Here is a 72089-nt window from a genome sequence, read left to right as displayed (position 1 = left end):
CTCCTGCACTGTTGGTGGGAATGTAAATTGATACAGCCACTATGGAGAACAGTATGGAGGTTCCTTAAAAAACTAGAAATAGAATTACCATATGACCCAGCTATCCCACTACTGGGCATATACCCTGAGAAAACCATAATTCAAAAAGACACATGCACCCCAATGTTCATTGCAGCACTATTTACAATAGCCAGGTCATGGAAGCAACCTAAATGCCCATCAACAGACGAATAGATAAAGAAGTTGTGGTACATATATACAATGGAATATTACTCAGCCATAAAAAGGAACGAAATTGGGTCATTTGTAGAGATGTGGATGCATCTAGAAACTGTCATACAGAGTGAAGTAAGTCAGAAATAGAAAAACAAATATATATGTTGAACCTAGAAAATGGTACAGATGAACCAGTTTACAGAGCAGAAATTGAGACACAGTTGTAGAGAACAAATGTATGGACACCAAGGGGGGAAAGCAGCAGGGGGTGGGGATGGTGGTGTGATGAATTGGGAGATTGGGATTGACATGTATACACTGATTTGTATGAAATGGGTGACTAATTAGAAAAATACATAAATAAAAAATAAACATAAAAGAAAAAAAAAGAAACAAATTTGAGTTACTTGTAGTGAGGTGGATGGACCTAGAGTCTGTCATACAGAGTGAAGTAAGTCAGAAAGAGAAAAACAAATACCGTATGCTAACGCATATGTATGGAATCTAAAAAAAAAAAATGGTTCTGAAGAACCTCGGGGCAGGACAGGAATAAAGACACAGATATTGAGAATGGACTTGAGGACACGGGGAGGGGGAAGGGTAAACTGGGACAAAATGAGAGAGTAGCACTGACATATATACACTACCAAATGTAAAATAGATTGCGTGCATTTTAAGTCAGGCCATCTGCTAAGTACTTTACAGCTATACTTCATTTATTTTTTGCATCAGCCCTCCAAGAATGGGAGAAGCTCAGACAAGTTAATTAACTTGTGCAGACTCACACAGCAAATGGCCGAGTTGCACAACCAACTAGACTGACTCCAAAGCCAAGCTCTCAAACACTGTGCTTTACCCTCATACAGACCAAATGGCAGACTAACATAACTTTTTTTTTTTTTTTTAAATTTTGCGTATTGTAGCCAAACTGATCTTTCCTTTTTTAAACTTTTTTTTTTTTTTTAATTTTTATTTTTGACTGTGTTGAGCCTTCGTTTCTGTGCGAGGGCTTTCTCTAGTCGTGGCAAGCGGGGGCCACTCTTCATCGCGGTACGCGGGCCTCTCACTATCGCGGCCTCTGTTGTTGCGGAGCACAGGCTCCAGACGCGCAGGCTCAGTAATTGTGGCTCACGGGCCTAGCTGCTCCGCGGCATGTGGGATCTTCCTAGACCAGGGCTTGAACCCGTGTCCCCTGCATTGGCAGGCAGACTCTCAACCACTGCACCACCAGGGAAGCCCTAACATAACTTTTTAAAAATAAATTTATTTATTTTATTTATGTTTTAGTTTTAGCTGTGTTGGGTCTTCGTTGCTACACGCGGGCTTTTCTCTAGTTGTGGCGAGCGGGGGCTACTCTTCGTTGCAGTGCGTGGGCTTCTCATTGCGGTGGCTTCTCTTGTTGCAGAGCACGGGCTCTAGGCGCGAGGGCTTCAGTAGTTGTGGCACATAGGCTCAGTAGTTGTGCCTCGCGGGCTCTAGAGTGCAAGCTCAGTAGTTGTGACACACGGGCTTAGTTGCTCCGCGTCATGTGGGATCTTCCTGGACCAGAGCTCGAACCCGTGTCCCCGGCATTGGCAGGCGGATTCTTAACCACTGCGCCAGCAGGGAAGCCCCCACTAACATAACTTTAATAAAACACACATTCACCTAGATGCTCTAAGAATGCTGTCCTTTAAAATAACAACCTCAGTGTAAGTTCAGGGTGGTATGTCAAGTCATTCAAGTCTGTACAACAGTAGATGAATGACAAGGGCCTTTCAATAAGATCCAAATGAGAACTGCATGCTTCTTCATCTTTTTCTTCTGCTTTCAAGGCTCTTTAAGATCCTCAAGGGGGTCTCTGTGAGTATTTTTATTTCTAGAGTCCTCACTGGGTTTGAAGTTCTGGTATGTACCTTTTTGCCTAATGTTATCACTTGTTTTCATGCGTTTGTGTGAATTTACTGGAAATTAATTTGGGTAAATGCATCTGGCTTATAGACAGTTGAGTGGATTTCACATTAGTGTAAAAAAAAAAATCACAAAGTTTGGCCTCTAATTTCTTGTAACCATTTCATTGTCTCAGTTTTGTTGCAGTTTCCATGGGTAGGATTTTAGTAACTCCATTTTTTCCACTACATAATTCAGTAACTTTAATAAACTTGTCTCCTGGCTGAGCACCATGTTAAAAATCCCATGCACAATTTCTTCAGAGCAGCACTTTATTACCAGTTTTACTGTAATGCAATATTAATATAAAATGATGACACTTGGACTGTGGAGGCACTATTATGCATTCACAATAATATTTATACAAATAATTAAACGTTCATTTTATTGGATAGAGCATGTCTATGTAAAGGGCTCTTTTGCACAAATTAACTGAAAAAAAATTGAAAGGCCATATTGGCCACTGTGGTCTCTATCTGGATTTCCTCTGATTGGACTGCAAGAAGATCTAGTTTCAAATATTGCATCTGTCATCTGTACTTCATATCAATGAATTAATCAAACTGACGGTGGAGAGAGTTTTTTGAATGTTCATTATTTCAGCTATTAATTTTTAAAAGCAGCAAATGTTGCAAGTCAATAGCATCCATCAAAATTGATTTATTGTGCAATTTCCTTTATACTCCTGGAAGCCAAGAGCAGATTCCATGTATCCAATGCTTTCTATTTCTAAGGCACTCTCCTCACATCCATTTTCTTAAGATAAATTATTTAGATGAAAGAAATGTAATCCCATTTGAATTCCACTGATTTGAATTCGTAGGAACTGACCACATCAAGGAAATGTGAAATTTAGCATGAAAAAGAACTACACACAGAAGAAATTACATCGTGAAAAATCACAGAAATGTAATTTATATTAAAAAGTGCAAATGATTCTTGATCAATCACAGTACTTCTGTGATATAGGTAGCCTCACATGACACTCTGATAGAGTCTGGGGACACCCAGGACCCGTCGATGCCATTTATACCACAGATGTTTCAATTAAGACATATACTATTTCCTTTATACACAGACATCACATGTCATCCTGGAACTGTTTACCACTAAATATATTTGCACTTCAATTTCAGAACTGAATTTGGAGTTGGTCAATCTGTGTTTGAATTCTGATCCTGGCTCTGCTAATTTATAGCTATTTTTTCTTAAACAACACTTAATCCTCTGAGTTTTAGTTATCTTCTCTGTAATACATCCTATAAAATTTATTCAATAGGTTTTTAATTGAGTTAAACAAGAATGAATAAGATAATATTCATAAAACATTTATCACAGTGCTGTTCATTACATGTGATTATTCTTCCACCCAGAAATGTCCAGGTCTCTGATAATATAATTTGATTATGAGAAATAAGTATTTCTTAAAATGCCATTTCCACTAACTGGTATTATTTCCTCTTTAACCAACAATGGTCATTACAAGTAGTACATCTGAAATCCAAAGGAAAATTCATGGCTCTTTAAATAGTCCTTTGAGGTAGAAAGTGATGATATGATGCCAGTCAAACCCAGGGTCCGTACTGTTCCTCCAATATGTTGCCCGTCCCTTACTGCAAAGAATTCTCTTCTTCACACCTAAAATGCCCTCTCCCCAGTGTCTTCAGATCAAAATGAGGGCAATTCCATCCAAAGCTTCTTATGATTTTCAAAGCTAAAATGAGGAGTGTGGGCTGTATATGGATATTGAGGGGCGGATTTCTGAGCAATACCCCGGTAGGTCCTGCCATGTTGCCACTGAAGGGGATTGCCATGTCCAGCTGGCTCCAGCTGGCTGAGAGAAACAAAAGGATAAACTGGTTTTAAACAAGGGTGAACTCCGTACCTTTCAGACACCTCCCACCGTTTACAACTCCATCCTGACCATGTAGGAAATCCCAGATTACTATCTAGGCAAGGAGAAATCACCATATAGCTTAAGTATTTTCTTCTCATGGTTTTTGTTTATTTTAGATACCAAAACTAATCATTATATCTACTTCCAGAAGGATGAGCAAGCAGAGAAAAATAAATTGGCATACTGAAAATTTAGCAGTCCAAAAGAGGGGAACCATTTTGAGCATTCAGAACATATGTTCTCCAATTATTATGGGAAATTGGAGACTTTTTTTTTAGAGCTTGTAGAGATTCTCAGTGAGACCCAAGAAAATTTTGCACAAAAGTTTGACAAAAGAAGATCATGATATAGTGATACTGTTTTGGAGCTTTAAAACAATAATTGCTGAACTAAAACATTTTTTTAAATTGTTCCCAAGGAAAGCTCTATCAATATCAGTAAAACATAGTTAGCACATTAGAAGACCAGAACTCAGATGAGAAAAAAAATGATGGAAGGTAATGAGAGAAATAAGAGCAATGAAGGTTATATTTATATGATCCAATATATGTCATTTGAATTTTAGGAGGAGGCAATAGAATTTACAGAAGAAAAGCAGTAATAACATAAATAACACAATACAATTTCCTGAGATGACCAGAGATCTGTATATTTGTTTTCTATTGCTGCTGAAACAAATTACCACAAACTCAATGGTTTAAAGCAACACAATTGTATTACTTTACAGTTCAGTATGTTAGAAGTCTGAAATGAGTCTCACTGGGATAAATCAAGGTTTCCAGCAGGGCTGCATTCCTTTCTAGAGAACCTAGAGGAGCATCTCTCTTCCCTGCATTTTCCAGCTTCTAGAGGCCACTCACATTCCTTGGCTCACGGCCCTTTCCTCCACCTTCAAAGCCAACAACTTTACGTCTCTCTGACCCAGCTTCTCTTGTCATATCTCTCCTGACCACAGCTGGGAAAAGTTCTCCAATTTTAAGGCCTCTTGGGATTAGATTGGACCCACTCGGATAATCCAAGATGATCTCCCCATCTCAAGGTCCTTAACTTAATAATGTCTGCAAATCCCTTTTGCCTAAAAAGGTAATGTATTCACAAGTTTCAGGAACTTGGATGTGGACATCTTCGGAGGCTTAGTCTTCTGCCAACCACAAGCTGTGTGTCTATACGGAAAGGGTTCAGGGAGTGCAAGACAGAATTAATGAAAAGTATACCCACATATATCCTAAATTACAAGGATAAAGGGGGGAATTTAATAAGAATTGGATTTTGAAAAGGAAAGAATAGCATTAGCATAAAACCTGTGAAACACTGTGATCCAAGGAACTATCTTAGATTGGTTATGGTGAATAACACAAGATGCTGTTACAATACTCCGTAGCTCCGTGGCTTAACAGAGTGAAAGTACTTTTTGGTTCTGTAAAACCCAGCAGGTATTTCTGAGTAAGTGACCTTCTCTGTGCTCATTCAGGGACTCAGCCTCCTCTTTGGGGCTCCACCTTCTTCTAGGTTTTCAGAGTCTTTTTTCAAAGTCAGTAGATGGGGAAAGAGAGACAGGCAAGCTTGAGAGGTGTTTCTGGGGCAAGCATGGGTGGGGCCTCCATCACTTCCCTGATGTTCTATTACTCACATAGCCATGGTTAACTGCCCAGATGCTTGTAAAGGTTTGCCGGGGAGAAACAGAAGTGGGTTTTGATAAAAAACACAGCTCTCTAAGCAACAAGTGCTACAAATGGCTTTCTTAAGATAAAAGACTGATTCCCCATAATTCTATTTACTGCCCAATGATTATTCACTTGAGGATACAGACACACACAGACATTTTTCGGTATATAAGATATTATTCATCATACCACTCATAAACATAAACACTTCCTGAAAATTACCTAAGGAGATCAGGTAGATAGGATATCAGAATATACACCTATAATCAATATCATATATATGAACTTTTTTAAGCACTCAAAAATTTTCTGAGTGGTAATTGAATAAGCTATGTTCTTGGACTCTCATGTAGTAAAGCTAGAGTATAATACCTGAAGAATAACATATAAAGAGACGTAACAAAACATGACCTAGTTGGTAATTACGAAGTGTCCTGTGGTGGTGGAGACTGTGACATTTTTGGAGGAAGAGGGTCATTATTCTGCCAGGGACCTGGGGAAGAACTAGGCTCTACTTCTTAGTAGCTGTGTGACCTTGGGCAAGTCACTTAGCCTCCCAGTACTTACTTTCCATCAGTAGTAAAAATGGAAATAATATTAATTTTTATCTCATAAAGTTGCTGTATTAGGTAATTCATATAAATAATGTCAGGCACTTTTCGTATATTATCTAAGTATTTGGCACATTGTGCTATTTTTATTTATTGAAGGAACCTATAGCAATGATATAATGAATATAAAAATTACAGAATATCTAGTAATCAAATATAATGAGAAAAAAATATATTCACATATATATTAATATACATTAATTATATACTAATTTTACTCTTCAGATGTGCCTATTTTGGTATTTAACCAATGCACCGAGCTTTTAGAGCCAACAATTATGTTTTCTGTTTCTAGAAATTGTATATGGCAATTAAAAAATCCACCCTTTATTTTCTTAATAGTGTCCTGTTCATTATAGTTTCAGTTCCCTTATTTTTTAAATTCTAATCATTATTATTTTATAGTCTTTTTCCAACTTTTCTGTAATCTGAAGTTTGTCATGTGCTAATTATCCTGTTTGTGGCACCTGCTGATTCCACTTTGTAATTTGTTCCTTATGTAATTTGTAGCTTTTCTCTTGTGAGCTCCCGGATCTTTCACTCTTCACTTTGATGCTGCCGATTTGCTTTTCCTGTGAGCCCTGTTGGGTGAATGGGTGCCTTCAGAGCACTGCTGAGCTTGTGTCTGCTGCATGAAGTTACAGTGGCCCTGGACTAGTTAAGAATATTAATTTCTTTATCTGTAGCTAAATCACAAAGGTAAAATAGATTTGGACCTCACAGACGAGCTTGATGAAGGTGAGGCTTTGACTTCTTTTCTTTTCACTCAAGGCTCTAGCTACAGGCAAGCCTCCTCACCCCTTCTTTACTTGTAAACAGAAGAGAAACCTCTTGTATGCGCCTGGCTTCTGGAGATGCATCAGTTTTGGCTCCCTGTCTGTCCTCCCACTGGACTGAGGCCACATCTCCTAATTCCGTGGGCCATTAGGGCCCAGCTTCTAGCCTCTCAGGAATCTATTTGTGATAAAAAGCCCTGTGAGTGGCCAGGTAATTCGTTCTCAGGACTACTACACTGCTTTTGCTTCCTCTTCTCTTGGAAACAGAGATGTTACTCCTTTCTTTCTTTTTCTTTTAATGGAATGGATATTTTTTAAGTTATGCTTTATCCATCACATTTTCATTTTTTGTAGCAGAGGATAGGGTAGTGGAATCAGTTACGTCAGTTTAGTCTGCCATGTTCAGGGATGTTCCTTAAGTCTCTGTATTAGAAGAATGTAATTTGACAATGACAGCAAACATATAAAAAGAACAATCTCACTTAGCGATATATAGTCATCCATTCATTAATTATAAATTGTAGTAGAGATACAATAGAGGATCTTTGTCCTCATGGAGCTGACTTGTTAACAAAATTTTAAAAATCCTAAATAAAATGTAGCAAATTGAAACCAGTACGGTATTAAACTAATAATGCATTATAGACAATTGAATCTGCTCCTATAATTCAAAGATATTAGAATAAATCTTAAAGAAGTTAAAATAATCAAACTATTAGTTGATAATATGAACACATTATAATCCTCTCCAATGATGAGACTTCTAATACCCACTTCTGATAAAAACAGAATATACTAAGGTTCAAGAGTTAGTTATTTAACATAAAAAGAGTTTCACTAAGAAACCAACAGTCCCTGTTATTTTAAAAACTGCAATACCAGAAGTATTACTATTAAAATTACAAATGCAACAAGGATGTTCTCTATTACTCAACATTATTTAGGAAATTCTAGTTATGCAATTAAAGTAAAATCATATATCACTTTTAGAAATTAATATAAAGTATCATTATTTTTAAATTATGTAATTGCCTAATTGAAAAATCCAAAAGATTTATTTGAAAAAAACTTAAAAACATAGAAAATCTTAGTAAGCTGGATATAAAATATCTTTTTTAAAATGAAAAAATAGACAAATTTATCCTAATTGGGATAACATTTTATAACTCTCCACGGGCAGAGTAGACAATTCTACTACGGAAGAAAATAGAAGATGATGTGAGTTAGAAAAGTGACATCCATCTTCCTTGACATGAGGTCTCAATATTTAAAGATGTCAATTCTCCCAATTAATTTAAAAATTGTGTGGCAAATCATTCTCTTAACAAAATTTGAAGGGAACTTGACAAAAATAATTATTAGGTTAATGGATGAGAATGGCCAATACAATTTTGAAAAACCAGAGTAATAATAGGCATGATGAGGGTGTCTGGTTTACACGATGTAAAAATGTACACAAATTCAGTCACTAAAATATTGTGTATCTGAAAGACAGATAAATGGAATACAACAGTAAATCTAGAACCTGGATGTCTACTTAACTGGACTCAAGTTAAGTAGAAATGTAGCACATGATGATAGCATTTCAAATCAATGGGGGGAGAAAAAATTAATAAATGGCATTTGACAACTGAATAACTAAATAAACTAGCATTTTAGATCTTCACCAGACTATTTCCTAGAAGAATTGAAGACAGATATATTTTTGAAATAACTGCAAAATTTTAGGGGTAATATTTGTAATTTTTACATACACTTTGGCAGTGAGGTAAAATGTATCAATTCTACCTCCTCTCTCTCTCACACACACACACACACACACACACATACACAGAATGGAAAAAATGGAGAGATTGAATGACATGAAAATAAAAAAATAAACATTCTTCTAGGCTATAATAACTAAAAAAAATTAGTGACAAAAAGGAACCATTATTTGCCATTGTAAACTATACATATATAGTTATATATGTCAGTTAACAAACACATATATATGTCAGTTAACAAACACATATCATAAATTGAGCAAAAGGTAACACACGTGTTAATCAGGATAGGCTAGGTTACACTGAAGAAACAAATAGCACAAAGGTTTATTTCTCATTGTGCTTCATGTCTGTCATGAGGTAGTTACAGCGCTTCTCCACATAGTCTTCCTTACAGGATCTAGGCTAATAGGGCAACCTTTCTGGAAACTTGATGCTGCTGTAGCAAAGGAAAAGAGTGATTCCAAACCATAATCTCCTATTAAAACTTCTGTTGGAAGTGATTCATATTATTTCCACTCGTATTTCATTGGTTAAAGCAAATCATATGACCATCCCTGATTTTCAGAGAGTGAGAGTTTATAATCTCCCTATGTGGAGGGGTACCAAATTTGAGTGAACCGTAATTTAAGCTGCCACCCTACTCAAGGGAGAAAACCCAGCACTCAGCCAATTACAGCAACAAGCTTAAACTTTCGATATCTGCGAGATGCCAGATTGCCCCCCTATCAGGTTTGAAGAGGTTCCTCTTAAACTGGTAACATGCAAACTAAGTACTAATTATATGCCCCACCCCTTATTCTCCACATACACACACTGATGGAGCAGGGATAGGATCACCCCACAGTACAATTCCCATTGAGAAATGAGACAACACGGAAGGACACAGCTGAAATCCCACAGGACAGATGTTGCCATGTGTCTTGCATGAAACTTCATTATCCTCCCTGGGAGTATCTACTCACTGTTCGCTGTGGCCCTTGATTCTGTTCTCTGGGAGTGTCTTCCTTTTCTCTTTTCCTCCTTAACTATTTCTGTAAAGGACAACAGAGATTACAAAGAACATTTTTTTGGGTATTATTATTTATTATTATTACTCTTTTTTATTGTGGTGAGAGCCCTTAACATGAGATCCATCTCTTGGCAAAATTTAAGTACATGATTGTTGACTGTAGTCACAAATTTGTACAGCAGATCTTTGGAGCTTATTCATCACTGTTTGCCTGTTTCAGTTGATTAAATATTCCCAATTCCCCCCTCTCAAGTAACCCAGGCTCTAGAAACCACCATTCTAGTCTTCGATTTTATGAATTTAAATATTTTAGCTATCACATGTAAGTGGAATTATGCAGTAATTGTACTTCTGTCTCTGGCTTATTGTACTTAATGTAATGTCCCTAAGGTCAATCCACGTTGTCACATGTTGCAGAATTTCCTTTTTTTTAAAGGCAAAATAATGGCCATTGTATGTATAGACCATGTTTTCTTTACCCATTCATCTATTGCTGGACATTTAAGTTGTTTCCACATCTCAGCTATTGTGAATAGTTCTGCAATGAACATGGGCGTGCAGATATCTCCTTGACATCCTGATTCCATTATTTATACTCAGAAGTGGGATTGCTGGATCATATGGTAGTTCTAGTTATAATTTTTTAAGGACCCTCCGCATCCTGTTCCACAGTGGCAGCACCATTTTGCATTCCCACCAACAGTGTGTACAGATCCCAATTTCTCCACATCCTCACCAGCACTTCTTGTTTTGAGTTTTTTTAAATAATAGCCATCCTGACAAAATATCTTACCGTGGCTTTAATTTGAATTCCCCTGATGTTTAGTGACAATGAGCATTTTTCCATATACCTGTGGGCCGTTTGTATGTCATCTTTGGAGAAATGTCTAGTCAAGTCCTTAGCCCATTTTAAAATCTGGTTATTAGGGGGCTTTTTGTTGTTGAACTGTATGAGTTCTTTACATATTTTAGAGATTAACCCCTTGTCAGATATACGATTTGCAAATATTTTCTCCCCATCATAGGTTCTTTTTATTCTGTTGTTTCCTTTGCTGTACAGAACATCTGTTCCTTAAGATTTCTCAATCTAATAAGTGTTCTAGGGTTATTTTAATTCTTAAGTAGTCATAATCTCTTTGAGGCCAGGTTGGCGGCAATTTTGGCAGTTCAATTAAAAAACATAGTCAGCTTCTTGTTTATTTGCTTTCAATTAGCATAATGTGCCAGGACTTGACATCCACAATGTTTTCAGGACTTGATTTTCCACACTTAATTATGGGTACCTTGAGTTTATCAGGCTGGGATTTGGGAAACCCATACCTCTAGTCTCTTTTACCTGAATTTACTGGGTGCTAAAAATCAATTCAGTTTCAATAGTCTTGATTTGCGCCTTGCCCGTGAGGCTGAGTTTTAATTATCCTTTGTCACTCAAAGGCTTTCTGGGTTTTATCTTTCCCTGGTTGGTGATAGAAACTCATTGCATGTTCCAGCATTGGAAGTGTTTCTAGACTCCCTTTTCTCTGTGGAAAACAAGTAAATTCTTTTAATAATTCATCTCCTTTTATAAGTACCAGGCTGAATGAACCAAATAGTAACTAAGGTACACTGTTAACATTCTGTTTTCCAAGTTCTTCACTAAGTAAAACACTCCCTTGGTCCACAATCTGACTTCCAAGTTAGGGCTGAATGTTTTTACCATTACATGACCTGGATTGCTCTCCACTGGGCTCTGGTAACAGTTTATTCACTGACCACTTGTCAGCCCTGAAGTGAATGCCACATATTTGGGGTTCTTTTCGCCATTATTTCTCACTTTGGGTTCAAGTTTTTAAATTACTCACAAAGGCCTTGCTAAGGAAACAGGTGACACCAAGCTATCCGTGTCTCACAGCAATAAAAATTTAGTTCTACTCACATTATATGTTCATTATGCAATTGTGGTTCTTCTCAGGAGCAACTTCTCCACAAAAGCAACTGTTCCCAGGCTCAGCTTCTCTCCAGGATATCAGTCTAGCGGCAGAAGGAAGGAGAATATGTAAACAAAGAGCTAATTCTTAAAATTTCAGTCAAGAGGCATGTCACTTCCACTCCAGTTTCTTTTCAGAGCAATTCGTGTAGCCACATCTGAGTTCACCGGTGAGGTGCACACTCGTCCCACAGAGAGAAGCACCTTAGGGAAAGGCTCTGAATACAGGAAGCTATAATCCAACCTGCCAATACAGGCAAATCACACGTAAGTGCAAATGACCCCAAATATGACCCATATATAACTTCAAAAATAACAAAGCCTCACTAGAAATGAAATGCAATTTAACACAGAATAGGATGCCACTCTTCACTCAAATGTTGGGAAATAATTTTGAAAAATGGTAATACTCAGTGTTTAAAAGTTTGTAGAAAAATAGACACTGTGACACCCTTCTGGAGGATTTATAATGCATAAATGTACACAACTTTCAGGAAGGTATTTGGGCAATACTCAAGGATAACCTTTAAAGTAGGCATATCCTTTTTCCAAAATTTCCCCTTTTTAGTGATTATCTAAGACTAATATGAGAAAATGCACAAATATATATACGTGTGCATGTAGAAAGTGTTTCATAATAGTACAGTCACGGAAGCATTATTCGTATTAATAAAAAGTTGGAAAAAACTGATAATGTCCAACAATAATTGTTAAAGTATGATTTAGTCCTTGAATGGACTATAATGCAACCATTAAAATAATATGTTAATCCCTTTGTAGGAATAGATGTTTTTGCCATATTGTTAGGTAAAACACCATTTTATTCAATAGTATGTATTATGGAAATAGAAAATTGCAAAGCCCCAAATACTTTGATTCAGTCTTGATTAAAATTATAGTTGAAACCATATGTGGTAATTTTCAAATAGTGCTTAGTGGAAAATTTTGGCTTAATAATCTGTTTACATTGTCAGTCTCTGAGAATGCAAAGCAGTGACTTACTTGGCTATTACCCTTTGTTTAGAAAGATAAGGAAGAAGGTTAAAGAATATTTGCATTCCATTACCATAAATATTAAGTTAAATCCGTACTTTTCCTGTATCTTGTCATCATAAAGTTGAGCTTCTTTTCTGTTTATCACAAAGGACAAAGGGCTTCGCTGTAAAATTCGTAGTTCTACTTTAATAGTTTTTTTTTTCCTCAAGAATTGTTGGCTTATAACCTTGAGACTACATATGTTTGTTCTCTGAAACCACAACTGTAAGAATACTTGCTGTAGAGGACTCTTGTTTGCTTGAAGTTGTAAACCACGTTTATCCTAAGTGGTTGAATTTGCTCAGTGACTTGGTGATAATTAAGCAGATATTATCATGTTGATTTTTGTTCTATTTAACCTACCAGGACATTAAAAACTTGTCAAGTATTTTATTAAGTTAAAAATATATTTAAAAGCCCTCCTCTTTAAAAAAAATTTTTAAAGAGTAAAAAATAGTAAGTAGTTAATTAAAAAATACAACACAAGTTTAATTCTACCGTAGCATACATGATTCAGAGTATGTATTTATATGCATGAATGTATAAATAACCAATTCAATCATGTGTCTTCACTTAACAGTAGTGAACATATTTCCGTGTCAATAATATCCATGTTATCAGTTCTAATGGTAGAGTGTTTTAAATTACATTAATTGAATGTTAACAGTGGCTGTATTTGAGTCAGAATTTTTGTTTTCTTCTTTTTGTCTCTTTATACTCTCTAAAGTTCCTACCATGAATGTGTATTTCTTTTGCTATAAGAAACCAAAAATGAAAAACCCCTCTTACTCATGCTTTCACATCCAGATCAAATGCTATTTCTTCCATTCATTAGGCTTTTCGTCATCACTCCAGTCGAAGGAGACTTTACTCTTGTTGAAACACCTGTTTCTTTTATTTCGTATCATAGTTATATGTAACTTTCCTTTTCTCTTCAGGAAATTCTTCTTTTCCTCATTGGTTCCTTGGGGGCAGGGCTGTATTTTATTGTTCTTTAGGGCATGCAGAACCTTTAGCGTAGTACCAGCCACACCCCGCACCGTGGCACTGTTGAACCCATGTTCCACAAAGTTAATTTGTACAATTGGATGCTCGCCCAGGTCGCTTCCAATTTGCATCCAGTGCTTGGTCATCGTCACCCAGGACTCCCCAGGACTCCCTGTGGATAAGCTGAGAGATGGCTCAGCTCTCCTTATAAAGCAAGACACATTTCAAAGAGCATGCATATTTTACTTGGAAATTAAAGCTTTGTCTTCTAAAGAGGTGATTTTTTAAAACGTCCTTCCGGTAGTCATCTGAAAATGGAATTTAAATGGGGAAAGCGTTTGTTTTTCCATTTTCAGTTGATTCAGTTTCTCACTCAGTGATTGTTGTCTTTACACCCTCCTTGGCATCTTTGACGAAGGAGAACTGGGGCCTTGCATCACATCTGGGTTCCACTCACTTCTTCGTTTTGATCTCAAAACCTAGCTACCTATCATGTATATATTTTTCTTTAACAAAAGCAAATCTGGAAAGTCCACATATTATGAGAAGTGGATTTATGTTACTTTGCAGGTTAGAGACACCAAGTGCCTTTAAGAGTATAAATGGTTCGCTCTTGTATACATTGGTATTTTCGCCATCGTTTTGCTTAGGGTGATGTTCAGCCCTTCGGCCTTTTGTGCTTGGCTGGCTCAACTTACAGAGTTTAGGATGTCTGGAGACAGTTCTTTTAAAAACTCTCCCACTGCCCTTATTTAAACATTTCATTAAATGGCGAGTTGAAGCATTTCAGTTGGTCCTCAATCAAAATAAGAAAAATATTTTAGGAAGAGTTTTCAAAATACTTAGAATGGGCACTTAGTGGTGTGCACAGTTTTTCAAATACTTGTGTTACTTGCGGTTTCTTGTTAGTAAGATAACAATCTTCTAAAGCAAAAAGCTTATGTTGTGTAATAGGACCTTTTAAAAACTATTTATGTATTTTAGCTTCAGGCTTTTGTACAACCCTTGGGTGGGCATTTGAAGACACCAAAAGATACCTGCAGGGGGTTTGTGGATTAAGTAATAAGTGGTAAACCTCCTACTGAGGCTTTGCGTTTATCATTATCATCTCAGTACAGAAAATGTTCAGACTGGTAATGATTCTGGGCTACCTGCTGCTAATTCTGGGGGATTTCAGCCTCAATGTAACATTTAATAAAATATTACTGCTAGACTCCAGCGAGACTGTACCGCTAAGAACTGCCTTCAGAAGAGATCAGAAGAGTGAGCTACTGAAGAGAATGCACACCCTAGAAATGATAAAATAAAGACAGAAGTCATAAAGTAGAGATAAAATTTTACCCACGCTAATAAAAAACACAGTACATGGAAAAAAAAAAAAAACAGAAAGAAAGAAAAGCAAGGAAAACACATACAACAATCTATCTAAAACCCAGAACTTAAATAGATAAAGGGAGTACACAAATGAAAGCACATTGCAAACACAGCAAGAAATGAACGGGAGAAATATATTAAAAACATAGAGCAAACCCAAATTCAATAAACAGGGGGCTGAAACATTGGCTCAGCCGCATAATGGACTAGGTCCTTGGGTCCTAGGATGGTGTGACTTTTCACTGTCAAATTTCTCAGATGGGCTTCACTGACTGTACTCTCTTGTTCTGCTAACATCAGTTGTCTTTACATGATGTGTATTTTAGGGCTTTTATTTGGATTCCATACATATGGGAAGTTCAGAGTAATTATTACACCGAGGTCTTTGCCCTTAGATTATCGCGGAGTCTGCTCCCCTTGCTGGTTAGTATAATTCAAAGTGCTGACCCTACCTCATAAATCCCATTGTGAAGACTCATCACTGCCTGAGAAACTGCTCTTCTGGGCTGGATATTTCAGCAGGAAGATTTTTTGGGTTTCAATTGTGTGCTGGCATTGTTCACGTATCTTATGCTGACAATATTTAGTGCTTAATATTGTTTTTAAAGGAAAGTCTTCTCCTAATTCAAAAACACTCTCACTTAATTAACCTTTAGGGCTTCAAGTAAGACACATATCTTTAAAATTTTTGTGCTCTGCTAGCTGTACATTAGTAGGGCTGTTTCTACCACTAACAATGGTCTAAAGTGCTTACTTAGGAAATGCATTAACCCTTATAGGTCATCAAGATATCATTTAGAGCATCATTTTTGCTAGTGAAGTAAAAGCTGTGCTCTTGACCTTTAACTCTAAATCTCTGCAGAGTCCTAAATGGCTAATGATGTCTCAACAATGGACAATTATTAAATGAATGTATTATTTCTTTTCATTCCAAAGTTGATCAGTAAAATAAAAAGCCCACAGGTCAGCCAATAACCATTTGCATTTTGTCAGTAGTTTGAATTGGTAAGTCTTACATTTTGTGGAATAGAAGCAAATACCTCCCCTTATACTTTTAAGTACTAATTACAGTTTATAGTCTTAATAAAATAAAAAAACTAAACTTTTATAGTACCAGTGTGAACAGAAATAAGAAAAATCAATCATTCTTCCTGGGTGATAGATATTTAATAACTTTAGTCTGCATTTGACCTTCAGATACACAACTATCTGATCTTTCTCAAAAAGAGAATTTATTTTTCTCCCTCTCATGGACTTCAAGAAAATTTAAGGTATTATTATTTTAAGAATATCTCTTAAAATAATTTTTTTAGATAAGTACGAGCTGTTCCATAGAACGTATGACAATCTTTGATGAGTTTCTTGTATAAATTTGAGGAGAAAATTTAACTCTCTGAATGTAGATGGAATACATATTACACTTTTTTTCTTGTTTCTATAAAGAATAAGTATTTTTTGAGACACTACTTTGTGCATAGGCCTTTCCTAGATGTTTGAGGATGCAAAATGAGGAAGATGCTGATTTGGATGTTAAGGTATGAGGTAAAATATTAACACTATACACTGAGTACAAATGAAAATTTAAGTAAAAGTAGAAAGGTATCATATTAAGTAGAAGATGTCAGCAAAGGCAAAGATTTTTCTTGATGGATAGACATCATTTCAACAGATTCTAGAGCAGGGATGGAAGAGGTACACACCAGACAGAAGAGTTTAAGCAGTGAACAGGATGTATGGACAGAAGAATAGATGATAGAGGATAGCTAGCCACATATAGAGTTAACAATATTCTTATTGAGGTATATAGTTTTATATTTCATATTTTTTATAATCACCAAGTTATCCATGAAAATATTTATAAAATATTCATATATAACTTGCTCAAAGTAATAAAGTTATGATTTGAACCCAGGTCTGAAAGACTCAAGAAATAAAACATGATTTTTTCCCATTATGCTGCCTCTATTGGACTTCAATTTCTTTTCAACAGTATTTTATCACACCAGATATTATTCTCCTAAACAAACAAAAAATACAAATACGGTAAAAAAAGAGGATCAAGTAATGTTGCTCTCTCTTTGTTGTCTTTTTAAGTTACAGCATTTGCTCCTTTTCTTTCTTTCTTTCCCTCTTCTTTCCCTCCCTCCCTCCCTTCCTTCCTTCCTTCCTTCCTTCCTTCCTTCCTTCCTTCTCCTTCCCTCCTTTTTTCCTCTACCTTTTATTAAGCAGCTATTACATTGCAGGAACTGCATACATGTAGGAGGAGAAGGAGATGGTAAAGTAAATATTGGAATGATCTGTAGCTTATTTCCAAGCTTAGAAGCTTAGTAGGAAAAATTACCCCACCCCCCAAAAATTTAGTTTCGTTTATCACTCTTTTGCATATCTTAGATAATCTTAGGCTTAAACCTTTCTGGTTTAGTATTATGTCTGTTTATTGTGTGATCCTCTTGTCCTAATGCAACATACATTCTATAAAACCAAGTTCATCACAGCTCTTTCTGAGGCTACTTTGTTTCTTTGTTTTCATTGAATATACTTTGTTCTTAATTGGGATCATTATTATTATGAACTTTCAGAAGAAAGGGTACATTTGTTTTTTCTCTGTATTCAAAAATCTCTATTTAAAATATCTGATGGAATATTATATTTTCTCATTTTCATGCCTTCTACTTCAGCAACCAGTTATCTTTTTCAAAATTTATTCAGAAATAAACCAAGTTTAGCAGTTCCCTCATAGTGTTTTATTCATCTCCTGAGAAATAAAAATTTCAGCCAAGTAGATAAAATATATATATATATATGTACATGCTCTACTTTTTCAGAATTAACCTTTGTCTTAGGTTGGTTTTCCTGAAAACGCACTCTGAGAGGGAGAATTGCCTACCAGAGACTTACTGGGAAGTACTCTCTGGAGATATCCTTTTAAGCAAGTGAGGAAGATAGAACTGCCTGGTTCTAGGATTTGATTGCAAGTTAGACTCAGACAATATTCTAGAGGAAACTCTGGAGCTTGAATGACCTTAAAAATTTAGGCAAAAGGGCTAGACCTTTGTATCCCAGCATGTAACAGTCACAGGTCACCCGGTACCCCAGGGGAGGGCTCTTGACCCTAGAGGAAGTTTCCTGACAGCAGAGGGCAACTCCCAGTGAGGGTCCAGCTGTGAGCCAGCAACAGTGGCTCTTCCTGTGGATGGGAGGGGGTGACAAAGGCCTGGAAGAGGGGCCCTGCGTGGAGCACTGTATCCACTTCAGTCTTCAAGTGGGTCTCCTCAGGGTTTAACCCGCACACATACACATACACAGTAAAAACATCTGCATTAGAACAAAGGCTAAATTTTGATTTTCCAGTTCATTTTACATTCATTGTCTCATTAGCCAAGTCCTTCCTAACTGCAAAACTTTTCTCTGGACTTTCTAACTTATCAAAATTTATTTCTCCAAATTTGAACATTTCGGAAATACTTTTTCTCATTTTTTTAATTCCTAGTGTCTTTCAACCATTGCTAAGGACTGGACGTTTGTGGCTCCCCAAAATCTGTATGTTGAAACGCTGCTCCAATGTGCTGGTAATCAGGAGGTGATTAGGGTAAGATGAGGTCCTAAGGATGGAGCCCTCGTGAATGTAACTAGAGTCGCAAGAGAGCTCGCTTCCTCCCTAACCCTCCCACTCGGCCACGTGAGGGTACAATGAGAAGTCAGCCCTCTGCAGCCCAGGAAGAGGCCTCTCACCAGAACCTGGCCACACAGGCACCCTGCTCTCAGACTCCCAGCCTCCAGAACGGCGAGAAATAAGTTTCCACTGCGCATAAGCCACCCAGTCAATGGTAATTCCTGAACTGAGACAATCGTGCAAAATATTTTGCGTTTCTATTCCTCATAGCATTGCTTTTATATTTGTTACTTTTAAATAACCCTTTACTTTTTTATATAAATAAGTGACTATCAGCTAGTTTCTCCATATGGACCACGATACATACATGTTGTCACATTTAATAACTAAAGGTGAATTTCTAGTTTCTGTCACCATTAGATTGTCAATATTAGTTGGGTGGGGGACCAGCTAAGGTCCTGCACTGGAGGCCAGAAGATGGACTTTAATTCCATCACTTATTGTTTTAAGTATTTGGTGGAAGGCACCTGACATTTTAAGGCACTTTTTAACTTTTAAAGTCTCTCATGGTTATTCTGAAGCTCAAATGATACCTACTACTCTAAAAATGAAAAATCACTGTATCTGTGCTATGTGTTATTGTCTAATTTTTCAAGCTAAGGATTATGAACAAATATCAACAAAACCACAAAATGGTTTTCTTAACAAATTTCATTGGCCACAGTAAGATCACATGGCCATAGCCTTGCAATTATATGACAACACCTGGATTAGAAAAAAAAAAGGGACTGGTCTCAGCCACGTCAAACTATTCATGCCAGTGCCCTGAGGCTCTTGCTACATTACTCACTCGTCTTAAACGTTCCCGGGAAAGGTGAGAGAGCAGGAGTATCCATCCTTATTTTAGGGAGAGGAAGACCACAGCAAGGGGCTGGTGACCCAGAGTCAGGCTCCAGGTGATAACCCAGTAACACGGTCCCCAGGCCCTGGTCCTGGTGCCAAGGAGATGAGATGGGGGGGGGGGGGGGCAGTGAGATGCGGGGAGCTGGATGTGGAGCCAAAAAGGCCTGAACTCAGCCTAATCCAATACAACAATCAAAAATCAGTCCCTGGTGGCGCAGCGGTTGAGAATCTGCCTGCCAATGCAGGGGACACAGGTTCGAGCCCTGGTCTGGGAAGATCCCACATGCCGCGGAGCAACTAGGCCCATGAGACACAACTACTGAGCCTGCGCGTCTGGAGCCTGTGCTCCGCAACAAGAGAGGCCGCGATAGCGAGAGGCCCGCGCACCACGATGAAGAGTGGCCCCCGCTCGCTGCAACTAGAGAAAGCCCTCGCACAGAAACGAAGACCCAACACAGCTATAAATAAATAAATAAATAAATAAATAAAATTTAAAAAAATAAGTCAGTCCCATTTCTGTATAAGAGCAGTGAACAGTCAGAAATGGAAAGAAAAAAAGAAAAACAAAAACGGTATCTATTACAATAGCAACAAAAAACACAAAAATAGTTAGGAATAAAAAAATAACTCATTAGGAAGTGGGTTTCTCGCCCTTTGGTGGGAGGTGAGCCCCGCCAGGTAAGTGGAAGGTCACAGGAGGAAGGAGACAGGGACACAGTAGGCCACCTACAGAGCCTGCTGCACTGGGAAAGGGCAGGGTCCAGAGAACAAAGAATAGGCAACTGGCATCACCCCCTCAAGGACGTTTCCCCTAAAAAGGTAGCCATCACTAGTTAGGGAAGGGCAGGGAGAAAAATGTGAGGGCAGCCTCATGGAGCCCTGGAGCTGAGCAAGCTGCACTAGGGCAGCAATGTGAGAGGTATCCAGCACGGCCAGTGCACAGACTGGGGGTCTGGGTTCAGCTAACGTCTCCAGGAGCCTTCTAAGTCCTGTTGAGAAATTTTGATTTAATCTAAGAGAAATGGAAAGCCATTTGAAGGAACTTAAGCAGCATGTGTATGTGTGTGTGTGTTTGCGTGTGCACACATGTGTATTCACGGCATGATTGGGTTATTTTCTCTCTCTGGGAAGCAGTATTTGTTACTGCTGTCATTGTCATTTGGTTGTTTTGGCAATGAGGAGAGGTTGGGAAGGGAAAGAAGAGGACCTGATGACAAGTGGTTCTAACATAGATCAGGGTTGACAAACTCCAGGCCACAAACCAAATCTAGCCCTCTGCCTGTTTTTGTATGGCCCCCAAGCTGAGAATAGTTTTTACAAGGAAGAGTAATATTGCATGACATGTGAAATTCAAATTTCAGTGTCCAAAATAACATTTTGTTGGAACACAGCCATGCTCTTTTACTTACATATTATCCATGACTGCTTTCGCCCTACAAGCCAAGCTGCGTGGTTGCAAAGAGGCCATATTACCTGCAAAGCCCCAAATATTTGCTATCTAGCCCTTTACAGAACACATTTGTCATAAATGATGAATTTTCCAGGTATTGCTAAGCTTCCCAACCTAAAAATCCCTGGACTAAGGGTAGGAGCACCTACTCCTGTACTTATAAGATCTGCTTCTAGGCTGCATTGTACATTTATTTATGTAGGTACAGAGGTAAGTAAAATGTTCAGTGACTTTTCTTGCCCTCTGGTGGGAGAGACAGGCATTCAACCACTATCTACACGCAAAAAAAATCTATTTTAAAGGAGTCATAATAGAAGGAGAGGGTGCTGTGATTTAGCATAATTTCTTTTCTAGTCAAAGGGAAGACCTCTTTGAGGATGTACCATTTAAGTTAAAGGATGGCATATGAAAGTCTAGGCAACACTTTCAGGCCGAGGGAAGAACAGCTCAGGCAGGACTGAACTGGGCACTGGGTGTTCAAGGAGCTTTAAAGAAGGTCCACGTGGCTAAAGTATATAGTGGATGACAGAGTACATAGGGGCCAGATCAGGTAACACTTTGTAGATCAAATGCTGGAGATGTTGAGACTGCAATGGGAAGGCTTGGAAGGGTTTTGAAAGAGTAACGTGATTGGATGCACTTTTGAAAGAACTCTCTGATCTCCTCCTCTTGAGGAGTAGACAGATATGGCAATAGCTGGAGAGGCTGTGGGATATGGGGGATGGACAGTGAGAGAGTGAGTTGTGACTTTTGAAGGGACGGAGCTGGTAGGGAGCGGGAGGTGGAATATTCAGGAAGTGGGCAGCCCCTGGTGGAGTGAGAACTCTGAGAGCAGAAAGGGCTTCCTAGGGATTGGATGCAGGTGGTTCCTCTTTGCCACTAGAGGGGAGAAGGATTGCAGAAGGACAGCTTTTTAGGTCTCAGATGCATTCCTTCTTCTCTATTCAAGCTGCTTAAAAAACTTTCTTTGGTTTCTTTCTAATTAGATCGAAGGTCTAAGAAGGTCAGTAAGCAGCCCATTTTTGTTTTTCTTTAAGATGTATCATAGGGTGTCTCAACCTTAATCATGGTACATTTTATTTCTCTCCCCCTTCTTACTCTTATTTCTTCTTTTTTAGACTCTGGCTTGTGCTTCAGCCATACTGAACAATCCACTCATCCAGTGGAGCTCTCTGGAAATATTCTCAACCGTGTTATGTTACGACACTTCTGTCTTTCCTGTTTTCCTCTCTTGCATCTTTATTTCCCTCTTTTCCTTACTTCCTCTACAGGACTCCTCCTTATATTTTGCTTTTTCCTGCTCTTTTTCTGTCCTAATCCCCTCCCTGTTCACTCTCGTATCCTCAGTTTCTCCTTTTTCCCCTCTCATCCTAATCTCTGTCTTGTGACTATACCTGTTGCATCCTCTTTTCTCATGCTACTGACAGCTCTAGTTATGAGGTGCCAGAAGAAAAACAAACACATGTTACAGATACATATTACATATTTATATTTGAAAATATGAAATATAGATATATGTACTTCCTATGTTGGAAACACACATTTCTTGAATTCTAAGTGGAATTTTCATAACTCCCATTTTAATAAAAACAGCTTTCATATTTTCATATTTTGGGTTTTCCATCTCTCCTGTCTACTCTCCTCCCAAGAAATTCAAACGATTCTGGCTTTCTCACTTTCATCTTAATAAAGTAGTAATCCATTGTTTTTCAATTATATGTTTATATTGTTAGTGTTTTACACTTATGATTAACGATGATATAAATTTCCACAGGCGGAGGTTGGAGGGCAGCATTATGCTGATTTTTAAGTTTTCAAATCAACTTAAATTAGCCAAATGGTAGTTTTCTTTCAAGTGATGACAAGTTAATTACTTCCCTTTTGGGATTATTATATTATCCCTTGTTTGTCTCTGAAATTTCCACTAAGAACTCTCGATTTCCCTTTACATGAGGAACACCTGGGGTTAAGAATAAGCTGTGGTTAGAATTCCATAAGGGAACCAGGTGGACCAGGAAAGACAGGGTTTATTTTTTTGCAGCCAAATCAGTTGGGAAAATGGAGATGTTTCCAGATGTAGCAAGGTTTCTGTGACCTTCAGGGACTAGCTTACTGGCCGTTGAGTGGCTTCTACCTTCTAACCTATTTACTTCTGAGTTTGCTTTTATTAGATTACCATTTTCCTGTCATATATCCGGTTTCCTTAGTCTACCTCTCCTGAGATTCTGATTCTATTTTTAATCCCACCCTAACAACCTGATTCTGATTGCTTGTCCATTGGCTCTGGTCTTCCAGACCTCAGACTGGGCCCTGGCTTAGTATCACCCTGTCATAGTGACCCAGTGACCTAGAACATTCCATGGACTCTTGGTATATAAATATGAATATGCAGCTGCTACATCAGTACCTAAGATGTCAGTGGCTGGAAAGGACGACTGTAGTCCCAGTTACATCACTACTCAAATTCAAATGGCTCCAGTTCCCCACAAAATTGACTCCAGAATGTCCAGCCTTTCATGGTTCCTACTCTATCAAGTGTTTCCTTGCTGTCCCGGATATGCTAACATACGTTCATGAATCCATCATCATCGCTTGTCCCTGAAGCTGAGTCCTCCAATCTCATTGGCTGCGCAGAGGAGCCATGTCAAAGCAAAGCATTCCTGTTGCTGCTACTGCTGTTACCATCACTTCTGTCTGAAGTGGAGTCCAGTTAATGGCAGCAGAACTGGAGCCATGTGGCTCTACCTCTTGACATTAATCTTGCAACATCGGAAGGAAAAATCCCTCCTAGAGACGCTCAATGAAGTAAGTGCAGGAGAGAGTCCCACAGCAAAACTGCTTGAGCTCCAAAGCTGCTTGTGCACTTGGTAACACAACTCTTCCATTTATATAACCACCAAGTTCTCCCCAGCAGAAGGCACGCTTTCAGGGTTGATGGTTCTAGACAAGTTTTGGTATTAACTCTGCGACCGCTTTTAGATATGTCAACTTGGCTAGGCTGAACTCCAGTCCCCAGAACTCCATTTCTAACATGTTTCTGGGTAGGGTGGGCTGCAGGTTGGAGGGAAACAGTGGTCATGTTGTAGCATAAACCTCCATTTCTTGTCAATCAACTCTAATCTAGGTGCTGCTGCGAAGGGATTCTGCAGATGCAGTTACAGTCACGAATTAGTTATTTTAATGAATCAAAAGGGACGTTATTCTTGGTGGGCCTGACTGACTTAGTTGGAAGGGCTTAGATCTTCGCTGAGTCCCAGGACTCCAAGTAGCAGTTGAAGCTTCCTTCCCCTTGAATCTTTATTCCAGACTTACATGAGTGGACGATGAGCTTCAGCTTGTTTTCCTTGGGTTTCTGTCTGCTCAAGATCTTTCTTTTCTCATGGCCACCCTATGGATGTTAGTATTTGATTAGCCAGTCCCCACAATGGCTCATTCCTTGTGTAAATTCATATGTATCCTACTGATATTCTGCTTCTCTGGCTGAACCAAGGCTGACACAAGCGCCTAGAAACCACCCCTCTTCCTTTCTTCTATCTGTGGTCCTGGGGCTGAGTATGGCTTCTAATGCCCAGATGCTTTTGTTACGGTGAATACTCGCTCAGGGACCATCTCCCCTCCTGTGTACTCTCCCTAGACTTTGTCTCCACTTCGGCCACCCCAGCCTATCAAAAATCTAAATCCTGGTGCTGAATAGTGTTCAAATAACTTCTCAAAACACACCTGAGTCCAACAAAAATAAACATACGGTGAGAGATGTTGCCTAATGCTACCAGTGAGAAACATTTTTTTCTTACTGGTTGGAACTTCATAACGGTTTGAAAATTCAGACATCAGGGAAATTTCTTTTTTATGATTTGATTATGAAGCACAGTGAGAAAATGACCTTTCCTTTCCGTAGGTTTGGTATCCAAATGGATAGTAAATGTTAGTGCAGAGGATCCATGAATAGCTGCTTTGGAAGAAATCAAGAAATCTGGTTGAATGGTTGCAAGGTTAAATGTGTTTTTCATGTGGCCAAGTGGCATTTAAAGAAAATGAATGTAAGTAGAGTTTGCCACTTGAAAATAGCCAACATCTGTCATATTCCTGAATTCCACTGATTCCCAACCAGATTGATTTGTAAGTCATGACTGTTAACCCAGACTGTGCCAATGTCAATGCCATCAAGGCATACTAAAATTATTCCCTTGTTTTTGTGTAACCCTGACTTCATCAAAATGAATCCCAATGAATCCCATGCCCTATTCAATTAATATGCTCATTACCATCCTCAAAAGTGAAGAGTTAAACTCGCTGGGGAGCCGTAATGGCAATATGTCCTGAGAGAGATTCATTTGGCCCCAGCTGTCCATTTTATTCTAAGCGCTAAGTGCGTTAATATACATAGACTATCATTTACATAGCAAGTGATGTTGCAAGGTGAATTATTCATTGTGTGACAACTACCTGATACCCAGTGTACTATCAAATGCAAAGCCATTTCTTGTTTGACCTGTACGCAAATTTGCATTGTAGAATTCATTACCTTTCTATATAAGTCACATTGAAGTTATGTGCAGCTATCTCTCCGAGAAGCTTCTCAGAGAGATAGCTGCAGGTTACCTCTGCTTTGATTTAATTGCCGCTCTCCTTGTCTGGCAAAGCAGCCTGCTTTTGGAATGGAAGAATTGCAGGGACCCCAGCCAGGCGGCATGTGCAAAGCTTCTCCTTTGATGCAGAGAGTAAGGTGAGAGAGAAAGACAAGCCCAAATTTAATTAAAATGTTATGAGAGTTGGAAACCAGCACATGAGACAAAGTAAAGGGGAGAAGAGTGCGCACCTCCTGAAGTGTATATGCTGCCAGGGATCAGCAAGGTAATAAAATTCAAGCTGCTTTCCCCAAGCAGGATGGGGTGACCCCATCCTCAGCAGAGAGCTGTGTGTTTACATTCAGAGAGAACTGGGAGGAAGTCTTCTTGAATAAGAGATCGCCTCATTTCCAATTTATTCTTTAGTCTCCAGAATATAATTGAATTCATCTTGGCACTTTTCATGTGGTTTGCAGACTATTCATCTCTGCATTATCTTTGCAACCTTTAATAATATGGTTCATCAGGGAGGTGTGTGCCTCTGAACATAATAGTGTTAAGACTAGTTCCCTGATGGGGCAGATAGCAAGCAAATTACCCAACTTGTTGGGGAACCAGAGCTGTAGGGACGGGAAATTTCCGGTATTGAAATGAATGATGGGGAGCCTTCAGGGGCCCGAAACTTTAGATATTCTCCCCATTAGATTCTTAGTCAGTCGCTCGGGGCTCTGCCAGATTGGATGGCCTCAAGATTTGCTTTGCTTGTGAGATTTTTTTGTCACTTCCCAATTCCAGCTGGACCGAAAATACTGTAAGAAAATCCTTTCCTATTATTGGTAGTTTGGTCTTTCTATTTCCCATCTCACCTGGAAACAGGCAGTGCAGAGGAGTGAGAAAAGGAAAAGAACAATGGAAACGGTAATAGAATTGCACTCAACCCTTGAAGAGATTCGCTTTGGATTCCACATGAAGGTGCAGGCACACACAAACCTCACCAAGTCAATCCTGGTGGACCTCTCCCTCTAAATGTAATTTCAGACCTGTTCTTTCTGGAGGAAAAGCTTTTTTGGATGGGAGATCTGTTGGAATATCCCTAAGATTCCAAAGTTTCATTTGCCTCTCATTTGATACTCATGCGCCCTCCCTAGAAATATTTTTCTTTAGTAAAAGAAAAATTTGGACTTAGAGATTCACATCATAATCTCTTACTAGACAGAGCATGGTCTGGGGATGGGCAGTAGTAGCAACAGCTAGGGGCTTCTTAGAAATGCACCACCCCAGACATAGTGAATCAGAGTCTGAATTTCAACCAGGTCCTCAGTTGCTTTGTAAGTACATTAAAGTTGGAACTCTCTGATCTAGCCCCCTCACCCCCAACCATTTACCATTTTTTCTACACTGGACCCTTTCTTCAAATGACTTACTGAGGCTTAGACAAGGGAGGGGTGCTGAGCTGGTGTCCATGTGGAGGGCTCTCAAGCTGTCCTTGCCTCCCCTTCCTGCTGCAGGTCTGTGTTACCCCAGGGCTCCACGGCACACGGTGCAGAAACACTGAGCCAGTCCTTCCATTTATTGTGCACTAAGAGACCGAGGCTGTGATAGGTTAGATAGCTTACTTTAGGTCACAGAGCTTGTTAGCGCTAATGCTGGGTGTGTAAGCCAGGTCTTCAGACTCTCAGTCCCATTCTCTCTTTATACTGCCTGATTCTGGCACCCAGGATTTGCAATAAGCCTTTGAACAAAAAAATAAGCTGTGTCTGAGACTAAAGTTATTCAGGCTTTGCCACTCCCTGGACAGTGAAAGGCATTTAAACACCTGTCCTTGTTGAAGAGTGAATTAATGCATCATGTGTTTATAGCTCTGGTAATTGCACCCTATGCATACGATTGTATTTATGGAAACAAACCTGAGGTTGAATGCACACTTTTAGTTTTGATTATAAATGTTTATTTAAAAGATGGCTCCGATTCAATACTGTGAAATCAATTCCAGGCCACTAGAGAGCATATATCGCAGCTTTTTATCTTCTGGGCCTGAAAGATGAAAGGCTTCGGATGGTGTTAAGGACTGAGTGCTTGTGTCCCCCAACCCAGATTCATATGTGGAAGTCCTAACCTCAAGTGTGACGGCAGTTGGAGATGGGGCTTTTGGTAGGTAATTAGGGTTAGATCAGGTCATGAGGGTGGGGCCCACCTGATGGGATTAATGTCCTTAGAAAAAGAGAGAGTGGAGAGCTTTCTCTCTTTTTCTCCACAAGTACTTGCAAGGAGGAAGCCATATGATCACACAGCAAGATGGCGGCTGCCTACAAGCCAAGGAAAAAGTCCTCAGAGGGAAACCTACCAGAACCTTGATTCTGGGCTTCCCATCCTCCAGAGCTGTAAGAAATAAATTTTTGTTTTTTAAATTTATTTATTTATTTATTTTTGGCTGTGTTGGGTCTTCGTTTCTGTGCGAGGGCTTTCTCTAGTTGCAGCAAGCGGGGGCCACTCTTCATCGCGGTGCGCGGGCCTCTCACTGTCGCGGCCTCTCGTTGCGGAGCACAGGCTCCAGACGCGCAGGCTCAGTAGTTGTGGTTCACAGGCCTAGCCGCTCCGTGGCACGTGGGATCTTCCCGGACCGGGGCACGAACCCGTGTCCCCTGCATTGGCAGGCAGACTCTCAACCGCTGCGCCACCAGGGAAGCCCAATTTTTGTTTTTAAAGCCATCCGGTTTATGGTATTTTGCTATGGCAGCCTGAGCAGACTAATACAAATAACATGTGCTTCCATACCCATTTATAAGTGAAATCTGGACAGTCTTGTGAAAATTAAATAATAATGATCACTGTCATTTATTGAGTACCTACTCTGTGCCCAGGTACTACCAAGCACTGTATTAGACATTTCGTAGACATTACGTGTGTCCTCCTCACACCAATACTTTAAGATAAATATTTCCCTGATTTTATAAACTGCCTTCTTTAGATGAGGGAGCATGTGTCAGGCTCTCCTAATATCTCCAGATTTTAGCACAGTGTTTGGCACATAATAGGCCCTCAAATGCTGTTATTGTACCAGGGTTTATGCGATTTGCCCAAGCTCACACATTTGCAAAATTTCAGATCCAGGACTATCTTCCCAAAGCTCACGATGCTAGATTGCAAGAAACGGCCACAAATTCCTCCCATCACTCTCTGCACACCCCTTTGAAAGCTGACTTTTCTATTCCTTACATCCAGAGGTGGAATCTATCTGGCCACTCTTGAATTCAGGCTGTCCTTGGGATTTGCTTTGACCAACGGAATGTAGCAGACATGACAACTGGGAGTTTTGAGCCTTGGCCTCAAGACGCAGGTCTCGTCCTGAGACTTCCATGCCCAGGAACCTGGGCTAGTCCCCATGAGGCTGCAACACCTTGTGGGCATCACATCAACCACCAGCCATGGCAATAAGCATATCTGGGGCCATGAAGCCCGCTGAGCTGAGTGCCGCCACCTGAGTGAGCTCAAGTGAGACCAGCAGAAGAACTGCCCAAGCAAGCTGAGTGAAAATTGATAACCCATATGATTATAAAATAACAAATGATTATTGTTTTAAGCCACTGTTTCTATTACTGTGTAATAGAAAACTGTTATACCCATCTTCCTTCTAGTACCTAGATGTTGATGATGATGATGGTGATGAAAAGGATGATAATAATATTATGTGACATTGTTGAAAGATTATTATGTGCAAAACAATACTCTAAGAACTTCACATGCATTATATCGTTTAATCAGTTCGCCATCCTATGAGGTGGTACTATATTATCTCTGCTTTATCAGTAAGAAAACTAAATTATGTAACTTCTCAGGGTCACACAGCTAGTAAGTGTTGAAATGGACATACTCCAGAAGCAACACTCTCAACCACTAAGCTGTAGAATTTAAAGGCAAGAGCCATGGTACAATGTGGTATGTGGAAGAGGGTGGAGGGAACTATAGGGATGTATTTATGGAGCTGGTGGGTTAAAGGAGTGTAGTAGCCAGGATCATTGTCCCCCAGAGTTGTCCGTGTCCTAATCCCCCAAACCTGGGATTATGGCAAAGGAGAATTAAGGTTGCAGATGGAATTACTCTTGCTGTAGTAGTTTCCTGCGGCTGCTATACCAAGTTACCATAAATTGGGTGGCTTCGGAAAAGAGAAGTTAATTGTCTCACAGATCTGGAAAACCAGAATTCTGAAATTCGTTTCACTGGAATGAAACCAAGGTACTGGCAGTCCTGTGCTTCCCCCAAGGCTTTAGGGAAGAATCTATTCCTTGCCTCTTTAGCTTCCGGTGGCTGATACCGTTCCTTGTCTTGTGGCCACATCACTTGAATCTCTGTCTCTGTGGTCACATTGCCTTCTCCTCTTCTGTGCATGTAACCTCCTTCTGTCCCCCTTTTATAAAGGCACTTGTGATGGCATTTAGAGGCTACCCTGACAATCGAGGATAATCTCCCCATTTCGAGACCCTTAATTTAATCAGGTCTGCACAGTCCTTTTTTGTCATAGAAGGTAACATTTACACATTACAAGGATTAGGACATGGATATCTTTTGGAAGGTCATTCTTCTACCTGACACAGTTGCTAAGTGTGAGATGGGGATGAGTTGAGATGGGGAGAGTATTCTGGATCATCAAGGCAGGTCCAATGTAATCACGAAGGTCCTTAGAAATGAAAGAGGAAGGTGCAAGAGGGTCAGAAGGAGACGCAACTACAGAAGAAAGACACAGAGATGGAACATTACTGGAGATGTAATGTTATTCAAAGATGGAGGTGAGGAAATGAATTCCCCTAAAATCTCCAGAAAGGAATGCAGCCCTGCTGACACCTTAATTTTAACCCAGTGAGACGGACCTATTTAGACTTCTAACCTATCGAATTGTAAGACAGTAAATTTGTGTTAAGTCACTAAGTTCGTGTAATTTGTTAGACGGAGGAAGCCAAAATGCTCTATTGTAAAGTTAACCTTTGTCGAATATTTGCTTTCCTTCCATTACTATGCTAATTTATTTATACATATTCTTCCTTATAATTTTCAGGGAAACAATGAAACAACAAATCTTTTGAAGTATTGTCTCCAATTAATAGTTATGGATAATGAGACTTACCTGCCTAAAGACATACAGCTCCATAGTAATGGAGCCAGGATTGAACACACGCAGTCTGACCTCTCACCCCTCATTATTCACACCCCCATCGGTTGCCAGGTGTGTGTGTGTGTGTGTGTGTGTGTATATATATATATATATATATATATATATACACACACACACACACACACACACACATGTATATCTTCAGGTGTGATTTTGGAGTACTCTTAGTAACCAAGAATCAAAGGAAGCATGAATGAAGACATCCTGGTTCATGGATGAGGTTCTGTCATAGCAAGAAATAGGAGTGCTTGTTATGTATTCTGTAAAATTTCTTATATTCTTTGAGTTAAAGATGATCTAACTTGGGTTTTTTTCCTCCAGATTTCCTCCTTTTTGCCAAAAGCACTGAAGAAAAAAAGAGTTCAATGGAAGAAAGAAATGAAAAGGCTAGATATGAAGGAAGGGAGATTTAGAGTTCAGCTTTTATTAATTCAAGTTAGCTTGAGCTCCTTTTGAAATGCTGCAATGATTCTTTACAGACAAATTCAGGCGTCCAGAGGTTTCTTGATTTTCATCTCTGCTTTCTTATTAATGCATACTGATGTCCATCAAATGGCAATATGCCTACAGAAATAAGCTATAGGAAATTAATTTTCAGTGAAGTGCCACTTATAAGTCATTTCAGTTCTAAATCTGCCTGCATTCTTCTGCACCATGACTGAATTTGGTCCAATCACTTTTAATTATGAGGCGGTGCTTGGGTACTTGCTTCCTTTGATATGTGCTTTTCAGACCCAGGCTCTGGGCCTCGTTTTTCTGAGCTCTGGTTTCAACACCAGGAAACCCTGAGGCCTGATGTCGGTTGGACACTGACTCCAATTATTTTCTGTGCAAATTGCTTGACTCTTCAGTTTTGATTCTCCTTTTCACAAACTGAGGATATAATCACTTCCGCTCTTATCTCACAAGGCTCCTGGGGGAAGCATTAAAGAGCTTTGAATATGAAAAACACTCTATACCTATGGAAGAGTGCCATGTGCTTGCCAGTTTCCATTCAGTTCCCAGATAATATCGGGGGCCACTTTCCCCAGGGAAGCTAGTTAAGACACAGCAATCCTTGGCCTGGTCTGTGGTTTCCTTTGCTGCTTCTGAGATGCCCTGTAGCAAACAGCAAGCATCAACTCATTCCCTCCTACGTAATTTTTTTTTTTTTTCATGGCTGTTTGCAAGAGAGAGCCTGGCAGAATTGCTGAGCCTCTGCGTTAAACTTTCCCCTTCACTTAATCTTCTTGAAAAGAACCTTGCTGCATACATTTGTCCACATTACCTCCCCAGAGGAGCACTGCGAAATTGCAGTACTGCTCATCTGGTCTGCTGGAATCGGGGGGGTGGCGGGTGAAAAAGGCAAGTCATTTTCAGCGCAGTCTGGGTTTAGATGGAGAAAGGATATTTTCAGGATTCAAGTAAACTGGTGTTACAATTATAGTACGCAAGACACTCTCAAACTGAACATCATTTTTACTCTTCCTGCCGTAGATAAGAACATCAGCAGGCTCCATAGGTCCTCTCCTAATGCAATTGGCCTCATCAATTCAAGGCAAAGTGACAGCAAAGCATTTCATGGAAGTGAGCCTTTCCCTCTCTATCTGTTGCCCAGATGAGAGATGCTGAGCATGAAGGGGTGAGCATTTCTTTCTTTTTCTAGATTCCAAATCCCAGTACATGTCAGTTGGCTGAGATGATCCACAAGAAGCTTCTGTCCCTTTGTTCTTGCCCTCACCCGCTCTACCTCCTCGGACACCCTTCCCATCATTTTCAGGAGAGAGGAGTACTTCTGGGGCAATTCTTTTAAGTTTCTGAAGGGCTGAGATCATGCCCTGGGCTCAGTAGGCTCTTGGAGTCAGAAGACCTCAGAGGAGAGAGGGGAGGCCCAGGGCTATTCTACCATGTTCTCCAGGCCACACGTCCAATTAGAGACATCTGCCACCAGAAGGTGGTGGTCCTGACTCCATCAGACACCCAGGAGTAATTACTACACCTCGGACCAAATGGAATAAGACCCATAGATCTTATCTTAAGGGCTGTGCAGACCAAGACTTCCCTTCCCTTCTACCTCCTTGTAAGTACAAATCAGGAGCATTTCTACATTTCCCCTTTGGCTGTGGGTGGTCATGGTGTCTCTCGAGAAAGACAGAAGGGGGTTAGCCCGACGTTTCTTAGCAAAATGTGATGTTTAGTCAGAATCACTCGCTTTCCATTGTAACCCACATTTCCCATTCTGGGGCAGCCTGGAGGTAGAACAGGGTCAAAATATCGGTTGTAAAATGGTGTCTCTCTGGCCTGAACTATATTTGGGAATTCCAGCTCCCTCAAATTCTTCCCAAGTAGTTTCAGGGGTTCTCAGAGGTTATTTCCCAGGAGCTCTGAGAACTAGTTTTTAGGTTTCATGGTTCTTAAGTCTCAATGATTATTATAATCTCCTGGGAAGTATCTAAAAGTCAGATTTTAAGGCATGACTCCCAGAAATTTTGAATTACCAGGTTTGCGACTGGCCCAGGAATACATACGTCTTTAACTCCTTACATCAGTTGATGATCAAGCAGACCTGTGAACCCCTACTCTATTTCCACAGATCATTCTTTCCATATATATTTACAGCCCACTGTGTTCTAAGCGTTGCTGTTCTAGGCCCTGGAGATAAGCGGTGAAGAAAACAAAGTTCTGACCTCTTGGAGTTTTCATTCCACTGGGGGAAACAGACAGTCCGCAATTAAACAAGTAAATGTGTATTTAGTAAGCCAGCCAGTGACAGAATGATGGAGAAAAGAAGGTAAAGTCAGTGTGGGAGCAGGGCTGCTTTTTGGTGCACGGTGCTCAAGAGGCCACTTCCATCATGTGACATGTGAACAGAGATTGAGGAAGTTGGGGGAACAGAGTCATAAATATTTTTCAGAAGGGTGTTCTAAACAAAGGGAGCTGCTAGGTCCCAACCCCTGGAGTTGGGAGTGAGCTGCTGTGTTTCAGGGTCAGCAAGGGGTCAGTGTGCCTGGAGAGGACAGTGTGAGCGTGGGGCTACGGGCCGGACACAGTGAGTGCGCAGACTTGGGATTTCATCCTAATTGTATGGGGAGCCGTTGGAGGATTTTCATCCATGGAGAAGCAGGGTCTGATACGTGTTTTCGATGTATCACTCTGGCTGCTCTGTCAAGAAGTACATTTAAGATGGCAGCGTTAGAAGTCAGAAGACCAGTGAGGAAGCTAGTACAGTCCAGGATAGACATCATGGGGTTTCGGACCAAGTGGTAGCAATGGACATGGAGTGGATATTGGATATATTTTGAAGATAAAAACTATGGGGATTTGCTGATGAATTAGATATGGGATGGGACAAGAAGAAAAATCAGTGGTGACTCTAAAATATTTGGTGTGGAGAACTCGAAGGACAGAGTGGCCATTTGGGAGAAGGAGAGGAGTGTAGAAGGAGGAGATTTAGAGGGAAAAAATCAAAATCTGATTTTGGATATGGTAAGTCTGAAATACCTATTAGATATCCAGATGAAAATACCAAACAGCAGTTTGGATATACAAATCAGGAGGTCTAGGGAGAAGCGTAGGCCGGGTGTATAAATTTGAGAATCACTGGGGTATGGCATGGCTGAGACCATAGACCAAATATCATCATCTATGGAATGACCAGAGAAGTTGATCTGTACTTTAGCCCTCTGTACTTTAATATTTAGAGGTCAGAGAGAGAAGGACCAGTGGGTGGCCAGAGAGACAACTCCATTTCCTTTCTCTCCAGCTCTGTCTCATTGAACAATGTGTTCTATCACTGCTGGTCCCCAAAACTGTAACTTACTGCCAAAGTCTCAAAGGCGTTAGTGTTGCTACAGGAAGGACTGTTGTTGCTGCCACTGTTCTCACCAGTTCTCTGCTGGCACCGAGCTATCAAAGCTTCTGCTCTTTGATGCCCAGCGCGCATTAGAGAAACCTTTCCTTTTGGTTTTAAAGTCACTTATTGGAGAGTGTGTATTCAGGTGTCTTGAAAGTCTCTTGCCCAGAGGGGGGACAAGTTGGTCTTATTTTATTTATTTATTTTTAATTTTTTATTTTATATTGGGGTATAGTTGATCAACAATGTTGTGTTAGTTTCATGTGTACAGCAAAGTGATTCAGTTATACATATACATGTATCTTATTCTTTGTCAAATTCTTTTCCCATTTAGGTTATTACAGAGCATTGAGCAGAGTTCCCTGTGCTTTACAGTTAAGTCCTTAAATACAGCAGTGTGTACATGTCAATCCCAAACCCTCAATCTACTCCCTGCCCCTCCCTTCCCCCCTGGTAACAGTAAGTTTGTTCTCAAAGTCTAATCACTCCATTTCTAATATGCTAGCCAGAAAGGGCAGATGAGTTGAGAGAAACTGACAATATAGCCTGTTCAATTAGCACGCTCATGTTCTGCATTGCAATGGACAAACATTCATCTTCCACTTTCCCTTTAATATTTCTTATCTTGATGAATAACAGCACAATGGTCTGTCTAGTAACTGCAGCCCAACTCCCATGTTTCTCTCCTGACTTCATTTTCCAGAGCACGCTAGGTTCAGATAGTCCTCATGTCTTCTGAATGCACCCTCTCTTATCTCCAGCCAAAAGTACCCTACTTCAGGCTTTTATTATTTCTTACCTGAACAATTGCAGCAGCTTCATATTGGTTCTCCTTACTTCCAGATCTCACCCTGTGATATCTATGCTAAGTATTTCTACAAGAGAGATCTTTAAAAAAAAAAACAACTTGAATATTCTTTACCTGTTTCAAAACTTTCTTCGGTTTTGTGTATCTATGCACTGTATATCTTAAATACAGCAGTATGTCTCTAAGTGTGGGCTTTGGACCTCCTGCATCAGAATCACTGCTAAAAGTGTATCTTCCAGAATTTGGAATTTGAACTTATAATCAGCTTCCCAGGTGATTCCTGTGCACTCAACACATTGAAAAATTACTGACCTAAATGATAAAGACTCCATGTTTACAAAATCCTGAAGACCCTGATTATGTCTGCCTCATTATCTTGTACCATGTGGTGTCACCTGTGTTACTCTCTACCCATAATGAACCAGATTTAGTTCTGGAAACATGGTCATTCATCAGGCAAAATCTTCATTTAGGTCGAGTGAGGGGCTGGCATTTCTGGGTCACTCAAAGTTCTTAGCAGTTTATCAGCTTCAGCTGGTTAGAACTGGTTGTGGTGAAACACATCACTCAATTTTATTACATTCTAGGCAAGTGTTGAAGTAAATGTAAAATTTTCCTTTTATACAGTAGTAAATAATAGAGACCAAAATCCCTTCCCTCCAAAACTGCACAGTCCAATACAGTAGCCACTAATAACATGTGCACTTGAAATGCGGTTGATCTAAATTGAGATGCACTGTATATCTATTGGATATATTGAATTTTCAAAACTTAGAAAAAGTAATGTAAAGTATTTCACTAATACGTTTAAATATTAACTCTGTATGTCAAAAGGAGAATATTTTGGATATATATTGAGTTAAATAAAATATGTTACTCAAAGTAATTTTATATGTGAATTTTTACTTTTTTAATGGAACAACTAAGAATTTAAAATTATATTTGTGACTTGCATCACAAATAAAATTATATTTGTGACTTGCAGCACTGCACTACTATATATTAAAGTTGAACATAGGCATACTCTATGCCCAAGAATTCCACTCCTAGGTGTATACACAATAGAGCCTGCATATGCTCAACTAAAGGCATATTCTAAAATATTCATAGCAGCACTGGACTTAATCGTAGAAGAACAGAGTTGTGGTTTCTTGGTGTCATTATCATCTACAACAAAGTCACACAATATATCTTTGGTGAGTGAATGAGTGATTGATTGAATAGCTGTTGGCAGCCTATCTCTGTGGATTGGGAGCGAGAGATGGACTTAAAAGTAGGGGGATTTTTGTGCTATGGGAAGATGCTCTAGTAGCTATCTCCTGGAGGGAGGGAATAAACACTTACTGAAGACGTGAGTGGAGTACCTTCCTTTCATGGCAGACAACACATTAAACAGATTCCCTACTCCAAATACCCTTTTCCGTTTTTCTTTTTTCTTCCCAAATTATTTCCTACTGTAAACAACATCTTTGCATATATCCTTTGACGGACTTGTGGAACGTCTCCTTACGGTAAATTCCTAGGACTGGAATAAAAGGGAAGGCACAGTGTATATTTTGGTACCTGTTTTCAATCAGGGGTGTGCCTCTCTGGTGGGGCAGCCTCTGTAGAGCACAGGGGTCCTAGCATTCTGCCTCCAGGGAAGCCCACAATCTCTTGGCAGCTCAGTGCCTCATGGGCTCCATCCACCTTCTCAACACTCCTAGCTTATGGCTGAGGGGTGGGAAGACCAGCCAGAAAACTCACAGTGGTTGTGTCTGGGAAAGTCCCAAATTTTGGAATTGCTGATAAAATAACCACACCTATTCATGAAGAAATTGCAGAACCAGGGTGTAAGGATAAAAGTTACTTAAGATGCCTTTTCACGAGTTGTATTAAACCTGCTCAGACTGAGACAAAAAAAGGGGCTGGCCAGAGCAGCCCTTCCCCAGAGCTGGACAGTCCTGTGGCTCCTGGTCTCCCGCCAGCACCACAAGCTCCCTTCTGCAGCCCAAGGACCAACCAAAACCACATATTTCCACACTTGCTTCCCAGGAGGAGCTTCCCTTTAGACTGTAGAGGAAATGTACTGCTTTCCTCTGGCACCCTCCTTCTTCTGGAAAGCTCCTTCAAATCTTGTGATCCCGGATGGAGCTGTCATTCCCCCCGAATACAGGAATAGATGTGTGGTGGTTTTGTCGGTCATGAACTTGAGACCCAAGCTGGGCCAAGTAGAATTCTCCTTGAAATATCCCTTTTAGAGCACAACAGACTGGAGGGAGAGAACGAAGATCCGATGCAGAACAATGCTGACACAAGCTGTGGAGACAGAGAGAGAGAGAGAGAGAGAGAGAGACCTGATGGCATTGAACCTTGGGTTCCATTCTTGAGTCCCACTCCTTTTATGCTCTTTCTACAAAATGGCAGGCAGTGGTGACATCAGCAAGTTACTTAACCTCTCAAAGCCTCAGTGGCTTATAAAGTCTAATATGAACTGTGCCTCCCTGTGACATCATTTTGTACATCCCACCTTCTTACCCACTGCTCTGAAGCAGGAGGCTTCTCCCAGCTCCCTAAAATCACCAAACTCATGCCCAACGTAGACTCTCTGCACCAACTATTCTCACTACTTCTCTCTCCACTCCACCTGGCCTTGCAGGGCTGGCTTTTTTCTTTTTTTTTCAGAACTACAGTCACTTCTACAAAGAGCACCTGATTTAAAATAGCCACCCCATCACCTTGTATCACATCACCTTTTAGAATCGATTGTATAGCATTTATCAAAATCTGACAGTACTTCTTGATTTGTTGGTTAGTTTTTATTTTCTCTTGTATTTCCCACTTGTCCATGAGCTTCATGAACCTAGCTCCTGGCCCTGGACCAGCGCTCAGTGGATACTTGTGGAATGAGAGAACAATAATGATAACACCACTACCCAACATCTGCTTTGGCTTATTATGTGCCAGACACTGTTCTCGGCATTTTGTGGGTTAATATGTCAAACCTTTGCTATGCTCCTGTATGAGCTGAATCCTTTGATCCTCTCCATTTTCCAGACGATGAAACTACAGTACAGAGAAGTTGAAACCCTCAAAGAACAATGCATTGAGCAACAAAAGCACTTTTGAATATTCTTTAATATTTCATGTGTTCATTAATAGAGAAGAAGATAAGTGAATAAACAGGAGGAAGAAAAGTGAGGGAGCCCCAGGGCATGCCTGCTGCTCTGAATATTCAAAAAACAAGGATGAGCTCTAATAAGAACGTAAAGAGGAGGAAACATGGAAACAGAGGGTATATGAGCTTTCTAGGGCTGCCATCACAAAATCGCACACACTGTGGGGGCTTAACCAACAGACATTTATTTTCTCACAGTTCTGGAGACTAGAAGCCCAAGATCAGGGCTTTGGTAAGTTTGGTCTCCTCTGAGGTCTTTCTCCTCGGCTTGTAGATGGCAGCCTTCTGGCCGTGTCCTCACTTGGTCCTCCTTCAGTCTGTATAGGCTGTGTCCTAATCTCCGTTTCTTACAGGACACCAGTCACATTGGACTACAGCCCACCCCTGTGACCTCATCTTACTTTAAAAGATCCTATCCCCAAACATAGCCACATTCTGAGTTACTTGGGGTTAGCACTTCAACATATGAATTTGGGGGTACACAGTTTTGGGGTACACAACAAATGAATTTTGGGGGCTCATAACAGGGGAAAAAGGGATAATGAGTAAGGTGTAAAAATGAGTAAAGGTAAATGGAATCAAGGAGAGAAAGAAAGTCGGAGTGTAAAGCATAAGGGATAAAAGAAACTCTTGCATGGTTAGAAAATATTATATAGGAAACAAATGTGAAAAAAGAAGCCAACAAAAAATAAAATAAGATAAATCAATATGCTCAGTATGTAAAACAGAAGTTGAGTAGTTGTACAAAGATATAAAATAGAATGCATAAAGGCTTAATGCAGAAAAAAAGAGGCAGGTGAGCAACAATAATATAAAAATAAAGAGAGGGAAAAAAAAATAGGAATCCAGTTCTACAACACACTGGGCTTTTGCTGCATTTTGTTTTTGTTTTGTGTTGGAAAATGACCTATTGCTTTGTAAGGTTGAGCAGGGCAGCCTATGATTTCTATGACTAAAGACTTTACTGGTTTGAAATAAAATATTATAAGAAGGCAACGCTGTTATTTGAAATCTCATGGAGATAGAGTCAGGAATACTTTCCTATATGACAGTACCGATCCGTGTCATAAGAGAAAGTATATCAGTGGCATTTTATAAAGCTTTGGGGGGCTTTAAAAAGCAAAGAAATTGAGATTGAGTTAGCTGGAATCCGACAGCAAGTTTAACAGGAGATACTGTTCTGCTACAACTCTCACCAAGGGAGTTCAATTTCAACAGTGCTAATCTTTCCATAGTGATGTAAGTTTAAATTTTGTGCCCCTAAGGAAAAATTTCCAAATTCCCCTTGAACTTTCCTCCTGAAAATCCTTCCTTCCTGCACTAGCCAGGTAGAGCAAGTGCCTCTCTAGGAGCAGATGAATCTCTCTCTACTTTTTAAAGACCTATCTGTTTGACATTTCAGGTACAGAGTTCCCTGTTCTCGCAAAGATAAATGAAGTTTCTGTTGTTTTATAAAAATTTTGGCATGGAATTTGAAATTATTATTCATTTTTCTTTTGATGTAATTTGGCCTTCCTTATTTCCTGGCTTCTGGTATTGCAAATTAATACATTACTTTAAAATATAACTCTAGGTCTTCTTTATTTTAGCAATATTGAAACACATCAATGTAACAATTATTATTCTATTTTTTCCCATAAATATCAGTATTTTCTTTTTCTGACTATGCATATAAAAATAGTCTGATAACTGAATAGTCCTTGAATAAAAGAATAAATAATTCACTATATATATATTTTATTTATTCAAAAACGAGACTAGCTTTGCTTGAGATCCAATGGCTGGAATTTGGAATGTTATGTATTTATTGCACATACCAATGTTTCTTTAATTCAGAGTCCCTGGGTCACCTGCATCAGGACCATTTGGGGTGCTCTGAAAAATGCAGGGACCGACGCCTATGTCCTGAAGCAAAATCTCATGGGTGGATCCTATGAAACTATATTAAAACAACTGCCCCTGTGATTCTAATACTTATTAAATTTTGAGAACAACTGGCATATACTTTAAAGACAAGAACTAAAATTGAGTCCTATTAATCACCCTTCTCAGATAGCACTTTATTACAATTTGTTATACATGTGAATTTCATATATTTAACAAACTATTTTTGTCTCCTTAAAATTTCCTTGACATGATTTTCAACTGTACACCCATCTGCTTTTCTCATGAGCATTTGAAAAGTTTATTTTTCTTTTTTGTTTTAGAGACTTTGCTATAACAAGGTAATGTCGATTTAATGGGCTCGAAGTACACTGCACAGGTGAGTAAAAGCAGAACAAACGATGTCTGACCGTGGTCTTGACTGAAACAGAGGTTGGTTTGCGCATGCGCCTTGGTATACTCGATAGGAGGACCTGGGTCTCTTGAATCAAGAAAATCTTGCTCCCTTACACGTGGCCTCTGAAGTTCATGTAAATCCTTCCTCCCTTCAAAATTTGACAATGTTGGGGAACTATAATTAAAAACAAAATTTTCTTCCAACCCAGAAGAAATCCTCTCTACAAAAGTGGTGAAGAAAATTTTATTCACTTTTATTATTTGAATTATTATTTCTATCATTATTTTATTTTAAATTTACTTGTATTATTGAATAAGCATTAAACCGGAAAGCGATGCCAATCACTAAGAGACTGCAAAGGCAAAATTAAATCTCACCCTCTTACACAGCCAGGCAGATACAACCCATTGCATACACGTTTTCAGGATAAACAATAACTAGTCCTCAAGTAAGAGGACTTAACAACATCTTTCCTTCACCACACATAGTTCGTCCTAATTTTACCTGGTAATTGGAATGACGATCTGTGTTAGCTAATTGGCTTTATTCGCAGGAAAACAAACTTCTCATATCTTTATGTGAGTAGGTAGTTTTGCAACTTGGAGCAAGGTGCCCACTGAAGTTAGGCTCCTACCCTCCCTTATCCCCAAACCCCCAGAAACTGAGCGATGGAGGTAGGGGTGCTGCCTCCCTGGATGTTCCTGAGTCCTCGAGAAAGGCATTCCTGGGTCTTAAAGATGCCAAAGCCTATCGTTTTCAAAAGGATATACGTTTATAGATTTCAAAGGCTGAAGAATGTACTTGCAATTTTAAGTTTTCTAAAGTAAATGCTCTGAGAAAAAAGGACAGGAGAGTAATCTCTTTGCCTCCCCCTTTTTTTAACAGGGAGAATTATTATTTGTAATTTGTATTTATTGCAACAGTATCATTCTTAGGTATGAATCCTTAATTAAGAACGATAAAATTGACACACCATCATATAAAGGTTTTTGGGCGGTTGCCTTTGCACATGTATCGATAATATATCCAAATTTCCTCTTATTTCCCCTATGACCAAGGGTCTTTGTTTACAGGACAAGTAGGTGAGGTTAACTTGAGAGTCATCAGTCTGTAGTGCTAAACCTGGCACTCAAGGGAACAATTAAATTTGTAAACTTGCTTCCTAATTCTATTGTATCATCATATAAATAGAAATGCATATTATTGAAATAATACCTATTATTAGGCTCAGTTATATAGAGAAATGCATATTACTAATGTTCAATTAGTTCTTGACTTTAAGTCACTAATTTTGAACTCTCAGCTGGACAAAGGAACTTTCACTTTAAGGATGAGATAGCCATAAATGTTTGCTAGGAGATCTGTTCTGAAAGGGGCACTCGCAAACTTTCATTTTTCTTGAAGGGTACTCATATGGACATACCCGGAACCATCTGGACCCTCTTTGTGGTGATGCTTGAATACTTTGCCTTCTAAGGAAGCGGAATTACTTATACAAGTGTTATTCCCAGTGTGCTCCTTTCACTCTCTGCAAAAACAGGCATCACATCACTTTCTCACTCCACTCCAATTTCTATCTCCTTGGAAAATGAGCAATATGAACTGATTGGGGCCGGAGGGGAAAGCTCCTGATTTAGCAAGTGTTAGTGGGGTAAGAAGGGGCCCCATTGGACTCAAGATGTTTACTCTTACAGGGTTGGTTCCCAAGGAGTTGGAGAGATAGTTCTTGGGCTTCAGTCAAAGAAAAGAATAACACAGCTGCCCTCAGCAAGGGGGAATTCCAGCATAATGGATTGGCAATGGAAACATTTTAAACCAATATAAATATAATAGCCACCCACTGAGAGGCAATTTACACGCACCAGGCCAGCCTTGCAGTGGTGTGCTTGGCCGGTGTAATCCACCCAGGAGTATTTTATGAGGCTTGATACAAGGAAAATGGGTGGGGAGAGAATGGAGAATAGGGGGGGAGTAGGCCAGTCCAAGTGGGAGACTCAAACGAGAACCCCTGTATGGGGGTCACTTCTGCTTTTTGGGCCACATAAGCAATGCCATCTGTTCTGGCTCCTTCCTTTTTAAAATTTTACTTTATTGAAGAACAGTTGATTTACAATGTCGTGTTAGTTTCAGGTGTACAACACAGTGATCCAGTTTTATGCACACACACACACACACACACACACATTCTTTTTCAGATTCTTTTCCCTTATAGGTATTACAAAATATTGAGTATCATTCCCTGTGCTATACACTAGGTCCTCGCTGTTTATTTTATATATAGTAGTGTGTATCTGTTAATCCCAACCTCCTAATTTATCCCTCCCCCCTCTTACCCCCTTGGTAACCATAAATTTGCTTTCTATGTCTCTGGGTCTATTTCTGTTTTCCTTCTTCAAGAAGTATTATTTTTAAGTGCCAGGCTGGCCTTGGTTTTTTTTTTTTTTTTTTTTTTAATTATTAGCACCTTTAATTATTATTTATTTATTTATTTATTTTTTTGGCTGTGTTGGGTGTTCGTTTCTGTGCGAGGGCTTCCTCTAGCTGCGGCAAGCGGGGGCCACTCTTCATCGCGGTGCGTGGGCCTCTCACTATCGCGGCCTCTCCCGTTGTGGAGCACAGGCTCCAGACGCGCAGGCTCAGTAGTTGTGGCTCACGGGCCTAGTTGCTCCGCGGCATGTGGGATCTTCCCAGACCAGGGCTCGAACCCGTGTCCCCTGCATTGGCAGGCAGATTCTCAACCACTGCGCCACCAGGGAAGCCCTGGTCTTGGTTTTAATTCTGGTTGTGCCCCTAAGTGGCTGAATGGCTCTGGATATGTAATTTCCCCAGTCTGCTTCAATAAAAGTGTGACAGGGTCTGGACTCTGGAGTCAGGCTCTCTAGGATCCATCCAAGCACTTCTCATGGTGGCTGTGTGGCCCTGGGTAAGTTTCTTAACCTCTCTAAGCCTTACTTTGATCATCCATAAAATAGGGACAATAATAATATTTTCATCATATGCTTCTTATGAGTATTAAAAGAGAAATCTATGTAAAAGCACCTTCATCACACCCCGCCCGTGGCAGGTGCTCATTAACTATTAACCCTCATCATCAGAAACTTATTAGGTCTCTCCCTACTCCTAGCGTCTATGATTTCTATGATGTTTTGTCATTTCTAATTTATAGGCAAGTTTTACCACCTAAAGGAAATTTCTCTTTTGAGAAGTCTACTTGATAGTTATATTTTCTGGCTTTATATTTCTAGAAAGAAAATGGATGTTTATAGCTTTAATTCTAAACCATTAAACATTGATGCAGAAAATCTCCCTTTTGCCCATCATACATTTTAGCAAATTTGCAGACGTGAAGAGTTCTCTGGATTTGTTTACAACTGTCCTCACTTTTCAGAAGCTTTTCAGAGCGGTAGTCATGTCTTGCTCATGAGTGAAGGTGTGAGTTTCCAAAAGTTAAGAAGTGTTCATCAGGCAGTTCTGTGGGTGGATCTCCATGAACTAGGAGCTGGAAAAGAAATCTATCTCATTAAATTTAAGAATTATCTTACCTAAACTACTACTCAGTCAGTTAAGAACTAAAGAGAAATGAGTATAATGTATTTTTATAACTGTCCTCAGTATCACAGTGTATGGGGGGAAATGAGAAGATGGACACTGGAAACTTGATCTCACACAGCCTAGAGCAACAGGTACATGATTTATGTTTTGCTTCCCAGAACGAAATGAGACAGAGATGCATTACTGTGTGTAGTGCAGGACATGCTGTAAAACTGAAAAGAGTATATGTTTTTTTGAAAGATGGAAGCTCTCCATAGATTCCAGTAGTTCATTTATAAGTTTTAAAAAACGACAAAAGTTTATTTCATTCCATGTTCATTATAAAATAGGAAAAGTTTATTTTAGAAATGAACTTTGCAAAATGTTTTTTACTACTGTATGCATAATAAAATATTACCAACATGAAATCCCTAGGGCATGTATTTCTTTTTTTAAAAAATAAATTTATTTATTTATTTATTTATGGCTGCATTGGGTCTTTGCTGCTGCGTACGGGCTTTCTCTAGTTGCAGCGAGCGGGGGCTACTCTTTGTTGCAGTGCGCGAACTCCTTATTGCCGGGGCTTCTCTTGCTGCAGAGCATGGGCTCTAGGCGCACGGGCTTCAGTAGATGTGGCACGCAGGCTCAGTAGTTGTGGCGCATGGGCTTAGTTGCTCCGCGGCATGTGGGATCTTCTTGGGCCAGTGCTCGAACCCGTGTCCCCTGCATTGGCAGTCAGATTCTCAACCACTGCGCCACCAGGGAAGTCTCGTAGGGCATGTATTTCTTTCTTTTTTTTAAAAAATTATTTATTTATTTATTTATTTATTTTTGGCTGTGTTGGGTCTTCGTTTCTGTGCTAGGGCTTTCTCTAGTTGCGGCAACTGGGGGCCACTCTTCATCGCGGTGCGCGGGCCTCTCACCATCGCGGCCTCTCTTGTTGCGGAGCACAGGCTCCAGACGCGCAGGCTCGGCAGTTGTGGCTCACGGGCTCAGTCGCTCCGCGGCATGTGGGATCCTCCCAGACCAGGGCTCGAACCCGTGTGCCATGCACTGGCAGACAGATTCTCAACCACTGCGCCACCGGGGAAGCCCCCGGGCATGTATTTCTAATGTCCCTTAATGCAGATTTTCATTTTTGTAAACAAAGTGATGCTATGTTAAGATTAGTGCAGCCTAATCTCTTAAAAAGCCATTTTGGGTGTGGTGTTTGCCTTTTAGCATCCAGGGCATAAATAATGCTATTCATTTACTGTGTTAATCACACATTTTGGTGGGGTCTAATGAGTACCTCAGAACCCTCGTCATCTTCAGCATCTTTTGGGAGAGCGTGACCAGTTATTTTTAAATGACCTTCGTCCATGTCGTTTATTCTTCATGTTTGCATGGAAGTGGCATGTAACTAGGCAGGAAATTATAGTGTATGTTAAATACCACCTTTAGTGATGTGAATTAATTTCCAGTTAATGAAAATTTGCTACTAAATAGCCTTCTTCATTCTGTGAGTAGTAATAACTGTCTGTTATGAAGGGACAGCCCCATATCCATTTGTACACAAGACCTGATATTTCTGGAGATGAGAAGAAAACACTGAAGGGGCTCCAAGCCCACACGCTGCTCACGGATATATTTTATTTAAAATGTGAAACCCAAATCCCCACTATGTAACGTGTGTGCACGTGTGTGGTGTATATTCATTTCAGGGCTGTTTATAAAAAGCATGACTTTGTAAAACTCCGTTAAACAATTGGAAGTATCAGGCCAACACTTTACCGTTTTCTCACAAAGAATCTCAGAAGCCCTGTAGAGTTCTCTGTCTATAAATCGTACTCGGAGTCCCTACAATGCTTACATCCGTATCTGTGGGAGAGACGCTTGACCAAATTTTCATTTCAGCCCCGTGCTCAGAGGAGGTAATCACAGTCTGAAGATGTGTCTGTGGAGTGAGGCAGAGCAGTCACACACCCTGAAAACCAGCGCTCTTAGTCCTATAAAGACAATGAGCTGGTGAAGGTGAAAACCTTTCCGTAAAGGTGCTTTTACTTTCCTTTGACTCTCCAGTCTGAAAACAAGAAAAACAACCCTTTATTATGTGTAATTCAGGCAAATGATGCGAAAATGTTTATAGGGCATAAGTGAACAGTAAAGTACTTTCAAGTGACCCGGTTGAGAAGATTGTAACCTTTCTAAACATGTGTAATATTTTAGGGAACTGACCAATTATAATGAAGGCTTGGTTACAAGGGAAATTCCTGACTAAGCCGCTAAATTATTCATTACAATACTAGTGTCACAAATTTGGAGAGAATATGAATAGATTCACTTCTAGTTTTAGCTTTGCAGATACATTTCAGTGTAATGTTTCACATTTTGGGGTCTCTGCTTTATCCACTAAATGCCATGTTGTCTTACTCATTAAAAGAGATATTTGTTTAGGTTAGCAATCTGTAAAGCGGTACCAGTCCCATATCAATACCTATGAACTTATGAAAGTCTAGGTTTGGACACTATTCATGCATTGTTACCTCAGTACCTCTTAGAGAAATTTAAAGAGAAGTGTAGCCCTTATTTTAAAGTCAGAGTGATCTGGGCTACAGAAATAAAGAGGTTAAAAGTGGTCCAGATGTGACATGACTATAGTATTTACCATCATCTTGGTAACTGACAGATGATTGACAGCAACACTTGACAATGACATGATTTCCCTAATGTGTTGATAAGAGCTGAAAGGAGTAATTTTGAATAAAAAAAGGCTTTCTGGGTTTCTAATACCTGCATGCTAGAACTAATCAGAAAATGCTGTTACTGCAACTTTTATTGAAAGAAAATTAACAAAATGCTAGCGTGAAGAATCATTGTCTTGGGAGATGTTTTAAATTATTTTATCTCTACTTATTTATTTTACTCTGCATTCTTTATAATTTACTCTTTAAACCAAAAAATAATTGTAACCAAAAAAGTAATACAAATAAAAATGCAAGATGATAAGAAACTTTCCAAAAGGAGCAAGAAAACCAAGTAGATGTCAGCAGAGGCTCTTGGTATAAGTGAGTTACTATAGTTGGGCACGCAAAATGGCTCTAAGTTTTTTAGCAGGAAAAGCAAGAAGATAAACACATTGGTTTACACATTTTCTTTTTTTCTTGTCTGACAGAAGAAAACAAACACATTCATGTCTAGAAACAAACCTTTTCCTGGGACCAAATTTTAGGAGAAATTTATCATGAGGTTCCTTGTGTAAGAGGTGCTGAATAACGTAGTGGACAATGTCTGCAAGAAACAAAAAGGCCGTTGAAATGGACCGTTCTGATATTGATTCACTTTACAGGCTGAGAACATAACATTCAATTGTGCTCAGAGAAGGCCTTTCTGCAGGGGATAAAAGGAAATGACCAAGGTTTTCCACTTTCTGATGATTAAGCTTGATAGTGAGGGAAACGCCTGGAGGCTGGGAGAAGGGAGAGTTAATATGCCCATTATCCTGCCTCCAATGTCGTAAGTCTTAGGAGAGCCTTTGGTCTGTGTTGGGTGTCAGTGAACTCATGACTGAATCCTCACAGGTTCCTGCAGTGCAGATCATCTACCTTGTGTGCTAATGTGAAAAACTTACAGTTAAGAAGGAAAAGTGGTTCCCAAATTGAGAAGGTTTAAGAGAGAAACTTATATTCTTGCCCAGACAGAAGGTCAACTTGATTCATCTTCAGTTGTGGGAACAGGGTTACCTAAAAGAGGTGCCAATCTTTTTTTCAGAAAGAGGGGTGTTTTATCTCGTAAACCATGTCAAAGAGTATTTGGGTGAACCTCTGTGTTCAGTGCTGCATTGTGGAGACAAGATGACTTTGGGGTGAAACATATTTATGGCAAGTGTTATCAAAGACTCTCTAGACTGTTGGGAGTGAAAAGCCTTTTCATGATCCTTGTAGGATGTTTGATCTTAAGTAAATTATTCACATAAGCAATGGAAGACATGCAATCAACTTTAGATTTTATTACACCTATGCTGATCATTGAAGGCTAGTGGACAAAGAGGTGACGTCTTTGAAGTTAGAGAAACTTTGGATCCTGGCCCCTACCTCTCCCAAGTTTTCTGATTGAATGCAATTTCATCTCCCTAAACTTCAGCTTTTTTTATGTAAAATGCAGAATTATTTTGAAGTTTGAGATGAAGAAATATGTATAGAGATTGACCATATTTAACAATTTCTATTTCCCACATCCCACATCTTATTTGGCAAGTACCAGTTAATTTGCTTCTAAAGACCACGGCAGTAAGGCTGAGAAAATAAAATATCAGCACAGCTGGTCATTTTCCCTCCCTCCACTCTATCCCTTCAAAATGCTGGTTGTGTATTGAAAAGACTCATACAAATGGATTATCTTTATTATATGGTATGTGCTGAAACCATAGAAGAAGCTAGTGTTTCTCCAAGGGTACATCCTGAATCAACCACCTCAGAATCACTGAAAGTGTGTGTCACATACCTTGTCACTAGGTCAGACCTTCAAATTTTATATCTCTGGTTACCAGAAATCTGCATCTTTAAACAGGTACCCTAGAACTTGTTAATATCTATAGTTAGCTATGAGACGTCTTAATTCCAACTCCAGAGAGTAAACTCTGCTCTACAAGGCAATAGATTTGATAATCTTAGTCTCCTCCTCACCATTATCATAGCAACCCACATCCCATAATATGCACTGGGAACATTATCAAGAGACAGGAGGATTATGCCTGTATATGTCATCTTCAATCTTAATATGGAAGATTGTGTTTTCCAAACATTACACACCAGTATCTCCCATCCACATACTTTCATAACAGTATGATGTTGGCATTGCTCCACCAAAAGCTGGGTCCTTTGTGCCTTCCCCTTTGAACCTGAGAGGCCTGTTACTACAGCTGAAATTGGGCGGAGTTCTGAAGTGATCATAAAAGGCATTATTGCTTCTACGTCTTCCTCTTAGTATGCCTGCCCTTAGAACCCAGCCTCCATGCTGTGAGGAAGTCACTTGGAAAGGCCATCTAAAGGTGCTCTGACCACAGCCTCAAGTAAAATTCCAGTTGATCAGCCATGTAAATGAGTAGGCCTTCATTTATTTCCAGCCCCCGGTCGGTCTTCAAGCCACACACCTGACGCTAAGTAAAGTAGAGTGTGTAAAAAAAAATAAATTTCAGATTCCAGCAAAATAAATATTGTCATTGTGTTAAGCCTCTGCTAAGATTTGGAGTAGTTTGCTATGCAGCACTAGTTAAAGGGAATACCCAACTTGTAGATGACTGTTCTATGACTTTATCTTCCTCTTGTGGATATCTGGTATATTCTAAGCTGTGGTCAGTTCACTCAGTCAGTGTATGAAATTTCTTTTTTTTTTTTTTTTTTTTTTTTTTTAAATAAATTTATTTATTTTATTTATTTTTGGCTGCATTGGGTCTTCATTGCTGCGCGCGGGCTTTCTCTAGTTGCGGCGAGCGGGGGCTCCTCTTCGTTGCAGCGCGCGGGCTTCTCACTGCGGTGGCCTCTCTTGTTGTGGAGCACGGGCTCCAGGTGCGCGGGCTCAGTAGTTGTGGCACACGGGCCCAGTTGCTCCGCAGCATGTGGGATCTTCCCAGACCAGGGCTCGAACCCATGTCCCTTGCATCGGCAGGCGGATTCCTAACCACAGCACCACCAGGGAAGTCCCTGAAATTTCTACTGTAAGTTCAGGTTTTCACAAAGGCCGGATTGGGCAAATAACATTACGTGGCTTCTCTGTAACCAGCATGGGAAGATGACTATATACTCCACTCATGAAAGGAAACTGTTAAACTGTGTAAAATAAAAGGGAGTATGGGACTGAATGTCACTAGTCAAGGGTTAGGGAACTACGTTAAATGTTGAAAAAGGTATTATAATATCTGAATAAATGAGAGAGAAATGCAAGATAAATTGGTGAGAACAGTTTGCCTAAGTGAAGCTGAACCCAGTTCCATTTGAGAGACTCTCTTTTTAAGCCTCTTGAAAGAAAAGCAAAGTGTTATTCTAAGGCCTAGGGAAATCCATAGCGGGGTCTGAGATTTCCTGTGCTTCAAGATCTCACATTCCAGTGGACGAGATATATAGGCACATGCATGCATATTTCTAAGAGAGCTCATATTTATGGAGGTCATAACGTAGGTATGAGAATAGGGAAGAAAGATTCATGCCAATAATACAGATCAGTATTGCAAAGTTTGGATGAGATTTGACAAGATGATACTTTGTGAAGAGAGAAGGATGTGTCATTGAAGGTAGTTCCAACTTGAGAAATAGGGGGAAAGCAAAAGAATGCAGGTCATGCTTAAGGAACTTTTATTATCATTATGACCTGGAATGGATTGGCCAGTTAGAAGAAGTTAGAATTGTAGGAAGAGGTCAAGGTCTTTACTGATTTAAACAAATGGGCTTTGTTTTGCATGGGGAAGTCAAAGGTTTTAGAAAGTAGAAGAAGGAAATAAATTTGTTTAACGATAATAACCAAGCTAGTGTTGCAAAATATGCATTAGAAAGTGCTGAGGAAGGAAAACTTGTTGAGAAACTCTTGAAATACCTGCATTACTATGAGCCTAAGTTAGGACAGTGGCCAGTAGAGGAACACAAAGAATGGAATAGTGGCCAGCAGGAGAATGCAAAGAATAAAATAGATGCAAAATATTTACAGGGAGTAGATCTGATGGGGTCTGATGATTGATGGCCAGTCAGGGTTCAGTTTGTGGGAAGAGAGGGAATGGAAGGGCAAAAATGACACCATTAACAGAAAGAGCAGCTAGTTGTGTGTCCTTGTTTGTTTGTGTATGTAAAACATGGGCTGCGTGGGTATCTCCCTCACTAGCTTTTAAGCTGCTTAAGGGCAGTATCCTTAGCGCCTACTGTATTATCATACAAAGTCTTAGTAACTAATTGCTGAAATTAATTTAAATGGTGTAGAAAGGGAAGGAAGACTGAATGACAGGAACATTATGGAAAGATAAGGATGTAGCAGAAGTTTTATGTGCCAGGAGCCTTGCACATATATGAAATTTAATCTTTCCAACAATGCTATGAAGTAGGAATGATTATCCCTACTTTATAGGTGATGAAACTAACAGTAACATGTCTAATAAGTAGGTAGTAATTAGCAGGACTGGCAATGGCATCCCAGTTTATCTGACTGCATAGATTAGGTCTTTTCACCCCTAACATGAAGACTTTTCTGCAAAACGATCCATCTCTGGTCATTTTCCAACATCCGTTTCCTGCAGGCTCACACGTACACACAAACTGAATGTTCAAGATTAAGAGTAACTTGGATTTACCATCATCACTATCTCTCGAGTCATGAAGTTACCTATCGTGTTCCCTCGTGGTGGGTGACGCTAGGGCAGAGAGATTTCATAGATTACAAATTACTTCCATGTGCATTTGATTTTCAACCAGTCCTATAAAAGATTTCACTATCACTCTGAGAATTGATGCACAGCGGAAGGCATACCAAATATTACAACATATATTAACCTAGTATTTGAGAAAGTCTGAGACTCTCCAAGAGAATATGCACCCCAAAACAGCTACTTAATAAATTAAATGAACTTTTCGACAACAAAGGGGACACAACTGTATCTGCCTGGATTTGTGAAAGTAACAGAAAAATATTGAATAGATATTATTTTATAAATGCCAAAAGGAAAAATAAAACATTAAAGAATGTGATTTGGGTGTTTAGAATGATAAATATCTCTGTTTTTCATAAATTGTCATGCCTCAAAATATGCTAGGTGTGTATTTTGTGGACAGACAACTGGAAGGCAGGGCTAGAAGGAAGTGGAGAAGATAAAACAAAACAAAAACAGAACTCAGACCACCGAAGTATAGCGTTACTTATTGTAGAAGATAATACAGTTGCTCCTTCAAAAGACATTTCAATGATGTTTTTACATGTAGTTTTTTTTACAAAGCAGTGCCTGCTTCTGAAATGTCTCTGTGCCCTGATCTAGTGGAAGGTATATTTATAGTTTTCTCAGGTCAGAAAAGTCACAGGGAGCATTACAGACTGTTTACTAATTTAGTTAGAGACATAAGTGTGCCTGGTAGGTGTAAACTTCAGCATATTCTAAATAGACTTAGCATCCCAGATATGTAACACCCTCTGGGTAAAATCAGACAAGTTGCGTGCCTGGAAATGGGGCGTAATAATTCAATATTGCTTTCTAATATCGGTCTTTAGAATTCTTTATTGAAACTTTGATACTATTTTTTCTAGTCAGGTCAGTAATGAGTATACATCAAAAATGTGTTTCCCTGGGGAATGTGATATATATGTATATAAAACCTTATTATTGCCGTAGAAGTCCAAAATCTTTCACACTAGCCCATAAAAGATATTTTATTTATGGATGGATTTATATAGGTCTATGAAAAAGATAACCATTTTTTCTACAATGACCAGCTTTACCACGTTTTAGAACATACCATAACAGATATTACTCTGAAAACATTTATTAAGCACATGAATATTTAGAGATGCTTCAGTGTAATGTAGTACACTGTTACGTTTATAGTATTTCACATCTATCATATTTTCGAAGTTTGATTCTTCAGATATAAGCAATAACAGTGTTGTTTTTACTTTTATTATTTTTAAGGAGTGACTTCATTATAATACAACAAATAGAGCTAATGTATAAGCTTAGGACAAAGTGGAGACTATAAATGTGTTAATGCTTTTTTACGGAAAAGATTGTTTTTGGCTTGAATAATCAGGCTATTGATAACTCCTTATTATCTGGGGGGAAAATATGAGATTTTATTAGCATTTGTTTGGAAATATATGAATACACTATTACATCCTCGGTAACATAATAACTATGATTTGTTGAGCTCTTGGTATGTTGCAGGAAGTTTGTGTCAGTTACCTCACATGACCCTTTGGAGTGGGCAGATGGAAGGAAACTGACACCAAGAGAGGTCCACTTTCGGAGGTCACACAAGTAGTATGTGTCAGAGTTAAAATGGGAGTACAGTGTGTCATACTCTACTCTTCTCATTGGCCTTACACTGTGGAGAAATGTTTTTTTGTTTTGTTTTGTGTTTTGTGTTTTTTTTTTTAATGTTGGGTGTTTCTGCAGGAGAATGCAAATCTGTTGGCTTTAAGTCTATAATGATTCTTGGGAGGCTGATGTTTCACAAAACTTTTTATGATGTCTTTTCTTGTTTCAGGCATTTTAATTACAGATCACGTTACCTTTAAATCCAAAGTGGATTTACGTAAAAGGAAATATAAACTAAGTCACTCTATCTTTTCTCGAGGACATTAAGCTTGCCATTATTCAAGTACTATATTTTAATTGCTTTAGGAAACATTAAAATTCTTAAGGGGATATTTTCATTGACTTGGAGGACATAAGAAAATTAGTGATTCGTGCAAAACCTAAAAATTATAAGTGAAATTTAATTATTATTTATTAAAAAATAGAAGTTGCTAACTTCTCCAATTTTACTAGCTTTAGTCATTTTGGGGATTCCAGGTCTTTTCTTTTTTAAACAAAATTATATACATAAAGACATTTAATACTCGAGGAAGATAAATTGATATAATGAGAAAGTACTAGTAGTTTTTCTATCAATTTTTTTTTCTGTGATCTAAAGCTAAATTGTGATTTAAGACACTCATAGTAAACTATGAGGAACAGTTATTTTCCTTTGTTTTTGATCTATGAATTTAGTTATGATACATACTTTAAAGTTTTATATGTTGATTAAATAAAATGTTGAAGATACAGAAAGCTAAAAAAAATAGTGTATGTGTGTACATATATATTCACAATATATAACATAGAGAGTAGTATATTTTATATAAAAAATAAATATTATATTAATCTATAACATATAGTATATAAAATAATATTGTATATTAATATGTAATATATAGTACATATATATCTGTGAATTTTTAAAACTATATTATTATGTGTGTACAGATAAATATACAGAGGAAAAATGACAATGGGCTTTGGGGGATAAACCATATGACTAGTGTTAGAATATTTTAATTCATTTATCTTGTATATAAAAGATATACTAAGAAATTTTGATGTAAGGCTATTTGTTAGGTAATGATGTGAAATTTAAAGCCACACTGACCCAGATGAATCCCAAATCTACATTTTCATAGCTATATGACCTTGGGATATATGCTTGATTCCTAAACTCAGATTCCTTATTTGTAGAAAAGAGTTAAAACTGATACCTTACAGGATTGTTGTGAAAATTAAAAGTAAGCTAGTGAATATAAAATGTTTGGCAGAATAGCTATCACATAATAAGTAGCCAGTTAACAATAGCTGTTTTATTTATATAAAAAGTCTTTTAATTTTAATAAAATATTTCTCGATTAAGACATCATTTTAGGTCAATTTTACTGATCAAGTGTGGAAAGAACCTTAGGAATAAGCCAGTGCAAACGTTGCCATTATAGAAAAATAAAATTCGGCGGAGTTGGGGCAGCCCTTTCCTGAGGTGCTAGAATAGGTTAGCGGTAAAATCAGCCTTGGAACCCAGCTTTCCTGATGCTGAATCCAGTGGGGCGCCCTCTACTGTTGGGACTCTGTGGGACAAGTAAGTAACATTTCTGTCAGTTCAGAACCAATGGAAACACAAGAGGACAGAGAAAGAACTGATTGGAGGATTTGGCTATTATTTCATCCCTGAGTGAGATTGATTCACCCACCCACTCACAGGCAGCGCTGGAAAACAAGCGACCTCCCACGGGGGCATTGCCTTCTCTGTGATCCTAGGGTACAGAGGAGAGGAAAGGGTCAGTTTCACAAGGAAGGGCTGCCAAAAAGAAAAGAAAAGAAATAAAAAAGGAAAAAACCAAGAAAACAACCGTGATGGGCCAGAGCTGAGCAGGCTCAATGTCTTCCCCCAGATTTACCACTCACATAAATAAGTGAGAAGTGGTGATAAAGACTGACTCCTGGAAATCTCTCCTCAAGGAAACAGAAGGGAAAGAAAAAGGGAAGACCTCTATGACATACTAAAAATCCAGGAATTAAATCTTATTCTATGTTCATATACAGTAATGATCAATAAGAGCCTATTTTATAGTATCTTTAAGACAAAGAGATTTTCCTAGTTCTCTTGCAATGTCTCCTTCCATTCCATTTTATATCTAACAGCCATATCCAGCCATAATCCAAATTTGTGAATAATAAAACTGTGTACTCTTTTACTCTAAACTTCATTGCATTTGAGAAGCCTTGGCTTGCTCCAGCATTTTGTTCCTCATTGTCAAACTGTCTTAATCTTTTTGCTTTCTCTGCGAAGGCCCCATTTTAAAACCTGATCTTAGTGGCTTTTCTCCAACTTTTTCTCTTATGAGGTTTATCAAAACTTTCTTGAAATATAACTTGATACCTCAAGAACTCAATAAAGTCCCCAAGGCAGGATTTATGGCAGAAAAACTGTGTGCTCTACCTAGTTATTTTGATTAATTAAAATTATATTTAAAATAAATTTAAAATAGTGACATGGAAAGCAAAATAAATCAGTTTAGAATGAATACCAGGTTTAATAAGTCACATGATCTGAATGTACTAATGGTAAGGAAATGAAATATAATGTTATGGAAGCTTGCTAATTTGCAATAACAATGAGAGATATACTATAGGTTATTGTATTTTGTGGATTAGCAAGAATGTGAAAACACAGGATGTGAAATTAGAGATATCAAATATTCTGCATTTAACTTGAAGGACTGTTTTACTAATACTTCATAATGCACTGGTAAATGCATTATGCACTTGATAAAATTTAGGAAATTTTCTCAATAGAATTTTCTGTTGGGTATTACATTTTTGCTGACAATTAGGGTAAACTGCCAAGATCTTTCTGTGAAAGTTATGAAGATTACCAGATTATTAAAAAGAGATATTGATATTCCATGGCAGTTGTTATTTCTTCTCGATAAGTTTCACATTAGAGGCTGGTATTTTTATGTAATATTTACTATCATAAGCAAATCGGCAACTTTTCCCAGACTTTTCTATTTAGCACTCCAGAATGAAAGCAAAGGATACATTAATTCAAAATGAAAAAAATCCCTTTTTTTCCCACATATGAGACCTGAATTTGAGTGAATATTGTTGACCTGAATTGAATATTCCTGGAGGGGTTACTATATTTGAACTTAATAATCAATCGATAGACTTTGTACTTTAAAAAGTAATTGACCGTCACCTAGACACTGATACTCATCATCACTTCCTTTGTTTATTTTCTTCCATGTTTATTTCTATCTCCCCTTCTCTGCTTCAAGGGCCAGGTGGGCACATGCCTTCCAGGTTTGAGCTCCATTGGATCCCCTAGATCTTGCATGGTGCCTGAGATGTGCAAGTTCTTAATGACCATTTGCCAAATGAAAGGACAGATTCAGACCAGCCGGACTTCGTGTACACACACACACACACACACACACACACACACACACACACAGAGTTCACTATAAAACCAGCCCTTTCATTTGCATGTATTGTTAGAACTGAGTCTTTATACTACTGAGGGTTTGCTCTCTGAGCGATTGGGTTGGGGGAGCCCTGAGCCCCTATGCTGACAGATAGCAGGCCCTGCAATTGTCTATACTTGTGAATGTACAAGTCTTTGGGCACACAACTATAAAGGGGGGGAAAAAAGCAATTGAATCGGAAAAGTTTTATTTTTCTCACCTCTTAGCAAACATTTCCTTCTCCATTCAACCAAGTTAAGAATATCAGCAAAACGTTTAGAGCTTTGTCGTGTTGGGGCAAAGCTAGAACAGGTAGGCAGGAGTTGGCAAACTGTAGGCCACTGGCCAGATCCTGTCCATGAACTAAGAATGTTTTAAAAGATATTCTTTAAAAAAAAGGAAAAGAAGAATATACCACAGAGAACATATGTGGCCCACCAAGTCTAAAATATTTACTATCTGACTCTTTATAGAAAAAGTTTTTGGCCCCTGAGCTAGGGGATAGCAACATTTATAGTACCTATCAATTCACTAAATGATGCCATTTGACAACCAAAGTAAAATGAGTATCAGTAATAACATATTTTAGTATTTATAAATAGTTAAATTGTTTACTGTGAAATTAATTATAACCCTAAGTATGCTTTATATGTATTCTTCATTAAGTTTTACTTGTTTAGTTTGAATTGGCCTTGGTTTCTTAATTCTGGCAATAAGAATGAGTCATGGACCAATACAAGAACTATAACATTTTTCATCCCCATTTAAATCAATATCAGAAAAAATGTATCTCTCTAACTTAACATTATAAACGAGAGAAATGTTATTGTGTGTATCATTTATTTAACTTATTTTTCTTTCTTTAAAAATCAATGTTTATCATAGAAAGCTGTATTATACAAATATTCTGGATGCCATTAAAAACAAGAGGATATTAATAAAACAAATAAATGAGAGAACAAGAGAAAGGGAGATGACAACATGTGATTGGTATTTTGGGTTTAATTTATAACTTATTTTATAATATGAGACTTTCAGAGAGCATAAATTTAACTGGTTTCCTATAGATTTCCAGAAGTGCTGACCAAATGTCTTTGAGCCCTGGAAAACTTCCATTTCAAGAAAATATACTTTTCATCTTGTTCAACTTGAAGGGTTGCTTCTACCACACCGGTATATTTGCTTTATGTATTTCCAGTAAAAAGAAATGACAGGTCTGTATCCTCAAGACCTAGTCCTGATGAGATTTAAAATGGCCATTTGGATGCCCTAATAGCAACATGTAGTGATCAGAGTATATGAAAAGTGGGAGAGTTTGAATATACAGTACACAGTGTTTTCTCATTACAGAATTTTTGTCACAAGCTATAGATATTTAGCTCTTTAGGGGCTGGCAGGCTGGCCATTTATACGAAAATGGAGAGCAGCCCAGCCAGAAAGAATTCTGGAAGCAGGCTTGCCTCATGAGACCAGTTGTTTGGTTAAGCAAGCTTTTCACAATCCTGGGGACCACATATTTGCATTACTAATAGCCCTATTTTTAAGGGCACTGGCATTTTAGGTGGATCGAATGACAGTTAATGTTTTTCTCTATTTCAGCTGTACAAATTGACTCATACTAAGTAAAGACCACACCTGTTTTTCCACATATCAGTTTCAAAGTGTTTATTTGTGAATGATATTTAAAAGGCAAATGTGTGACTGAAATAGGAAATCTTATACGAGTGTCCCTAGCCTTGGAATCCTGACTCTGGCACCTACTACTAGCTGTATACTCTTAGCAAGTTACTCAGCCTTTTTTAGCATCAGTTTCCTAAACTTTGAAATTGTTATCATAATAGTTATTTCCTGGTGCATTAATCAATTAGGATAAACACTTACTGAGGGCATACTGTGAGCCAGGAACTCTTCCAGGCGCTGGGATGTGATGGCGAAGAGGACAAATCCCTGACCTTGTGCAGGAGTTGCGGTTGTAGTAGTCAGCTGTCAATAAATGAATGTGAAATACGAGCAACAGAGTAAGCCTTCATGAATCATTAGAATTATAATGCTCTAATTCTTGTGCTGTCTGCCTCCTCTGCTAGACTGATATCTCCTGATGGCAGGGTTTCACACTTCATTTGTCCCATCCTGGTCTTTAATAAGTAACTATTCAATGAAATAGATAGGTTTTGCCTTTTAGATCTATATGGCAGCTTGATTGTGGTGAATCATCATTCTTGATTTCAGTCAGTTGTTCTACTAAACACACACACACACACACACACACACACGCACACACAGAGATAGATACCATCTCTGGGATGGATCCGTAACTGGACCAGTTCCCGAGTCCTAGGATGTAGAGGACAATGTGACAGCTTGTAGACCTCAAGTTAATTTTCAGTGACATGAATATTCACTGCTGTGTCTCATCTTTCCTGAAATGACTGTCAATGGCTCTAACAATCCCAGTGGAAGGTAATTCCCTCCCCTCTCAAGAAGTCATCAAAGCCCAGCTTCTCCCTGCTTTGACACCCTCTTACCACCCCTGGCTATTGTCCAAGGACTTTCTAATCATCCTGAGTTCTATTATGAGCAATCCACATTTTGTGAGTTATTTATTCCTCTGCACTGAAATGCTGAACAATCCCTTGACTCTTTTAAAGCAATTTTCTTTTTTATAGCTACTTTATTTATTTATTTATTTATTTTATTTTTGGCTGTGTTGGGTCTTCGGTTCATGCGAGGGCTTTCTCTAGTTGAGGCAAGTGGGGGCCACTCTTCACCGCGGTGCGGGGACCGCTCTTCATCGCGGTGCGCGGGCCTTTCACTATCGCGGCCCCTCCCGTCGCGGGGCACAGGCTCCAGACGCGCAGGCTCAGTAGTTGTGGCTCACGGGCCCAGCTGCTCCGTGGCATGTGGGATCTTCCCAGACCAGGGCTCGAACCCGTGTCCCCTGCATTAGCAGGCAGATTCTCAACCACTGCGCCACCAGGGAAGCCCCCTCCCTTGACTCTTAAATCTCTCACATTTCTAAAAGAATTGTAGATATATTCTCAAATATAATTTGATATAATTATAATTTTGGAGAAATCATGGAAAATCATAGGAAGAAGAGAATTACCAAAAGATGAAAAATGATCAAGAATTATCTCATTAAAAAATGTATAGAGATATGAATTCCAGAGAATGCACTCCGTAAAGGTTAATATCGATGTTTGTTAACGTTCTAGAGCAGAGGATGAAGTTGTAGGACTGTGAGACCTTAGAATAACATATATGGTTGATAGAAATAGTCACGAACACACTAAGAACAAGTGATATCCTCCTAATCTCATTCTTTTTTTTTGGTTGTATATTATTGACATTCATATTCAGAAACTGTTGATGTATAGAATGATGCTGATTTGGAGAGAACTTACTGATGAGTCAGATGGCCTTGGTTATTCTGTTCCATATTTGAAAAAAATATGTAGAGGAACATTTTTTAAAAAGTCTTGAAATGTTCAAGAATTATTCAAAGAGTTTCAAGTGGAGATAAATAAAATTCAGGACTTTGAAAACATTGGATGAGAATATAGTGTGTTTTTCATATTTTTAGATGACACAAAAGCGGGAACTATGTCCAATACAATAGATGATAAAATTAAGATGTAAAATCATCCCAAAGGACTAAAGTACGACTGTACAGATAATTGTAAAGTTATGCATTTAAGTTAAAAAAAATCAATTCCACAAGTCTCTAATGAGAGAAATTTGACAAGACATCAGTTAAGGTGAAAATGACTTGTGTTTTTCATTGACCCCAACAAAATGATGCAGCTGCTAGAACTTTAATATGATGTTATGGTGAAGAATGGGATCAAGGTCACATGAGGGAGTGGGTTGGTTAAACTCTTGCAGACGCAGTGAAATTCCAAAATAATCATGTTCAGTTGTGGTAACCATATTTCAGAAGGGGCATTATCATTTTGGAGTTTGTGGAGGAGCTAGAAAGGAAAGAAATAATTTTCTGGTATAGAATAAGTTTTAAAATAAATAATTATGAGTATTTTTAAACAATATAATTCTATAGTTATTTTAAAAACACTGCAGTGTTATTACAGGGAAAAATCCAAATATTAATTTTTAAGTAACTTTAAGATAAACATTTACCTTGATATGTGAAATATAGAATTACAATTTGAACAGTTTAGGTAAGCTGCAACAGTTTTGTTTTAAAAGGAGTTTTTCAAAATCTACAAATTCCATTGTTAAGGCTTTTGCTTGGGTAAATGGAGTCCCCAAATTGACATAGGCTTTTTCCTATTTGTTTATTTGTTTGCTTGCTTGCTTGCTTTTCTTCACTTACATTTTGATTTTAGATTTTGATTTTAATGTGGACATTTTTTCCCCTCAAGCATTTCTAACTTAACTCTACCAGAAAATAGAGGTTTGCAAAATTATTACTATTCCTATCAAACAAAAATTTGCTTCTACAACTGCTACAAATTAATCAAGCAATACAGAGTCAAATAAACCTTTTATCGTCCTTATTATTTTGTTGCCATAGGCATTGAATGCTATCTTGTAATGGTATTGAATGCTATCATGTAACCGTCGCAATTATAGTAAGTAATAAAAAGATGTTTCCCTTTGAATGTATATAATGTATATAAAAATTTCAAGGTAATTCTACTTACCTTTATATACATATATAAAAGGTTTATGGATATATATATACACACATGCATAATTCAAATCATATAATAACACTATTGAGCTGACGTTAAGTATATTAAACTTTCAGGAAAAAAATAAAATTTTCAAACAGTGATTAAAGTATAAGATAGATACGAACTAACCAATGGAGTAAAAGACAGATACTATACAGACACAGTATCTCAGGTTGAAAGGTGGAATTTTTACAAATGAAATTTCCATGATTTAAGACAACAGACTTGAGGAATTTTAAGCTTTTTTGATTATGAAAGACTTTAGAAAAGAGTTCCAAACTATACAAATGTAAATAATCTTAATATTAACAAAATTTATGTCATTTTCTATTGAAATAGCAACATTTTTAAGCAAAAAAAAAAAAAGTGGGGGGGAACAATCTGTTCAGAACTAAAAGAAACAATCAGATAAATTTATGAGACATTAAATCAAGATCTCTTGAGAGGTTCTTTTGTCCTGACACCAGCCAGTTCTGACACCAACTGGGTGTTCTACAATTCAATTCAATTCTAAGGCTAACTACTCAGAGTTAGCGTCAAACTCCACAGGTTTAAGGGCTCAGTCCCATAAGACCACCCTCACTTCAGACACCAGTTGTTAAGTATGAAGTCCCAGGTTACCTGTAATTCTGTCCAGCTTGGCCACAATGTCAGGGGTTCCTATATCACCTTTCAGTTTTGGTAATTTGCTAGGATGGCTTGAAAAACTCAGGGAAACACTTAACTTACATGTATCAGTTTACTATAAAGGATACAGATGAACAGCCAGATGAAGAGGTACATAGGTGAAGTCTGAAGGGTACTAAGCACAGGAACGTCTGTCCCCTGGAATAGTGGTTCACCACCCTCCCAGTGCATCGATGTCTTCACCAAACCAGGAGCTCCCTGAATCCAGTAGTTCAGGGTTTTTTTTAATGGAGGTTTCATTATGTAGGCGTGATTGATGAAATCTTTGGCCATCGATGATTGTCTTAGTGTGGGCTGCTCTAACAAATTACTGTAGATGAGGTGGCTTAAATAACATGTATTTCTTACAGTTCTGAAAGCTGGGGAATCCAAGATCAAGGTGCCAGCAGAAGATGTGGTGTCTGGTGAGAGCCTGCTTCCTGGTTTGCAGGTGGCTGCTGTCTTGCTGTGCCCTCACATGGTGGAGGGGAAGAGAGGGGAAGCAAGGGCTCTAGTGTCTCTTCTTATAAGGGCACCAGTTCATTTCTGAGGGCTCCACCCTCATGACCTAATTACCTCCCAAATGCCCCACCTCCTAATATCATCACATTCAAGATTTCAACATTCGAATTCTGGGGGGACACAAGCATTCAGTCTGTAATAGTGATTAATTCAATCTCCAGTCCCTTTCCCTGACCTCACGGTCAGGGGTAGGGCTGAAAGTTCCAAGTTCTAATCAAGGATGGTGTTTCTGGCCACTAGCTTCCATCCTGAAATTATGTAGGGACCCACCATGAGTCCCCTCATTAGAACAAAAGACGTTCCTATCACCCTATTGCTTAAGAAATTCCAAGGATTTGGGAAACTCTATGCCAGGAACCAGGGACAAAGACCAGACGTTTTTCTATGACAACAGAGCTTAGTTTCTTTTTAAGAAAGACATTTTTAAATTAAATATCTGGTGCATTATTTAAGGATGTAAAATGTCTCAGCATTGTTTGTTTAGTAAGACAATATGTTTTATACCTCAACTTCTAGAAGATTCTAAAAGGATTAGTGAAAATTAAGAGATTTAGTTGTTCTTTATCATCGTTTAGGTAAAAAATAAAATCTAACTAACATTTTCACTGAAACCAACATCATCAGATGTGTGAAAGCAAAACCTTAAAATTACTTATCCAGAAGCCTAATAATTTAAATCACCTTTCTTAGAAATAAAAGATACCCTAAATTAATGGCAATATACCAATGAAAACAAAATAAATTATAGTTTTATAGTTACAAAAATTCAACTGTTATTTCTGTTTCTTTAACAGCAGTTTCCCTGAAGTCTGCAAGATGGCAGTGTTCTTTTTTGAAAAATTATTATTTTTGAAGAGGAATTCTAATAATAAGTACAATATGAGATCTTAGTATATGTTAATTACTGTGTTAACTGCTTTACATAGATTATCTCACTTAATTGTTGTGACACTCCTATGATATTCTTATTGGGTACATTGATATTTAGAGTCCAGTTAATTTGCCCATGGTCATAGATAGTAAGTGGTGAAACCATAAATAAGAGTCCAGGCAAATAACTGTAGTGCCTCGCTCTTAAAAATGCACTTCATTGCCCATTAAAGTGACACATTGTTCTTTCATCAATTTCCAGTGGGTGCTAATAAAATTACAACTAATAACAAAATTATAGAGAATGAATTATTGGTAAGTTGATAGAATTTGTTAAATGAGGACATTACTATGATTGAAGAAAAATATCTTACCTTACTAGTATGCTGCTTCAACTTTTTACATAATAACATTTTACAGAGCTGTAATACATTCCTAGAAAGTCATGTGTATTCTCATTTCATCTGAATAACAACTCTAACCAGACTATATCCTGGTTAATGTAACCAGAAAGTAATTTCTAAGAAATACCAAGGGCCCAGTATTGATTTAGCCAAATGTACAATGCCACATACAGAGGAATGAATTCTTATTTTTTTCTTTAGCAGAAATTTATAATATAAATTTTAAAATATGACAGATTAAAACTTTTGGAAAAAATGTGGTGCATATGCCACTAAATTTTACATATTATAGAGAGTTCCTGAGGTTGTTCTGGTTGGGTGGCCCATAGCGAATGGGTGTTTGTGGCCAATATGTTTACCTTTTAGGGAAGAGGTGAGTGAGACTCTGAAGAAATCCAACTGAGAAGAGACCTATAAAAACAGACTGGCACATAAATCTTGTCTATCATGGTCCTACTCTTATGCACTATTTCTGTTACTAATGATGATTCCTTTCTAGAAATATGAGGAGAGTAGGAATTCATTTTCCCTTTGATGTCCTTGGCAGGCATGATGAACATTCATTTGTGTAGGTGTGGAGGAGGAATTTTGCATTATCAATGCTTTTCCTGCTATTTCTGGCACCCAGGTTCAGAAGATATACAGCTACTTTATAAAAGTGTCGTCCTGAATCTAGAATGTTTTATTGTCTTTTGTTGGGAGCAGCCTCCCTGAAATTTCACTTTGGAGTGAAATAATTTCCAAGTGATAGATTCAGGAGACACTAAGTGTTGCTTTAAAAACTTTTTTCATGATTCTTATGAAAGCTATAGATTTGTTGTTCAAAAGTATGAAACAGAGTAGGTGCTTCTGGGACTCTCGTGTTCGCAAACCTAAGTATCATTCTTGTATTTTAATCATGTAAGTCCCACATATTAAAATTTTATCAGTGATGAGAGAAAATTTGGAATTTTTGGAACAATCTTCAATGTTTCAAGAAGCAAGAGCATCCTTTATTCTGCCAAAAATGTTAATAGCTTTTTTCTTTTTCTAATCATAAAACCAGTACAAACATTGTAAAAACTCAAGAAAGAGAGTTTATTAAAAGATCATCCATAATCCTGTCACATAGGGAAAGTTGATACAGTCAGTTCTGCTAAAACATGACATGTGCTCTTAAAACTCACAATGTTATAATAAATAAGCTAATTAAGAGTGAATATATATATATATATATATTTATAGGAAAAGGTCTCAAATCAACTTACCCTTGCCGCTCCCCACTCTCACACAAGCCTGTTCCTCAAAGACGACATTCTATTAAAATAAGAATTATTCCCAATGACTTGTTTTCTATCACTGTCCTTTGTTCATTTACCTCATGCTATTTTTTTCACAATTTCTACTTATATATTTGTATCTTTGCTTGTGATATGTTGTTGACTGATGTGGGATCCACATGATATACCATCTTAGTGTGTCAATTTTATCTCAAAGATTTGGGAAAAAGTTTACTTATGTCTAAAACAAAGCATATAATAGTAAAATATAATATTGATACTTGCTTTAATTTAAAAGTTAGAATCTTACTCTTCAGAAATATTTTCCCCTTCATGAAGGTTGCTCTGCCCTTCCAGGTTTTTTGGTGAAAAAAATTTGAGAATGCAAGGATAGAGCCTTAGGGATGCTAAATTCCTAGAAGGGGAATTTTATAAGTATTTTAAAGATATTATGCATTGCTGACCTAAGACTTTGAAACAATTTACCATTCCCCCAGCATTATCTAAGTCTACTCGTTTTTTCCAGTCAAGCTGTAATCATATGAAGACCTTCAATTGTAGAATTATATAATGGGAGAGCCCCGATCCTGTTGGTTTTATACTGGAAACTCACTAAAATTACTAATTCAATTGGATTTTTAAACAATATATTCATAGCCTTCTTGTGTGTGCACGTATGTCAGAAGGCAGATGCTTATGCGACTTTTGTGCATGTGTTTTTATTTAAAGCAGGCACTATGGAGTCCTATGTGTTTATTAATATCAAGTAACTCAAATAAGCTTAGTAAAGTCCGATTCTTTCTCAGCATCCTGTTTTTCCTCTTAGTAAAGACAATAACGAATTCTTGTGTTACTTTTAAACATGTGCGTTTTCATCTGATTCGAAAAACCTTTTCCAGTGACTTAAGCGTTCTTCAGAATCTTTTCAGTGACATCGCCAGAAGTCTTCTAGTTCATTTTTGTAAGCCTACATAGATATCCCACGGCGCTGAACCCTATTGGCATTTTTCTTTGCTTTTATTCAGCTTGGCTCTGTAACATTTACTTTGTCAATTACAGTCATCTTAGTATTCACAGTCAATTCTATCACTGTGTGACTTTAATTGTATTTTGCTAAATTAAAGAGGCATTATAAAGTTGTTACCCTTTGATTTTTCAGTTTAATTTCATTTTTCTTTAATCTTTGGAACACACAGATTATCAATTAGCATAATAAAACAGTCAGTGTGGAATTTAGTAACTATATTGAATATTCTGTAAAGTAGACTAGTTTGTACAACACAGATGTATGCAGGGAGCAGTAAAATGCTTAACATTCTATGACACCACCTTCACAGTATCCCCAAATGTGTCTTAAACTGCTAGTATATTGGACCATTACACAGAAAAACATTGTTAATGGGTGAATAATATTAATGCCGTGCACTTTAGTAATACATTTTATCCAAAGACCTGAAAGTGCTCCATGCATGACAATTAATCACGTCTTACCACACTACTCCAAGCAAGGTATTATTATCTGCTATTATAATTTAGATAAACTATCGTTACAGTTTAAAAAGATGAAAGATTAAGTGACTTGTCAAAGATCACATATTAGTTCAGTCCCGGAGCAATATAACTCAGATTTCTGACTGCTGCTATTAACATTAAGCCCAGCCACTGTACGTACTATCCAGCGAGCATGGCACTGTTCTGAAATCATTTGCTACATACTAATCTATTATGGAGTTTAAGTGAACATGAATATAATGGCATCAGACTGTGTATTCACACCCAGCGCTGTATTCGGAGGCAAGTGTATGCCTAATTTTCTGAAAGATGGGGAAATGTTAAACACGTAAGTTAGCATCTTTTTTTTTTCATTAGAAAAACTTGCATTGCCTTTAAAATAGTATTGAGCACTCTCCTTGTTCCTAGTAACGGCAAATGTGAGAACAAGTGGAAAATGAAAGTGGTTTCCACTGATAATGTAAGCGGGGCTGTTGCCAAAGTCGAGGTCCTATAGAATGAAGTCTTTTCACAAGGCTATCTCTTGGACTTCATGATTGTGCCTAAGTGTTTGCAACAAAGGATGCTGTTGATTTCTTTCATGATCTTCGTAATTTTAGGGAATGGCAAGAATCGCAATCTCTTGTTTGCCTCTTCTTTCTTTTTATTTCCCTATATCCACCATAAATAATTTCTTTCCTTGGCAAAAGTAGTTTTGTTTTTTTTTAACATCTTTATTGGAGTATAATTGCTTTACAATGTTGTGTTACTTTCTTCTGCATAACAAAGTGAATCAGCTATAAGTATACCTATATCCCCATATCCCCTCCCTCTTGCGTCTCCCTCCCACCCTCCCTATCTCACCCCTCTAGGTGGTCACAAAGCAGGGAGCTGATCTCCCTGTGCTATGCGGCTGCTTCCCACTAGCTGTCTATTTTACATTTGATAGTGTATATATGTCCATGCCACTGTCTCACTTCGTCCCAGCTTACCCTTCCCCCTCCCGGTGTCCTCAAGTCCATTCTCTACGTCTGCTTCTTTATTCCTGTCCTGCCCCTAGGTTCATCAGAACCTTTTTTTTTTTTTTTAGATTACACATATATGCGTTAGCATACGGTATTTGTTTCTCTTTCTGACTTACTTCACTCTGTATGACAGACTCCAGGTCCATCCACCTCACTGCAAATAACTCAATTTAGTTTTTTTTCTATGGCTGAGTAATATTCCACTGTATATATGTGCCACATACTCTTTATCCATTCATCTGCTGATGGACACATAGGTTGCTTCCATGTGCTGGCTATTGTAAATAGTGCCGCAATGAACATTGTGGTACATGACTCTTTTTGAATTATGGTTGTCTCAGGGTATATGCCCAGTAGTGGGATTGCTGGGTAATATGGTAATTCTATTTTTAGTTTTTTAAGGAACCTCCATACTGTTCTCCATAATGGCTGTATCAATTTACATTCCCACCAACAGAGCAAGAGGGTTCCATTTTCTACACACCCTCTCCAGCATTTTTTGTTTGTAATTTTTATTTTTTAATTAATTAATTAAGTTATTTATTTTTGGCTGTGTTGGGTCTTCGTTTCTGTGCAAGGGCTTTCTCCAGTTGTGGCGAGCGGGGGCCACTCTTCATCGCGGTGTGCGGGCCTCTCACTGTCGTGGCCTCTCGTTGCGGAGCACAGGCTCCAGACGCACAGGCTCAGTAGTTGTGGCTCACGGGCTTAGTTGCTCCGCGGCATGTGGGATCTTCCCAGACCAGGGGTCGAACCCGTGTCCCCTGCATCGGCAGGCAGACTCTCAACCACTGCGCCACCAGGGTAGCCCTGTTTGTAGATTTTTTGATGATGGCCATTCTGACAAGTGTGAGGTGATACCTCATTGTAGTTTTGATTTGTATTTTTCTAATAATTAGTGATGTTGAGCAGCTTTTCATGTGCCTCTTGGTCATCTGTATGTCTTCTTTGGAGAAATGTCTATTTAGGTCTTCTGCCCGTTTTTGGATTGGGTTGTTTGTTTTTTTGTTATTGAGCCGCATGAGCTGCTTGTATATTTTGGAGATTAATCCTTTGTCAGTTGCTTTGTTTGCAAATATATTCTCCCATTCTGAGGGTTGTCTTTTCATCTTGTTTATGGTTTCCTTTGTTGTGCAAAAGCTTTTAAGTTTCATTAGGTCCCATTTGTTTATTTTTGTTTTTATTTCCATTTCTCTAGGAGGTGGGTCAAAAAGGATCTTGCTGTGATTTATGCCATAGAGTGTTCTCCCTATGTTTTCCTCTAAGAGTTTTATAGTGTCTGGCCTTACATTTAAGTCTTTAATGCATTTTGCATTTATTTTTGTGTATGGTGTTAGGAAGTGTTCTAATTTCATTCTTTTACATGTTGCTGTCCAGTTTTCTCAGCACCACTTATTGAAGAGGCTGTCTTTTCTCCACTGTATATTCTTGCCTCCTTTATCAGATGTAAGGTGACCATATGTGCATGGGTTTATCTCTGGGCTTTCTATCCTGTTCCATTGATCTATATTTCTGTTTTTGTGCCAGTACCATACTGTCTTGATTACTGTAGCTTTGTAGTATAGTCTGAAGTCAGGGAGCCTGATTCCTCCAGCTCCGTTTTTCTCTCTCAAGATTGCTTTGACTATTCGGGGTCTTTTGTGTGTCCATACAAATTGTGAAATTTTTTGTCCTAGTTCTGTGAAAAATGCCACTGGTAGTTTGATAGGGATTGCATGGAATCTGTAGATTGCTTTGGGTAGTATAGTCCTTTTCACAATGTTGATTCTTCCAATCCAAAAACATGGTATATCTCTCCATCTGTTTGCATCATCTTTAATTTCTTTCATCAGTTTCTTATAGTTTTCTGCATACAGGTATTTTGTCTCCTTAGGTAGGTTTATTCCTAGGTATTTTATTCTTTTTGTTGCAATGGTAAATGGGAGTGTTGCCTTAATTTCACTTTCAGATTTTTCATCATTTGTGTATAGGAATGCAAGAGATTTCTGTGCATTAATTTTGTATCCTGCTACTTTACGAAATACATTGATTATCTCTAGTAGTTTTCTGGTAGCATCTTTAGGATTCTCTATGTATAACATCATGTCATATGCAAACAATGACAGTTTTACTTCTTTTCCAATTTGGATTACATTTATTTCTTTTTCTTCTCTGATTGCTGTGGCTAAAACTTCCAAAATTATGTTGAATAATAGTGGTGAGAGTGGGCAACCTTGTCTAGCTCCTGATCTTAGTGGAAATGGTTTCAGTTTTTCACCATTGAGAATGATGTTAGCTGTGGGTTTCTCATATATGACCTGTATTCTGTTGAGGTAGGTTCCCTCTATGCCTATTTCAGGAGGGTTTTTTATCATAAATAGGTGCTGAATTTTGTAGAAAGCTTTTTCTGCGTCTACTGAGATTATCATATGATTTTTCTCCTTCAATTTGTTAATATGGTGCCCCACGTTGATTGATTTGAGTATATTGAAGAATTCTTGAATTCCTGGGATAAACCCCACTTGATCGTGGTTTATGATCCTTTTAATGTGCTGTTGGATTGTTTTTGCTAGTATTTTGTTGAGGATTTTTGCATCTATGTTCATCAGTAATATTGGTCTGTCTAGCATATATACGGGTCTTGTTTTTGTATCCGTTCATCCAGCCTATGTTTTTTGGTTGAAGCATTTAATCTATTTACATTTAAGGTAGGTATTGATATGTCTGTTCCTATTACCATTTTCTTAATTGTTTGGGGTTTGTTATTGTAGGTCTTTTCCTTCTCTTGTGTTTCCTGCCTAGAGAAGTTCCTTTAGCATTTGTTGTAAAGCTGGTTTAGTGGTGCTGAATTCTCTTAACTTTTGCTTGTCCATAAAGGTTTGAATTTCTCTGTCGAATCTGAATGAGATCCTTGCTGGGTAGAGTAATCTTGGTTGTATTTTTTTCCCTTTCATCACTTTAAATATGTCCTGCCACTCCCTTCTAGCTTGCAGAGTTTCTGCTGAAAGATCAGCTGTTAACCTTATGGGGATTCCCTTGTATGTTATTTGTTTCTTTTCCCTTGCTGTTTTTAATATTCTTTCTTTGTATTTAATTTTTGATAGTTTGATTAATATGTGTTTTGGCATGTTTCTCCTTGGATTTATCCTGTATGGGACTCTCTGTGCTTCCTGGACTTGATTGACTATTTCCTTTCCCATGTTATGGAAGTTTTCAGCTATAATCTCTTCAAATATTTTCTCAGACCCTTTCTTTTTCTCTTCTTCTTCTGGGACCCCTATAATTCGAATGTTGGTGTGTTTAATGCTCTCCCAGAAGTCTCTGAGACAGTCCTCAATTCTTTTTCATTCTTTTTTCTTTATTCTCCTCTGTGGTAGTTATTTCCACTATTTGATCTTCCAAGTCACTTATCCGTTCTTCTGCCTCAGTTATTCTGCTATTGATCCCTTCTAGAGAAATTTTTATTTCATTTATTGTGTTGTTCATCATTGTTTGCTCTTTAGTTGTTCTAGGTCCCTGTTAAACGTTTCTTGTATTTTCTCCATTCTGTTTCCAAGATTTTGGATCATCTTTACTATCATTATTCTGAATTCTTTTTCAGGTAGACTGCCTATTTCCTCTTCATTTGTTTGGTCTGGTGGGTTTTTACCTTGCTCCTTCATCTGCTGCATATTTCTCTGTCTTCTCATTTTGTTTAACTTACTGTGTTTGGGGTCTCCATTTCTCAGGCTGCAGGTTCGTAGTTCCCGATGTTATTGGTGTCTGCCTCCAGTGGGTGAGGTTGGTTCAGTGGCTTGTGTAGGCTTCCTTTTGGAGGGGACTGGTGCCTGTGTTCTGGTGGGTGGGGCTGGATCTTGTCTTTCTGGTGGGCAGGGCTACGTGCAGTGGTGTATTTTGTGGTTTATGTGAACTCATTATGGTTTTAGGCAGCCTCTCTGCTTCTGAGTGGGGTTGTGTTCCTGTCTTGCTAGTTGTTTGGCATGGTGTTTCCAGCACTGTAGTTTGCTGGCCGTTGGGTGAAGCTGGGTCTTAGTGTTGAGACGGAGATCTCTGGGAGAGCTCTTGCTGATTGATATTATGTGGGGCTGGGAAGTCTCTGTTGGTCCAATTTCCTGAACTCAGATCTCCCACCTCAGAG

At 38.6% G+C, this 72089-nt stretch overlaps 1 protein-coding gene across 1 annotated transcript in view; it reads right to left on the bottom strand.

The window, feature by feature from the left end:
- Positions 1-72083: 72083 nt before the first annotated feature.
- Positions 72084-72089, bottom strand: part of LOC132376104 (shieldin complex subunit 1-like) — a 234-nt gene continuing 228 nt past the window's right edge. Inside the window, exon 1 of the mRNA XM_059941636.1 lies at positions 72084-72089. This exon is cut by the window's right edge and continues 228 nt beyond it. Coding sequence (XP_059797619.1) covers positions 72084-72089 — 6 coding nt within the window.

This window comes from Balaenoptera ricei, chromosome 12 (genome assembly GCF_028023285.1).
Source record: "Balaenoptera ricei isolate mBalRic1 chromosome 12, mBalRic1.hap2, whole genome shotgun sequence".
Taxonomy (NCBI): domain Eukaryota; kingdom Metazoa; phylum Chordata; class Mammalia; order Artiodactyla; family Balaenopteridae; genus Balaenoptera; species Balaenoptera ricei.
The sequence above is the reverse complement of the archived record's forward strand: the minus strand, read 5'-3'. Positions and strand labels throughout refer to the sequence as shown.